Source organism: Falco peregrinus, chromosome Z, assembly GCF_023634155.1.
Source record: "Falco peregrinus isolate bFalPer1 chromosome Z, bFalPer1.pri, whole genome shotgun sequence".
NCBI lineage: Eukaryota > Metazoa > Chordata > Aves > Falconiformes > Falconidae > Falco > Falco peregrinus.
In genome coordinates this window covers 2,157,652-2,229,740 of record NC_073739.1, presented here as the reverse complement: position 1 = coordinate 2,229,740, position 72,089 = coordinate 2,157,652, and positions in this window count along the sequence as shown.

Sequence of the window (72,089 nt, the reverse complement as noted above, 5' to 3'; positions counted from 1 at the left end):
CTGATCAATCTCTAACTTTTAATTGCAAATTCAAAATTAATCTCTTTTGGCCTTGCAGGAACCTTTTTGTATTTGCTTTCCATTCTATGTCTGTTTTTTATTTATCTTAATTTTATTAAAATGTAGCCATTCAAAACTCAGAGTTTCTGTAAAGACTGTCACCATTAATCAGTCTGGGGGTATATTCACAGAAGAAATAATGTTTGTCATGTATATTTTCTCTTTCCATCAAACCCTGTTTGGCACTGGTGGAAGAAATATCATAGCTTTGAAAGCCTGCAGTAAAAATCTTCCGTCTCTGGACAGCTGTGAGGTGGCAGACATGAGGCTGGCCCAGGAGAAATGAGGTGGCCCTGTACAGATTTCAGGAAGGACAGAGAATATGAAGGTCGTAAACATGCCGAAGCTCCTCATGTTAAAATTAATTGATGGGTTCAATACAAAAATCTGGGCTAAACTAATTTCCATCCTTGATGAACAGCTTATTTTGCTGCAGGCTTCTTATGCGGGTCACGAACCGGTTTGCTGGGGTGCTCCTCTGCAGAGGTCTCAGCACCATACCTGTACAGTCCAACACAGCGGAGATGTGGCCAAGGGGAATGCCAGGGCAGGATGGATCGTGACCTTTTATTCCTCGTATTTCTGGGTTTTTTTTCAGAAACAGCCTCCCAAGCACAGCACAGCGTCCTGGGCCTTTATGGTACTATTGCACTTTGGAAAACGCAGTTCATGAAGCATTTAAGAAACAAACTTTGTTCCTGTATTTTTCACTAGGGGAAGGGAAACGACCCAAATTGTGGTGTGTGTTATGAGCTCTGCGTGAGCACAGTTAACCACACAGGACAATGAGCAAATCACATTGCCTTTATGGCTTCCAGGAATCAGCTGGGCTATCTCCTGCCAGCATCCCAAGGGCTTCCTTAACCTGGAGAAACCCGTGATGAACAGAGGCAGACAGTCATGAGCAAATCACAGACCTAGGCAGTCTTTGGCCTCCTTTTTCATTCAGACAAATTTTAAATGTTAAATAAATACTGAAGGAATCACTTGTCACCACAAATTATTCCTTTGAATGTTTACTGTTCATGCCAGCTTCCCTGGGGTCCTTCCCATTTAAAAACAACTTTAACAAGCAATCCCATAAAACATTGACCATTATTCCCCAAGAAGTTGTGCCTAGTGACTTGTTACACAGAAATATGTTTCCAATTTCACTGTAAAACGTATTAGAAAGGAGTCCTCAGTATTTTTTACATTAGCATTTAGTGCCATGTGGAAATGGCAATTATAAATTGCCACAAGCTGTACGTACTTATAGCCTTCACTTTTGTTTAACTGTTTAGATGGTGCTTTCCAGCCCCCTTCCCTCTGCAGGCCTGGCAGACTGATTTGTTTGCTGCTTGCCTCAGCAGTCCTCACCGAGGACAAGGACAGCAATTAAGTGAATGCACAATCATATCGTTGTTCCTCCCTCCTTCTCCGTAACAGACGCAGACCGAGCGCGCAGCTGGGGGGGGGGGGGGGGCACACACAAGAGCTGCTCGTGCTGCACCCAGGCGCTGGGTTTCAAGGGCAAGCTAAAGGATGAGTGGCTCAGCAAAGCTTCTGCCTCCAGGCGCGCAGAGGACTTCAGAAGGGTCACGAAGCCTGACATGGGGACCACCAGATGGTGCCACTGCAGATGGCAGCCGCAATTTCCTTTTTTTCCACCTCAAAGCCTGTGTTTTGGGAAAAAAACAAAAACAAAACCGTATTTCTGGTTCATGAGGGCCAGTTTCAAATTTTCATCTGTGGCTGAAACATACCAGCTTGAATATTTACCCAGCCATCCTTCTTCTTTACATGAGGCTATAATGCATTTATGTTATGAAACACCACAGCCTTTCTCTGGTGGTGCTTCCCTGTGCCCTGGTTTCCCTCCAGACAATACCCAGATGTAGGTGCCTGTCCTTTCTAGAAAAAGCAAGCTAGCGGGCTCTGAAAGCTAAGCTGAGTTTGTCTTGTTTTGGCCTGAGTGCCAGCGGGTCTCAGTCCTTTTTAACATGCAGTTTGGTGAGATGCTGTGAGACAAAGGCCAGCTGTGATGGAGAAGCAGCTGGTGATGCAGACTGAACTGAATATCAGAAGAAAGACATGAGCACCAGGTCCAAAAGGACCTACCCACTGCATTTCTATTCTGTAGAATTAGATGGTAACAACTAGCATAATCATATTTTACTCAGAGGAACAGGGTCAGCTACTCTCACTTTCCACAGTAATAGGTAGTCCATGCAAGAACCTATACTAACAAAAGGAAATGATTGTGCTGTATCGTAACAAAAAATTCAGGTAAAAGGATTAACTTCAGGAAACAACAAAGGCCTTAAAGTAATATTTCAGGGAAATATTTTAATTAAAATTTAATGATACAGCAAGGTGGGACCAAGAACAGTGGAAGACTATGACTGAGGAGACCTGAAACAACCGAAGTGGGTTTGAGAAAATTATGTCAAACTGCAACAGGACCTCTGAGAATGAGGCAAGGTGTGAGACGTCGGGCAGGTAATGCCATTCCTAGATGCTGTGGTATATCAACCTCTGTGAAAGAGTTTGTGAGCCAACATTACCCACACTGGTGGGATGCTGGAGCCTGTGGCTATGCTCACATAAGCAAGCTCTGAGGAGAAATGGAAGTGGTATATGTGGGGCAAAATAGACGATGGTCAGGGTCCAATATCTCTTCTCTATACATTTCTGGGGGTTTTAATTACCATTCTTTCAGGCAAGCTCCAGTGTGGTCTTGTGAACTGGTTAACAATCGTTTATTTGTGACCAAGGTGCAGTAAAGGTGCTCCTGGAATGCATCTGTCTATTTAGTGTCACCCAAAAGTAGCCCCATTCACACACACCTTGATGTGTGTGCATCCTTCCTTGAAGCAAAACAAAGCACAGGATAGGGAGATGTTTGCAGATTTCTTTCCAAAAAAAGCACTCCCCATCTGAGCTGGTACACTGATGTATGATGCAGCTGCTGGTTCAAGGAGTTCCTCTCAGACCTAAGCTGTGAAGTGTTTACCTTTCCCTAAAAAGAAGATGCAGGAGCATCTTTAGGGAATTTAGTAAATCTCTGCTCAAACAAGACTCTTCATCCACAATGAAGGTACTTGGGTGAATTAAATATCTCTAAACACAGCAGTTGCTGATTTCACCCTATCAAGTTATGCTGTCTGGCTGTTCATGCAGAAATTTATGTAAAAGGGACACAAGATGGCTATAGAAGATTTTAGGCTGCTTTTGGGGTCAGAACTGGGCTTAGCTTTAGGAAGTGTAGGCCTGCCTCTTCAAATGCTTACTACTGAGCTTGGGAGCTGAATTCTCCAAGGCACTGGTTGCTTTGGCCTTTCTCCAGCAAAACACTCAGGCTGGTGGTTAGCTTTCCAGTCTGGGAACGATGGTCCTGCACTCAGCAGACTCTAAGCACACACTCCAGGGCTGTGGTGAGTAACTGGTACGTGTTTGCAGGATTGGTCCCAATTTCTCTCAGGGCAAAGTTATTGGACAACTTAGTAAGCACCGAGAAAGGTTTTTGCTGTGACATTTTTCAAGTATTGTAAAATTCCTGTTAACCGCTCGCTAGTGTGCTATATTTGTGTTATCTCAGAGCGGATACATTTCTCACTTACTGGAACTTTAACAGCTAATAAAAATAGAACTTCTGAACTCTCAGGGACCCTTTGAATAGTGTAGCCATACGACATATCTGCACCGCAGCAGAGGTGAAAGGGTTCGTAAAGGTCTGTGTGACACATAGCATCGCTGGGTGCAAGCAATGACCAAGATCAGCGGTTGCATCCTCCAGATAAAACTGAATTACTGGAGTAATTACTGGAAATGCAGGGAGTGAAAATCCATTCGGACTCACTTGACGCATGCTGACTTCAGATAAAGCCAACGTCAAACAATAGGGATACAGCCTTCCCTCCTGGGAATTCAATGCCAAAACTCCCCCTGTCTTCATCAGAGTCCAGATTTCATCCAAGGACTGAACCTCTCAGCTGCTTTTTGCAGGGAGCCCCTATGGACTTGTGCGGGGCCTTCTACAGCAGTGATGCTTGTAGGAGACTCAGAAGCCGTTCTGAACCAAAACAACGCACTGTTGTTTAGGATGTTTTTACTGACATAAAATGCATAGTTTCAGAAAGGCAGAAGCATGCAGAGATCCTCTTCCCCTGATCCAAGACACTTTGCATCAGGCTTCAAAGAACCCCGTGCTCCAGAGGGATATCCCACTGAGATGAGGAATGATGCGAACAAATCGGAGTAAAGATAAAAAGTAGTATTTCACTGTGAGGGGAGCATTAATAGGATATCTCTATGCTGAGGACCTGTTTGCTAGACTTTTGGAAGAAGTAGTTTCCTCTAAGCTGCAAACAGCGAGTATGATACCGATACATCTGTGCTGTGCTGGCTTGCAATCTCGGCAGTGTTTCTCAGAGGATGAAAGCAGAGCCGAGTCCTTTCTCACAGTGTTTATAAATGGCTGGCAAGGCCATGTTACCAGAATGAATTATAGCTATATTCCAATACAGTCTGAGCTGGATTAATTACATTTGTAATTATCACTCTGGGAGAAGGGAAGAAAAAAAACCAAACAAAACAAAGAAAAAAAAAAACCAAAAAAAACCCCAACCCCCAGCAACTTGTAACTGTGTGAAACAAAACCTTTTTGATTCAAGTTGCTGGGATGCACAGTCCAAACAATTTCAAAAGGTTTCAGCTGTTTTAGCCCAAGTAAAATGATGCTGCAGGGCCTGACTGCTGCTGCTCCAGTGAGCAATCCATACTCACACAGGCAATTTCTTCTCTGTCAGAAGTATATCTCTGTTCACAAGGGCTTCCTCCTCAGAGGAACTTAACCTGGAAGGATGGCAGTCTTATTTTGCTATGGCTGTGTTAGCCCTGCTTTCAGTGAAGAAAAAATCCCAGAGTCTTCTTATGCTTTGGAAATCTGAACCTGAGTGTGGAAAGTGAGTTCTTACCTGCTAAGGGTGTTTGAATTTTTCTGAGCTTGTTACTGAAGTTCAAAGCAGATAAGGGCCCTATCTGGGACTGCAAGCCACTGTAATGCAACACTTATCCAATTTTCAAGGATGTTAGTAGCTTCAAAGTTCCCTCTAAAGGCAAACTAAGCTTCACAGGCTTGCCCAGCCAGGAGTAAATTATTCTGTAATGAAGGTGAGACACAGAGAAATTGTGGTAAGATGCCCAACTTCCTTTCTTGGCTGCTGTTGCATCTTTCCTCCAAATTACAATAAAATAAGCTGTACTGTAGTTGTAGGGCTAGGGAGCCAAAACCTAAAAATAATAAAAAAAGAAGTTTGGTTTAATAAATGACCAAGGAAGGCCATTTTACCAATAGGTGAAATCCGTATCATAGAAGGGGTTTTTAAAATTTTATTTCCGAAATGTTTGTTCTTCCTACGTGTTGATTCTACCTTTCTGTGTAACCAGTCTTTCCCTTGTACCACAGCTGACTGCAGGGATCAGGAAGAAGAATCTAACAGATTGATTAAAAAACTCTCTTATCTGTTGTCCTCTGAGAAACACTGTACAGACACACTTTATAGATTATTTATGTGGGTGAAAGTAGCAGGGAATTTTGTGAGCATTCCTTATAAAAAAAATACTTTCTCACAAAATAATTAAAAAAAAAAGCATGATGGAATATAGCAGGTAGGTGTGTGTACAGCGCAAAGGAGGGTATGCCTAAATGATACAGCACAATGCTGCACGGAAGCAACCAGCTCAGTTAATTTGAAGCTAGCTTTAATACCATAAGCAAAAGAGCCTCGTGATCTGCCTGGATGCTTTTCTTGGATGATGGCACCTTGCTTCGTATTCTGCTGACCAAAAGACTGCCACGTGAATTTCATATATATACCAATACAAAGAGAAGAAATCAGTCAGTGACAAACAATACATGAAATGTCATTTATACTTTTTTCCTTATGATGTAAATTATTAATACACATTCCAGCCACCTGAAAAAATAGCATGCTTGCCAGTCATGGAACACTTTTTCTTTTTTTAAATCATATCAGAATAAAATAGGAAATTCTCAGAAATCTGTGCAGCTAATAATGTCTACAATTTTTATTCTTTTTTCCACTGAGCAATGTAAACCAGCATCCCTGGTAGTTATTAACTAAGGAAGTGATCTCATTCCTACGCAACTAAAAGAGTATTTAAATTTAAATTTAAGTTTGAAAGATCCACTTTAGTCTCCCCACTTGGAAATGGGCAGTCAGCCAGCCTGGCTGCAGACCAAGAAATCAGCGTTTCTCTGCACAGACAACTCCAGAGCGGACCATTTCAGATTTCAGCAACAAGTTTTCAAAAAGCAAGCGGTGAAATAAAGGGCGATAAGAATATAACATGCTTCTAATATGATGTACATATCAGGATTGCTCACTGAGGTAGCCCTCTTATGTGTGGAAGAGTAAAGGCTCAGATAAAATCTAAACAGACTGAAAAAACAAAGCACCTCTCAAGTGTTTGAGATGTCTGCAGTGCTACCCGGACGTGAGCAACCAGGGTGAAGTAGTTCCCTGCAGTTTTGTATCATGTCTGGATTTCACATATAAAAGATAAATGATTCTTGAAAAATGTTAAGGTTTCCAGGGCGATTTTAGCAGCCCCTTAGCAGAGTTTGTGTTTTCTCATAGTTGCACTGAAGAATTACGTGCTGGGTTTGCTGCAGCTGGGACCCTCCTTAGGAAACTTCCATACCTTACCTGCTCCGACTCCTCTGGAGTTTTCTTGTCCTCTTGCGCTCCATGGGAAGACAGAGCCAGGACCTCCTCTCCAGCAGCTCTGCATTAACAAGTCATTTGGCAGAATAAATCAAGCAGTTGGTGCTGAGGCCACCTGCACACCTACATGATACGCATTCAGGGGGTTCACTTCAGCCAAAATTTAACCTGTCCACCCAGGCTGAAGGTCCCCACCATACACTGCCTGAAAGATGTCTGAAGCACATCTTTTGTGGTGGTTTGGTGGCTGATGGCTCCTTGCGGTGAACCTGTGCTCAGTGTGTCAAGCACCCGTGTCAGGATGAAGGCGGTTTGGTACTGTAAAAGTCTGGACTACCAAAGATCAGCTCAGTTGCATTGCCTGGTTTTTGACAAAGTACTACTTAATGGGTTCTAAATATGCTGGTGAAACACAAAGCCGGCTGGTGGTATTTAGATTTAATGGATACAACTAGGAATAACTTGGCTTTTGTATTCTTAAACCAAGCTTGTATTAGGCCTATAATGTCTATGTTGTTCTCCCTAATAAAATAATAAGTATCTGTACATACTAATTGCATTACTTTATAGTTAGACGGCATGTAAACTATTTTGACAACATTGTGTGAACTACAACCTCCAGCTGTCAGGAAATGGGAACAATAAAAATCCACCTCCCTAAAATAAAAAAAGCATAATAATATTATCCCCATTTTTATATGTTTGTTCATCTATGCGAATTACTTGGGTGCAAGCTGAAAACTTTCCTTTTCTTCCTAAGCATATTCACCTCCAAGCCCAACCAGCGGTTGATCAAATGTTGCCTTATCTGCACAGTGCCATCAGCACGCACAGCTGAGAATCCTGTCCAGCTGTAGCATCAGGTTCAGATGAAGGTTTCAGGCTTTGAATTGCGGAAGCTGGTCTCGCTCAAACAAAGTGAGAAGCTACTTCTAGAGGAAGAGCCTGATAAGAAGATAATAAACCCATTATTCTCCCCCACCCCCCTTTTTTTTTTTTTTAAGCCTAGCAGCAAGAAGTCAAGAGACTCATTGGCTCATGTCACACAGACAGCTGTAAAAAAGGCTGTAGCTTCACTACTTTCACAACAGCATTAGATGAATAATATACTTTGAAACTGTCAAGGACTATTCATGGCTATTTTTTTTTTTTCTACAAGTTACACTAAAGTCAAAGTTCATAGTTAATTCATCCCCCAGGTCATGCACAGAATTAAAAAAAAAAACAAAAACAAAAAACAAAACCAAAAAAAAACCCCACTGAGACGCATAAACCTGAAGAATTAAACCAAGAGTTCAAGACATTTAAAAAGTCCAAGAGACCAGACTGTGCTGCCCAGCAGCTCTGTTCTGCCTGTGGCTCAATGCTGCCCTGGCATCACCACAAACCAGGTTCCCCAAAGGTCAGGCCTGGGTTCTGCTGCCTGATGCTGCCCCACAAACACAGCCAGGAGGTACCAAAGCAGGAATAATTGCTACTAACCATGACCATACTGCAGTCTGGTGGTACTTCCATGAAGTCACTGAGGTCCCTTCCAACCCAAACTATTCCATGATTCTCGGATTCTTTTTTTTTTTTTTTTCTATTTCCCACTTTCCTTAGCATCAAGTTTGGATTCTGTCCTTGGTCTGGACCTGATAGACCAGGACAGACAGTAATGTAGTTGATCTGAAGTTAGTTTTCATGCTTATACTCTTTCTGCTTGAACTAGTAGTCAACTGAGGTTGTTGCTCCACATGCATCTGCATGACTGGGGGGGATTTATGTGTGTATGGGTTTGGAGAGAGACAAACAATAAATTCATTTTGAAGAATTTGCAGAGAAGATGAGAGCGCCATGCTGTAGTTGTGATAAGGAAGTCTGCTTTGAAAAAGCATATGAGAGAGACCATATGAAGTCCATTAAGAACTGGTGAACTGCATAAAAACAACAGCAACATCCTTTCCTGTGACTCCTTGGAATATAAGAGCTTGCATAGTGCTTCAAAGGCACTTCAACAATAACATAATTGGGGCTCACGGTCAGGCACTTAAACCCATGTAGGGCAGTGGGAAGAGTGAAATGTGTTCTCTCTTTGTTAAACCCCTTATGCGTCTTATCTTATTTTCTCTCTTTCAGTGTTTACTCAGCATTCGTCCTCAGCGAGGCTGGTTTGTAGTACATAAATGAATGAAGACATCTTTGAAGTTGCTGTACTGAGCAAAATAGTTGAAGCTTTTCTTTGATAAGTTCACATGAATAGAGCCATTTGCTATTAACACATCTTTTACTGATGCAGCTATTATGCCTTGAGAGAATTAAAAGTCCTTTTCAGATGCATGTTTGCAGTTCCCATTAAGGCTAACGGTTCAGCAAATGCATAGTTGGAGGAAGATGTGCATAATGGTAATTACCACACATTTGCATGCGTGTCTTGCTTTTAATCCAGAAAGTGCTCAACATGCTTTACAAACTTCACCAACACACTTACACATGTTGTAAATGTAGAATCACTTTGTCGACAGCTGCTGTACAGCCACCTCGAGGTGAACAACAACAGCTGTGCAACAACACAAAGCAGCACCGAAGAACATGGCAGCAACCAGAAAAACTTGAATTGCCTTATCTGGTTGAAACCATTGGGAGAATTCTAAGTAAGTAGCATGGAAATTATTGAAATTAAAATTTGGCTTCAGCACTGGAGGTAACACTCCTACTGTTGCAGGGAAAGTGCCGTGGCATTTTTAATGGTGGCAATTTGCCTGAACCTCTGTTTTATGTCTCTGTGGAAAGACAGCCCTTCCAACTGCAGTCGGGTGGCTAACAGAGGTCTCAGGCTGAGTGGGGTTAAAGAGTGCCACCTGCAGCATGAGCACCTCTTGCTCTGCAGAGCTCGGTGCTTCCCTTGTCTGGCTCTCGAGGTCTGAACCAGTCTCTATCATGAGACGCGGTGGGACCACACAGTGGCATGCAAGCACATATGTCATAAACAGAGAAAAATGAATGAATTTTTAAAAAAGGGAAAGAAAAGGTGGCTGACATCAATGTAATGCAAGAGATTGGAAGCCTTGTGATTTCACTGTCGCTAGGGGATCCGCTGGCTCGTACCAGTGCGAAACAAGAAATAGACGAGTGATAGCACCCTGTTGTCAGGGTTTTCATTGCCTCAGCTGTAGGAGCAGAGAAATGGCACTCTTGGCTGTGGATGCTACGTCTCTCCTTGGTCCGAAGTTACCGTGTGAAGCAAATGTGGGGAGTCTTCTACAGCTGGAGAAGTCCCCATGACTGAAACGTGCCAAAACCACTCACTTTCTGAATCATGGAAATGTGATAACTCTTTACTCAGGTTTTGAGACTCTGGAAAATTTTGGCATGTTTCCCATCAGTACGATCATCTTGAGGAAGAAGGAGAGATGAGTGGGTTTCATGCCATCTGTTGTCTTTCCTGCATGCTGTGTGCCTGATCCCATGTGACTGACTGCTTCATCCCCAGACCATGCCAATTAAGTAGACCTCACATTATCTTCACACACTGTCTTGGGTTCATCCTCCTTTCTGCTGCAGGACAATAGCACTTCCTTTGGTAATGGCGGTGGTGGTGTGTGGAACCAGCAAATGGCAGCTGGTGTTTTGGCCATACATCTCCACATGGCATTTCTGGGCAGCTGTAAACTGTTCCTGGTTGTCCTGGCTGCGGCGGCAGCCACAGGGGACAGTGAGCAGGACCCTGGGGAAGACGCTGTGGGCATCTCATTTTGCAGCCTGGCTTCCACTGCAGAACCCCTCACCCCACTCTGACAGAAATTACCTGCTGTGCAGAATCCAAAATAAAAGCCCATTTTGCGAAGGACAGGATCCTTCCCACTGGCAGATAACTCTCCCTTCAACTTTAGCAGGAAGCCTGAGCAGGAGGAAGATGCCTGAAGCAAGGATGGGTGTCTGTGTGGAGGGGCTCAGGGTGGGCTGCAGCAGCAGCCCACTGCAAGGCTTGGCTAGGGGTGGCTGGGGCAGCCCCGTGAAGGTTTGTGTCACTGCTTTGGGCCCAAGAGTCACGTCAGTGAAAACAAAGTGGAAACGAGCTGGCGAGCATGTGTTGTCAAGCGCTCCTCTTCCGACAGCTCCAGATGGGGACCACATGGAGTCCAAAGTAAAAGTGCAGCAAATGAACCTAATCCTCTAATTCTCTGCCTGCAGTGAAATGGGCTCTCACTGTTGTTCTCCTAATGAAAAAGCAAGTAAGCAGTCATCTGTCTAGGTCGCTCTTATTGCTTCTTATTGGCATAACTGAATTTTACCATGACTGGTTAAAGTAGCAGAGAGAAACAAATTACAGTCTATTTTCTGAGCCTGTTTTGCAACAGAAATAAGAAACATATTTTTCGTCTGGGAGGACAGAAACACACAGCTTTTTTTTTTTTTTTTTCCTTTTTTGTACAGGTTTTGTTTTATAAGAAGCAATTTCCCCAAGTTTTCTAATTACCCACCATAGCCCTTTGATCTCCTTCTAACTTTGCTATTAATTACTTCTCTAAATACAGCAGCAGCTTTTCATAAGGCTTTTTTTCTTCTTAGAACCTGATGCAACTGCCGTCAAAGTGAGTAAAAGCCTTTCAATTCACTTTAGACAAAGGGCCTTGCATCAGGCTCTTTGTGAAAAATGCATAATCCACCATTAAAAGTAAGGCAGGTCACTCATTCATCCTTCTCCTTCTGTTGATTTTAGTGGAAGTGAATCAGCACAAACACAGAAATCCTAATACTGATAGAAAATAAGCGTGTTCCAAATTGCAAATAAAGGACTGCCTGTTTCTCATGCTAAACATCATGTACAGTGTTGCTTTCCTCACCAGAGTGGCTAACAAACTCTTTGGTTTTTTAATGGCATGTTCTGGAAAATAATGAAAGGCAGGATTTCCACAAGCTATTGTTTACTGCTGTCTAGACTATACTGTGAAATGTACATGGCAGTTCTTTGGAGGTGAGACCTCTTTGTTTGCTGGCCATACAGCTGGAAATCATGTTCTGAATGTCCTGGACATTCAAGGGTAAGTATAGAATTAATTACTATAATGTATTTTTAAGTGCCTGATGAAATTACAGCACGCAGAATACTCTAGTCAAATTGTAAATGCTATTATAAATACATAGTTGATGTAAGGAGGGTACAGAGTAGTCTTCCATCACTGGCTTTTTCATGAGGGTTTCAAGCTGTGTAGCTTAGTGTTTAATACAAATGGCACTGTCATGGGAAAATTTTTCTTCCATGAGGTGTGCAGATAATGATCTCTTACTCATATTTTGAACTCTTAAAATCCCAGTTACTAACACCGCTGTGAATGGCCTGTCTCCACCTCCTTGATCCCCTTCCCAAGGGCACTGAGTCTGTTGACACTACCCTCTACCTAGTCTGAATCAGCCCTGGTCCCACAGCTTCTCCTCACACGGCAGGACCTCCAGCCCTAGCCAGCATGGGGACCTCCCCATGATCTCACACTGGTTTATTCAGCTCTTTCCTAAGTTGGAGGTCCCAAAACTGAACACTCATCCCCTTGCAGGAGTTCTCCTGGCCCAGGGCAGGGCTCTGTGTCTGTCCCTGCTGACTTTGGTATGACTCCTGTTAAACCCATTCCCCCAGCCTGGACTCTTTTGGTGGCAGCCCTGCCCTCAAGGGCATCCATTAGCTACCTTGGCTTGGTGTCACCTCCACACTCAATGGAAGAGCACTCCCTCACCTCCTCCAGGTGATTCTTCCTCTGCAGCTTAAACATCACCACTGAGATCAGTGCTCACAGTTCTGGAAAGGCAGTACCAGCTGGAAGACAGACTTTCAGAGGAGATTTCATCTTCCATCTCATGGGGGAATTAACTCTCAGTTCTTAGAGGACAACAACAATTTCTCTGATCTCAACCAAGTCCATACTTCCGTTGTTACTTTGCCTCGGGTCTCATCTGTGTTACCTTCATTGGCTTCCCACCAAGGCTCATCAATTGACTCAATATCTTCAGCAAGCGAAGATTCCCTTGTCTTTTCCCATTATACATCACTCTCATGAAGCATTTGCATCATCTCTGCTTCTTTCCTTTTCTTCTCCCTAAGATCTTCGATTTTCTTCCCTTTCCCACTTTTGCTGTCAACCTTCTTTTCTGCGCATCTCATTTTTTTTTCTCATCTTTTCCTCCAATTTTCTACCTCCCCATAGCTTCCCTCTTACCCATGGTTCCTGTCTCTCTTTCTGTTACTCTTTGTCCTCCTTAAGAACAGTTTTCCTTCTGCTACTGCTCTGTGGTTGTAGTCTTGGAAGATACTTTGATTATATCAAGTCAGAGCATTCCCAAATGTTAGGACCTCATCTTATCAGTGCAGCCATCAAAGGCAGGCAAGCAGCTAAGCCAAGGCTGTGTTTCCTGACAATGCATGCTCCCGAAGACATTGTCAGGAGAAGGTGTTCCCTCAGGTTGCTCATTTGTCTCTGTTTCAAAGCACTTCAATTTCAAGTTCAAAACCGAGTAAGAGGCAAGAAGCAGCTGAACCTTTACGAATTCTCTCTTACGGGCTTTCAGAGTCTTTACTTGAGGACCACTTTTTCCTTGCAATGGGACTTGCTCTCCTAAATTATTCAGTTCTTTCTGAAAGGCATACCCTTCAATAACCCTACCCTCTCTGTGAAAAAGAGAGATATTACCAAAACTTCTGAGATATCACAACTTTAGATTTTGGTTCTGTAAGTTTTAGTCTATAATATGACTTCTTTTAACCTATACATTTCATTTATGGGCATTTTCATTACTTGAGAACTGAGCTGAAAAATATTTTTAGAACATTTTTTTGTAAAAGAAATGGAACAAACACACAAATATTTTTTTTTCATTTAAAAGCAATTGAAACCCAGAATTTAATCAAAATCCTGAGAAATCCTGAAGAAGAAGATACTATTTATGTTGTAGAAGATCAGCTAAGCTTAACAGAACTTAAATGGAAGGTTGAAGCTGGTCTTATAAGAATAATACATTTAAAAGTGACAATTCAAAGAGAATTATTTTCCAAAGGAAAAGTACATGAGGAACATGTGGAAGACAGCCTCATAAGGACCGCCAAAAAAATCCTACTGGTAGAAGAAAATAGTAAAATTGTAAGCTATAAAAGACAGGAAAAAGAAGTATTACATAAGGAATTTTGAAAAAATTCCTTTCGGTGGATATAAAAGCTCCCTCATTTTTATTTCGCACCTTGGAGTTTTGTTGGAGGTCAGATTTTTTTTTGGCATAGCTGGTATCTTTGCCCTGTAGAAAACTCACTATCTATTAAGAAAGCCCATGTGCTTTAATAAGCATGATCTGGAATCTGAATATATCCAGCTTTGTTAATGTGCTTGTTTTTTTCTGGAAGAAATGAGAATCTAAGTGTGTAGACAAATCCAAGCAGTACAATACTTTGTTGACTTCAAAAGATACAGACAATACAGAAGATACTTTTCTTCTGTCAGTTCTAGATCAGATTTGTGTTGACGGTTTTGCGTGAGATTTGTTCAGGCTTTTGTGTGTGTGTGTGTGTTGGTAAGGATACATCGGTTCGTGTACATTTAAACTTTTACGTTTGTACTGTACGTGCTGCATATTTAGTATACACTATATTCTATTTGGCTTAAAATTTACTTTCAGGAGCAGGTTCAAATAAGCTGAACCGTTTTTTTTTATTATTTTATTTTATTTTGCTTTTTTACTTGCCCTTGTGCAAAGCTAGTTGCTAAATTTCACTGGTTTTGTGATTATTCTGCACTATAATGGGTTCTCCAATACCTTCTGGTTTTGGCATAAGGAAATATGCCCTATCCCTTAAAAAGAAGCATGTTCACAACATCAGAGGTTTCCTTCAGGTTCTTCTGGTTTGTTCACCAGGTTTCCTCACGCAGTGGAGGGCACAATTTTCCCAAGAGCAATCTTCCCCATAGCTTTCAGAGCAGTGGTCTTCCTCTCTAAGAGCTATCAAGGGTGTTAACCAAGCCTATAATGTAGGCACTGGAGCACAACAAACTTCCAGGCACCCAAAGTCTGCTGCTTCTATCACAGCATCCACCCAGCTGTGATGGATTCCTACAAAACTGAAACTTGCTTATTTACTTGTTGCAACTTAGATAAGTCAAAATCTTTCAGTCAACCCATTATCTTTTTGCTTCGGCAATGCAGAAGGATTTAATCTTTTTTTGCTTAGTAAATCTAGGCATGGGTGTTGCAGGATCTAAATTCAGTTTCTTTCATTCCTCCTCTAAAGTAATGGTTAAAAATGGCTTTGTTGCCCTGAACGTTTGCCATTAGTAGTTTTGCTTTAACAGCAGAAGTTGTATCTGTTACATGTATCTAAATTCTGCACTCAGTGGCAGACAGTAAGTAGATATATTCATTGATTTTACTGATTCACAGTGATTTAAATGAGAACAAGATGTTAAACCAACACAGAAATACCATGATGCATTCTGAGACATACAGCAAATTTTTCAAATTGCTGGGTTTGTCATTTTATGGACAAAGCAGATAAGGAAGGAAGGTCTATGAGTGACTTTGCAAACTTCCCTTCTGGCAGGGTAATTGTGGAGTTAATTTGGCTTAGATACGAGGCAGAGGAGCTTTACGGCTGCTTTCACTTACACTCACCACATGGAGACCCACGATAAAAGTCCTTCCACTTACCCAGGATTGCGGAGGGCTGCAAAGAGTGTGTGGTTTTTATTGAACAAAAGGATATAGCTGGAAAGAAGAGCGGAGATTTGGGGCACCCCAGCCCACCATCAGCTTTGGAAGAGCTCCTTGACACAGTGTGCTCTGGCTGGCAGGACCGTGATTAATTCCCCGCACTGTTTCTGTACCACTAAAAGGCAAGAGTGTGGGTGTACATTTGAATTTGTCTTTATACATAACTGATGCAATTGGGGTTTAGTTGCAAATTATGCTGGATAATAAATGCATGTTATTTTTAACAAATTCACTAGTATTGATCTGTTCATTTTGTGCTAAAGGTAGGGAAGTCCTTTTACTAAAGGGAAAGTTCTTAACAGTAATAGTAGCTCTTAGATGGATGTCACACTGTTCCTAGCCCAAATGACTGTTTCAGAAGAGCAGCCTGCCATTCAGTGTTTATTGTGATAATAGCTTTTTACTTTCCTGCTGCTTCCTGCAAAGAATTCCTGGCTGTTTATGTAAGCTGCAAGATGAAAAACAGAGTGACCCACCAAGCAGCAGTTTGCACTGGTCTCCAACTAACTGACCAGCGGTAATGACTGAGAAAACCTCTCACCAGAGCACCATTTATGAACATGTTGGATTGGTGAGCGCACCGTGTGCCAAGCCCATTGTCCTGATCTGCTGAGCAGCATCGCCCTTTGAGGGCTGGATGAGTGCTCTGCAGTACAGAGGGCATGGGGTAAACACAGCCACCCAGCTGTAAGCGAGGGGAGAGGGGAGAAAAAGCAGATCTGAGAGGGACAAAGTGTTCCCTTCTCAGGAGGCTTGAGCAAAACTTTGCAGTGATGCCCACCAGTGAAAAAAAATCCAAAAGTGGTTGGGAAATAGCAGGCTGAGTTGCCCTCTCTCCCCTTCTTGTATCTGGTGCAAGGCAGGAGGAATGGCGGAGGATATCAGTGCAATAATCCCAAGAAGAGGGTGTCAGTGTCATCCCCACTTTGCCTCTTGTTCTTCAGTGATGGTTCTTGCTACAGCCTCACCTTACATACAAACCATGTTTACTCTGCAAATTCACTTGAGGCTTGCTGAAGACAGGTTGAGTTACTGTTGCTCTTGCATGCACTTCAAAGGAGCCTGTAGGCAACACTCACCTTCTAGTTACACAAGGCTTTTGCCTTTTCGATGTGCCTGAAGATGCCTACAAAAAAATCCCCATCACAATCTATTTATTGTGCATTAATGCAGGAAGGCAGCACTTCTCCTACAACACAGACTAGCGCTGACAGTATTTTCCCTATCATCTTTTCCATCTATCCTTGATCCTACTTGAGGGTAAGAATGTGTTTTCCAGTTTGGTGATGGAAGTTTCCCCTAGGCCAGGATCACCTTTCCATGGAAGTTTCCCTTAGCCCCAACCAGAATCTCCTTTCCATCACTTTCTCATTTCTCCAGAGAAATCGCAAAGATCACACTCTGGGCTGACTCTTTCAATAAATCTTTGCTGAAAGTTATGATATTTTTACACCTAAGACTGCCAGATGGCATGCACACTTCTACAATTTCTTTTTTACAGTATTCAGGGAAGATTTTTGCTTTAGGGGAATGGGCCCAGCTGGTTTTCGGTAGTTTCTTCTGGGAGAGCACTAGCAGGTACCAAGAGGTCCCACTGCAGCTAGAGTTAGCTCTTTGGGACCAATACTTCCTTAGTGAAGGAAAACCCATGTGCACGGAAGGCAGGGGCATGCATGCATTTTGATCATTTCAGTTCCAGGGTTGTTCTGTATATTGTCAAGTAAAACTAGGAGCATGAAGCCATTGGGCTGCATGTGATCACTCCTTTTTGGAAGAGTTTATAATAAATTTTTTAAATATGATGGCACAGAGTTCATGTGCAAAATAATAATCATGATTATTTCTTATTGAACATTGCGTATGACCCTTGGTATTGCAGAAACATTAACTAACTAAAACACACTGTGTCTAGAATACCTTGTTTACTGCTGAGATGACAGTAAAGAAGAAATCTAGAAAAGTCTTACTAGAAAACATTAAGAGTTCTGACGATCATGTTTGCAAACACTGAAAACAGTAACATGTTCATCTTTGGGAACAGAAAGGAAAGGCTGTTCCTAGAAAACAGAAGATTCTTCTTAGAAAACAGTGATTCAGAGAAGAATTTAGGGAACATCATAAATAATTGCCTCAAAATGTACTCTTAGCCTCAATGTGTGGAAACAGAGGTATTGCAATCTTTTCATAACAAAAGGAATGGCAAGCAAAACCAGTAGAAACAAAAATAATGACACCTAGCTGCCATCAGGGGCTTTTCAGGGCAGCTTTCAAAGCACAAAAAGGGTAAGGATTAGAATAGAGGAAATACTAAATATTTTTTGGTTCTGTCAAAATGAAACCATGCAACATGAATCATGGGAAAAAATCAATTCAGAATAAATGGAACATGTTACTATGCCAAAATGAAGAGTCTAATAAAATGAAATATTTTATTTTATTTTAGTAGTGTTATAATGCCTTTATTTTGCAGTCAGGTTTGAATGAAAATGCCATTTTCCAACGCAGAATTTCATTTGATAACTTTACAGGGCAATTTGTAAAATTTTTATGTTTCCCTCCTGACATTTTCAAAAGAATTGGCTGAGAACGCATTTCTCACGGACCAGCAGGCCAGACCATGTTCCTTGTTCCCACAAATATAACTGCATTTCCCTTCTCAGTGCCCTCAGGAGCCAGGAAAAAATTTATTTTCTCTGTGCGCAGCTAGATTGCCATTTCCCTTCTCCTTCCTCAGGAGCTAATGGGGTGGATGGTCCCTGGCAGAGGGACCCATCCTTTGGTGTCTCCTGCTTTGCCTTCATGCACGGAGCTGAAGGAGATGCTAGATTTGAGGGCGAAAAGGAAATTCCCTAAAGCCAGAGTGCCAGGGGCATTTGAAGGTTTTCATAACGCCCTGCAGCACAAGGGACGCCTCAATCCATCGATTCCTTCCTTTGGAGAGGCTTTTGGGATTTGGGGGTGTCGCAGCTGGCTCCCATTTCCCAGTCGTGATAGGCAGTAGTTTAGTACCTCACATTAGTAATCAGGCTGAAAAACTCCTGGCTGAGCCAGTGTGCTCCATTTAGGAGCTGCTGGGTGAAATTTAAAACCGGTGAGGTCAGACTGTGTGATCTGACCTGCTGGTCCCTTCTGGACTGGAGATCCCACCACACAGCCCAGATTTAACAGGAATATTCCCTACTTCCCAGCATGTAAAATACTGTTACGTGATACCCATTGTTTTAAACAGATCATGCCTCCCCAAAGACCCCATCCAACCCTCAGTGGAAGCAACAAGAGCCTGTGCTTTTGGATTTAAAGGGCCTCATACATTAGTAATAGATATAATAAAAGAAATTGATTCATTCTTTGGCAGTGGCCAGACCTTAGGGCAGGTAATGGTGCTCTCGGTGCTGGCAGGGAGACAGGCTGCACAACGCACTCATGACTGTGCAGCACCCATGGTCCGTGCGAAACCACATGTCTGCGGCACAGAGCCACTGCTTAGCACATTTTGACCCTCATCTAGAAGGAACAGTTAACATACCTGTGCATCTTCAGCATCATTCCAGGATTAGGAGAACCCCTCCATGTTTAAGAGGTGCCAAAGGTCACACATGAAAACACTGCAAAGACAACGTGCAATTGCAATACACTTTTATCTGGAAAGAAGCCATTGTATACTAATAGAGAAAAAATTGTCCTGTATTTTCCCACTACCTGCAACAGTATGCCGTACACAACAGAGATGTTCCTTGGTTTAGAATGTGATAATGCATGCCTTGGATCCTGGCACATTTTATGTGTGTATGCTCATTCTGCATGCAAGTATTGCAAGTGCGCTAGGAAGTATTTCAGCTACTAATAAACTTCGCACTTCCAGGCAAGATTAGTTCAGAATGTGCTTGATTCCTTGAAACGAATTTTAAGAAAAACTTAGTCTAAAGCAAAATCTGTGAAATCAAGGTGACAAGTGTCTGGGGTTTTATTTTGCTAGTTTGCAGTGTGCATAAATACTCATTCAAAAATGCAGTGACAGGACCTGGCCCTGTGCATTATTATATTGGGCATATATTATATGATGGGTATGATTGGGAGGCCAAAGCATTTTGTTAGGCAGCCTCCCAGACCTCTGGGGAGGTCTCTAAACTGTCTCACTTTTAGCCCTAGCCCTCTGGTTTTCCATGCTACATCCACATTATGTCACTCTTGACATCCAGTCTGCAGCTCAACAATTAATTCCCAGTACAAGAAAACCAGGACATATGCCGTAGGGGAGTTTTACAGATGGTTGGACAAGGGACCAGAGTTTAACCTGACGTGGAGAACAAGGGCAATTTAGGCATTACCCATCATTCAACCTAGAACGTTAGAGTGTGCTTTTGTTGTCAGAATGCTGCAAAGATTTCAAAGCAGTAAAGAAAATTAAAAGAGATTTTCAGATTGATATGGGATTCAGAATAAAATTACAACCTGACAGAAAATGCAAGCTTTGAAAAAAAGTAGCATGGAGAAGTTATTTTGCACATGTAGGAGCTAAGAACAAGAGCTCCATCTGGGCCAGTCTTCAGTAATGGTCATTGCTGGATTTGCAGTTTTACGAGAAATGTACTAGATCTATCTTGCAAGAATACTGTGAAGAATAAGTCTTTTAACTTTCATTCTAAGTACTGTGCTGCTACTCGTTCAAATCCTTTTATTTCCTAAAATTTTGTAACAATATTCCTGATACAAATGAAGTAATAGCATTTTTAAAACCTTCAGAGTTCTCCAGAACTGGTAGCATGGATGAATGACCTGTAAGTAGTATTTCTTTTATACCAGGTTTGTTTAGTCTTTCAGTGAATTGATTCTGCAATAAGGATACTACTGAAATTACAAAATGAAAAGGCAAATTTAAAAACAGTCAAATTCTATGATGGGCATTTCTTTTCCATTTGAATTTCTGTTCCTTGGTTTTCATCCCTTCCACTGCCAGACCTTTGCCATCCTGTATCTGGAATCAGTAACTCTCAATGTTTTGTTTTAAACTGGTGCACTAAATGAGGAAGTTCTCTCATTGCCACATTTATGAAACTAAAATACTTCCAGATAACTTGCTTTATACCTTTGCTCATCATATTCAGGTGGGTAATAAATAAAGCATATGATTTAGATCTGATTCACCAATTCAAATCAATAATAAATTCCCTGGCATCAATGAGGCCAATAAACGTGAGAAGAATTCGCAAAGAAACCGTGGATCACATCTGCATGCATTTCCAGCCGCTGTGTGCAGTTATTTTGTTTGAAATTAAAAAAAGAACAAGAACTGATAATTACATTCATCTCTGACTTAATTGTTTTAGTTCAAAGTATTGCAATCGGTGCACATTCCTTTCTGCTGGTGATTTCTAGTTTATAGACCAGCTGATTGCATGGTGGGCTTTGAAATTCCGATATGCTCTGACTGGATAAAGATTAATAAATTCTGTGGAGCAATAAACTCACACTGTGGACTTGTGAAAATAGTGCACACATCTGGGTAAACTCCTGGGTGGAATTACTTGCCCACAAAATGCACATTTTTCATCCGGAACACCTATACTCACCAAGAAGCTAAGTCCAGGACGGGAATACCAAGAGTACTGTAAAGCAGGGCTGATCCAAAGCTCATGAAATCCACTGTTTATATTACTGATTTCAGTGGGATTTAAATCAGGAACTTAATTACTTGAGAAAGCTTACACAACATAACATTACGAATTATTGCATTTAATATTCTCATGGCATTATCAATATATATGGTGACATACAACAAGTAAACTACGCTAAGTGATTCATAAATCTGTTAATTTATAAGTGATTAAGTTAAACAAATGCACAGTGGAAAAATGAAAAGATTATGACTGTCTCAGGGAAAACATCATTCTGTCGATCCTTGCCCTGTGCAGTATTTTATTTGTGGTGTGCCTTGCTATGTAAGACAGAGAGTGAAAGAACACAATTGCCTTATAGTGTGATGGACCTGTCATGTGGAGAAGGTTTTTTTCTAAAAGCCAAGAAATCACTTGTCAATGTCAAGTCACCCATCCCCAGTGTGACATTCGCATTGTGAGTCCAAGCACAGCGCAGGGGACGACAAAGCAGTATTGCACACTCAGATCCCATAACTGAATGTGAACAAATGTAATACTCAAGTATAGCTTTCATGATGAAATAAAAGATATCTCACCCATGAAAGGGGATTATTATCTCTGGTATAGAAGCGTGACCCCTCATTAAAATATCCATGGTCAAGTCCATCTCTTCCAGTGAGAGCTTCTTTTTATCCTGTGGCATTGTTTTAGTTGTCAAAGCCCACATTTTAGTTTGAATCAGACTGTGGGAATTAGAAGTGGATCCAGTGAAATTCTCATGGAACTTTTACTAGCTTTATTTTGTCCTGTAATGCAGCATTTTACTGACCATCGATGTTACTTTGCAGAGAACCGTATTGCTCCAGCTTCCTTGTACTGCCAAATCAACTAAATTTCTATCATATTGTGAACAATTTTTTTTCAAATCTGCTAACTAAAGAAGAAACATTATTCCTAAAGCAGGTCAAAACACAGGATAAAAACAGGATTAATAAAACTTTTTTTTTTTTACTATTTCACAGAAAATCAAAATGTTGAGAGCATGTTTTGGTCGAAAATTTTAAATCTTGAATTATTGTATAATTATTTTTAATAATTAGTCAGATCTTGTTTCCCTTATTTGTTCCGTCTGGTTTAGCTCATTGTTTACACTTAACTGAGCAGTGTTATCTGTACGTTGGAAACTTATTAAATAATATGCAAAAGTCAGGCATTAATGCACGGAGATACTAAATCCTTTGCTAACTGTAGCATTTGGAGTGAAAAGCATGTCTTAGTTACCCAGAATCAGTTAATGTCAACTATGTAGTGATGATTCTGTAATACCGTGGGTATTTCAATTAAACAAGGCTGGGCTTCTTCCCACAGACAGTCATGCCGGACATTTGCTCAAGCAACAAGCAAGCATGTGTCCTGCTTCCAGAGGCTTCTTTTTTCCAGTTGAGCTGAAAATCAGGGAGCATTTAAAACAAGGGTAGGCAAACCTTTTAACTGACTACAGCACCAATGTGCAACAAAACCTGCTTGGAAAAGAAAATTAACTGGGGACAGACGGCAGTCAGTACATGTGCTTACACTTAACAGTCAGCTAGCTCCAGCAGAAAGGGAGGTCCCATCAAAAGGGTCATGGTGACTGTTTATTAAAAGAAGCACATGGGGAGGCACTGGTGTAGGAGTCCTTTTTTAGGAAGAGAAAACTGAGGGGATGACAGGAGACACATGGGAGGGTTGGGATGGGTTTAATTTCCATATTTGTTTTACAAACAAGCAGAAGCTCTATTTTCATGGATGAACACCCATCAGATGTTTTCAAGGGCTGGGAAGAATGCAGCACAAAATAGTTCAAGACGGTAGGATGTTTGGAGGAGCAAAGAATATATCCATGTCTTGGTGTCCCTGGGCAGGATGCAAGCATAGGAGGTGGTGCTGGCCAAGCTCAGGTGCTGCAAAAGGGAATGGAGAATGGCACATCTGCATTCAAAATTTGACCTTTTACTCGCCAAAGAAGCAGTATAAATTATAACATCTAAACCCTCTACCCATTCTTCCATTTTCTTCAGGTAAATATATTCCCTGATACCTTGTCTCACGTCTTCCAAGACAGGCACTCTTCCACATAATGAAGGATGTTACACTGATGAGTGTGTTCAGTCTGTGTAGCAGGTAGATGCTTTATGTATTTGTGCATAAGTTACACTGACTTTCAAAGGCACAGTGACCGAAAAAATAATGCTTCTTGTAATGCTCCACAAAGCACCCTTTGGCAAAAGAACACATTAATTCAACAACCTCCAAGGTATTATTTGTAAAAATACATCATTTCCTATATGGATATCACCCCCAGTTAGCTTCCCCTTAGCCAGCAATGTAAAAACACTTCACATTTCTCCATTTGTAATTTTCTTTTGTATACATTCTTCCTCTACTTCAGCTGAGGGGAATTTAACATTTATGTTCCAAGTTCTTCCATGAAGCCTTACCCCTTGATTCATATACGTTCTGACAACATACTTCAAGTGCTTTATTTTAATAAGGACTGTTTTCATTACACTGTTTGGGATTTGCTGGGAGAAACACACTTGAAGAGTTCTCTACCTCTTAAAAATGTAGCTAAAGGCCTTTAAGGTCCTGTTTCTTGGACCATAAAACTTGTCTGTGATGATTGAAATGAGAATTCTGTTTGACCTTTTGTGACTTAATTTCATGCTTGATTTCCACTGCTGCCACTACTTTACCTCAAAGACCATAGCTGCGTCCCTCTGGCAGAGGGGGTCTGCTGGGCAGCGCTGGATAGAGAGGTGAGTCTCTGTTCTGCTCTGGCCTCTCCTTCTGCCTCAACCAATTACTCGGTCTTGGTGCAGAATCGACCTTTTAATCTCAAAATAAAATGCACATTATTTTTCATCCCCCTTCTGTTGGAGTCCCTGTCTGATGTGGCCATATATGGTACAATAGCTGTCTACTCTTCATTTTTTCTTAAAATATCTTTCCCTCCAGTTTTTAATGGTGGAACAATTGTAGCCTATAAATGTATATTTAGTATCATCTACATTCACCAATTGATCTGCTGGGTATTTCTGTAAATGTCGCTCTTGATACTCTGGTTTCACTCATGTAAACAGAGCAATGACTCACGTCCTGGCCCATCCAGCCCGTACCTGTAATCAGTACCATCTGGCACCACATGCTCTACTAAACCGCTGCTTGTTGTCCTTTTGAACCATTGCTTCTAGTCCTTGTCCTTTATCCTAGTTCAGTCATAGTGGAAACAATAACAAACAGTTAAAGCAGATGCATGACAAGCTTGCAGGTTATTAGAGCAATGCCAATGCCTTTTCTAAATCTAGGGCAGGAAACCTAGTTTCTCTGGAGCTGCAGAAGAAGAAAGTTTTCTAATTTTGAGCTGGGAGCTGCGATGCAGAGGGCAGTGCTACAGTTTCACCATCAGCAGTGTGGCAGTCCTTAGCAAGGATCACCATAAATCCAATGGCATTTAAACCTTCTGGACCTTCAGTTTTTGACATTTGTGCAGGGGGATGGCCGTGACTGGTTCCTTGTGATGGAGTAGGTCACATGCTTAGTCGCCTCATCACGTGTTATCAAATAGCCTTCCATAGATAACAAGCATAGGGTGCTGCTAATCAGGGCTCAAATACAATTTTCAATCAAACAGTTTCTACAGGAAAACAGGGTTTTTATCTGAGCACTTTCATGCTTTGCTTTTGGATAGACAATGTCAATTGGAATTAAACATTATTTTATCCATAAATAAAATAATAAAGAAATTCATATGTCCAAGAGCATTCAGTGTGTAAATGCTTTCCTACCACAGGTAGCACAAGTAAAGCTACAGGCAAAGTAGAAAGAAAGACACTAGAAAGAGGTGGAAAAGAGGTAAGACAATGAACTGCTGTCTACATGTTTAAAAATGCATGCCTGTCTGAAAATAAACATGCATTCCTTGGTTTCAGAGCTTGTGGTAAATGTTCTGGAGATGAACTCCTCCAGATTCTCCACCAGCATCACCTAGGTAATGCCATACAAACACAGAGCAGCAGAAGCTCTAGTGCAGGTAGCTGCGCTATTGTAACTGTCTTCTTAGTAGACATAATGTCACCATAACAAATTAGTCTGCATGCATGTAGACATCTGAGATGCACATCAATGGATGAAATTCCATCCAGGAAGCCAAGCAGCCTCCTAAGTTGAAGCCCCTCAAAAGTGCCTGACAGAGTAATTTTGAACTCTATGTTAGGTTAGTTTCTGTTTGGATGAGGAAAGCGAGAAGAAAGGGAAGGAGACCATCATTATAAACATGTCCCTTGCAAACTCGAAATTAGCAGAAGTGTTTCTACAGCTCAGCAGTTTCCTGTTAGCTCAGCTGGTGAGAACAGGCAAACCTAGGACCTCCCGTAGGCTCCACACTGTGGAAACCCATCTGATGTCTGCTTAGTCAGAATGGACGAGATTATCCTTTTAAATCAACTAAGCACAACTGATTCCTTGTATATCAACTAGAAAGATGATTACTTAAGTCAACAGGTCAGTTTCTGGTGACGTATCACTTCCAGAATGCCTGAAAGCTCACTGGTATGCTGAACTATGGTCACTTTGCAGATAGATTTTGAGAGAGAGAGGGAGGGAGAGGAAGAAGGAGAAATAATAAAGTTCCGTCTCCTCAGGGGAATACCAGATCCACAGGGATGCCAGGTGGCAGGTGTGCAGCGAGGAGCAGGGCGAGCACCAGGACTGGGAGAAGGTGGCAGCAGTCATCCACCCGTTTGACGGCTTGGTCATTCATCTGGAGCTGTCAGCTCAGCCCAGAGCTCTTCAAGGTAGACTTTGCCCTGCTCCTCAGCAATGCTGATATAGTGGTGCTTCATACAGAAGAACATCCAATTATAGATATAAAAATAACAGGCCTAACAAACTGTGTTTAATTTTATGGGTATTATTACCTCTGTTTTCTCATTTCTCATTCATAATTAGAATACCAGGTTTTTCTGGGCAGGACCTTCATTAAAATCCTCTCCCCAGTGAAGCAACGTTAGCAAGGGATTCATACTGAACAAAACACGATTAGCATGCTTATTAATTAATTCACCAGTATGTTTCACCTTGGCATGATGAGTTATCCTGGACAGCATAATTTCATTTAAAAATTGGTGTATATATATAGGTAAATGCTGCCTACGGTATCTTTTAAATCTTCAGTTATGTGCTTGGGAAAAGGTACTGAGTAACATGACATCTCATTTGTCTGTACGGGAATCCTAATAAGTCCACTTACCAAGTCCAACAGGACTAGTGAAGCTGAGCGTATCTTCTCTCACTATCATCCCAATTGTGTAATACTGTCCTGCTTAGACTACTGTCTCCTAACTAAAAAAATGAAAAATAATATACCTGTAATTATAGAAAAACTTTTAAATTGTTAAAATCATTTCTTTATTTTTCTCTCCCTGGCATTGCATATTAACAAAGCATTTTAAAGGAACTGACTTTTCATTTCATAAATGGCCAGCATATCCTTTTAAAAATGTTCCAGAGTAAGGTCTGAGATGAGCAAAACATTACCATGGTAAACACATGGAATATTTCCTTTTTTAATATGTTCAGATTCAAAGTTACCAGTAAGAATATATCCCACTGAGAAAAATACATCTTTATTATAAAAGAAGGTAGAAGGGGATACGGGAGATCAAAAAATGTATGTTCAACTGCTGCATCTTCCTCTCATGCAGCTTCAGATTTATTAAAGACTTTAAATGACTCCTGGGGTCACAGATACATTAAAAAAAATAAAATTTAAAAAAAAATGGAAAATGCTGAGGAGGTTTGGAGGTAATAGTGATGGTAAACTCTGAAAATGAAGATGTCACTTGCAATATTTCCATAGTGCCAGGAGCTAACTTAGTTAAAGGTGAACATGTAACAAGCTTAAACCCCAAAACCAAAACAATCCCCATCCTAGAAGGGTGTTTAGCAAGTCCTGAGCAAGGATTAATCACTGTTTTTCATTGTCCCCACACTGGAAGACAGAAAGTGCGTTACTACCACAGATACGGAACAACCAGACTTCAGGGCAGGCAATCTAAACACCAAGTAAAACTGTTACACGGGTGGATATCCTCTTTTCCTGATGTGACAGACCTTTTCATGTGCTCATGTGCTCCACGCAAACTTGCTGACCCCAGCAGGGCACAGTCTGCCACTATTTGCATACCCTGGAGAACTTGCTGGGGACCCTGGGTGATCGTTAGGATATCCCAGTATCCCCATTGTGTAATTTACTGATTCTTTGGATGAAGTTAACTTCTTAACCAGTTAACTTGAACCAATTATTAATTTAAGACAGGCTAATGCAAAAGCCACATGAATATCTGCATTGTATGTTACACAATATAAATATGTTTATAATTATTTACAACATATAAAATAAACAGTGTGGTTTCAAAAGTTCATACAAACACAGGCAAGAAACAGAAGAAAAAGCATGCTTCAGCTGCTTACACCAAATTGCATTTGAAAGGTTCCTGCTAATGAATGCAACTTGAGATGAAAGCACATGAAAACCAGCTTTCCAGCTAAGGAGACTTAAAAACACATCCCCAGCAAGGCAGATGGACAGAGGGAACATAGCCCCTAGAGAATCCGAAGAACAAAAGAGAATATCCCTATTGAAGCTGTGCTGGCTTGCATGAGAACTCCTTTCACACAGATCAGGCAAGGAAATGCCCTCTGATATGTGCAGAGGTAGTGGAAAGTCCACCCAGACCCTGCGGGTCACTCTCAGATGATTAAAATGAAAATGTAAAAAGCCACCACCACCGCACCGCCACCACCGCCACAAAACATTATGGCAAAGACCCACCAGACAGCCAACCCTTAAAGAAGAACCATTTCAAATGGCAATACAACCTTAGGGATATACCAGTTAGCCTTCTGCCCGCTTATGGGAAACAGAGACACATACTGAAAGAAAAGGACCTTGCTGAACTTTTAGAAACAAGTCTCTGGCTTTAATCTAATTTTTGGCTCCTGAGCACAAAAGCATTACCTCTTCAGTTCCCTTAACAACAAAGTTTGGAGAACAAAGAGGGGTCATTGACTCATGGTTATATGGTCACTTTCTGCAGTCTCTGCTGTATCTGAAGAAATGAGAAAAATCACAAACTGGATCACACAGAGCAACCTCATTCTCTACTTGGCACTGGTAACTTGTGACTGTTGCCTGGCTGGCAAGTGATCTGTCCTTCGTTATTACACCGTCTCTGCAATTGTGCCTACAGGGCAGGTCAGTAGTAGGGTACAAGATCCTGCTTCTAGTGGGAATTACATGTGAAGACAGAGTTGGGCTTCAATGTGTTTTAACACTTTCAAATAAAAAGAAGACGACCACAAAAACCACAAGTGCTACAGCAAAGAAATGAGCCTGTTTACAAGGTCAAAGCAAAGAGCAGCTCAACGAGTGGAATGGCCTCTCAGCTTGGATTGCTCTGGGAACAGACTAAAAGCTCTGCTGTGAGCTTTCAGGATGCATATCAGGTATCTTTCCAGCCCTCGATCTCAAGGTTACCTTACTGATCTTATTTGCTGGAGTCCTCATTAAATTGGTCACAGAGAACAGCCCTGGAGGAACTTCCTGGAGTCCTTCCACCCTGAATTTCCTGTCGTCCTGCAATGCCCCTTCAAAACCCCCAGACAGCCAGCACAGGAAGAATAGAAACAGACCAGCATTTGTTTACAAAACAATGCCTTAGTTTACTCCTGATGTGGATGGGAAAAAGAAAGAAAGAAAAAAAAAAAACCAACCCAACCCCAAACAAAAAAAGGTATTTAGAAGTAATATTTCTGAACTGCTATTTTATGCTTCTCATGCTGTCAGGCAGACCCATTCTGAAACAGCCTGACAAACAAACACTGATCCTCTTGAGCATCACAGACCTTTAAGCAAGTTCTAACAACGGTGTCTTCATGTAATTCACTTTGGAAAGAATTTGGATATTTGGCGAGTCATTAGGTCAGAACCTTGGAGTTGAAAAGAAATTGAGTGAAGATCAGACAGCCACATTAATGCAGACAACGCAAGTAAGCCTGAAAGAAAATTTCCACTGCAGTCCTGTGTGATACTGCAGTTAAGACAGTACCACCTCTGGAAAACGTTCCCATTAATTAAATAACCCTACACCATTGCTGTCTCCAACAAGCAACTGATTCTGACAACTCTAAATCTTTGGTGTCAGACTGTTCATAGTCCTTGAATGCCTCTTGATGCTTCTGCAAGACACAGACGTTTGCGGCTTCAGTACAATGACATGATCAAAAGAACATTAAGTGACAAGATAAGTAGTCCAGATAATAGCCCCTGGCAATCCTAGGTACTGTCAGCTGAAGCCCTTGAAATACACGATTCCTGCATATCGTCTATTTAGCTCATGCATTACCACAGATAGTGGTGGATGCTCAATGGTTTTTCTGAGTTTTCAAGGTCACCGCGCCATCCTACACATTTTAAGCTTTTAAATGAAAAACTGTTCAGCAGGAGGTACTTCACCAGCATTCTTCCTCTCTCATGCAACCAACAAGGCATACAAACAAAGCCTTTGTAACTGAAGACTAACCCCTGCGATTTAGACACAGAGTGCATAACATGTGGTTAGACTAAACAAATATCTTTTGGGAAAAATCCACTCTAAGCTTAACATCCCAAATGACAGAGAATCTTCCAAAAGCCATGGCAAGCTACTTCAGTGGTGAAAATCAGCCAGCACAAAAAGCTCTCTCTGCAAAAAGACTAGATAAGTATCCTTTTCATTTAATTTTTTTTTTCTATCTTTCCCTTTTAACTGTGGGATATTGTTATGCACTTGAATGCTTACAAAAGAACTTAAAGACCCTAATTATAGGCCGCAGGCAAACTGCCTTCTAAATTTCTCTTTGATGAGATAAATGGGTGAATTCCTTAAATTTCTCAGTGTATGAATTTTTAAGGACCACAAATCATTCTCATAATTATGCCCTTCTCCTGTCACTCCCTCTTTTGTAAATATCCCCGGTTTTTTTAAAAAAAATCCTTTTATTCCACTCATCTTGTACATGGTCTGCATATTCCACTTACTTTAGAGTATCCATTCCTTGCTTCTGCTGAGCTAAACTTCTTTGTGGCGTTGACAGTGGCTAGTTTCACGAGCAAATCTGGACCAAAAAGTGCTGTTATCTGCTGAGGGTAAAGAAATCAGACAAAGTCGGTATTACTTTACTTTTAGCTTGATTATAGCTAACACCATAACAAGGTCCCTGTAGTCCTTAGCCTGTTAGCACAGTTCTTGGCTCAGAGGGTGCAAAACGCACCTGAGACACTGGGCAAGCGCTTTGGTTATTAGTCTGTGCTTGCATAGTCACTCCCCAAGCAGTAAACAAATTAATGAAAGCTTGCTTCAATATAACTCAAAGTGAAAAGCAGCAAATCCTTAATGGCAAATATTGTCTTAATAAATTTCTTTTTTTTTTTTTCCCTTCAGAATCATCCTTGTTTCAGTGTACTTGTTATTTTAGGTTCTGTTTATAAGCTGGCATATTAAGAAAAAATGTTCACAAACAAGGCAAGCAGTAACAAGGTGCACTGAACATCAAGTTGCCATAAAAAGAGGCCTTAATGTTGAAATATCATGGGTGTCTGTGGACTACCCATGAGAAAAACCTGATCTTCCCTAGCATCTCTGGGAGCTATTGCTGTGTCAGCTGCTGTTACCTTCTTCAGGTTAAAAAGCTTTGACTTGGGTGAAAAAATATGACTGAAAATTAAAGGACGGCTTTGTTTGAGAAGCATTTGTATTTGCTCTGAGGGGAATTTTTGTACAATAAGACAGTGAAATATGGCTTTATGGATTATGTCATGTTCTATGAAGTCATCAGTGCCATTGAGGATATTGGAGGTGTACTAAAATAATACATGGAGGCATATCTTGAAAAATTTCTGTGGCTGAATAAACTCCAGATGTTAGCTTTTCGTACCATCTCAGACCAGTATGTGCTGAAACATTTGGCAGATAGAAAGCAGAAGCTTGTTGCAGCTGGTGATATCCTTTGATGAGATCAAGCTTCAGAAACACAATGGTACCATTCAGTGTAGGAATTATGTCATTTACTGTTGGTGAGATATGGTGTTCTCCTTACAGTGATCTTTCTTTATTCCTTTTGCGGGAGTTTTTGGAGCCGTGCAAATTCATCCCCTCCCAAAATGCAATCTCTCCGTTTCCTAAGACCCGTGTAAAAGGGATTTCAGCAGAGGCCTGTCCCACACCTCCAGCTTCTGCTGTCCCACCCTGCTGCAAACGCTGGTGAGGGATATATACCGCTGTTAATTTCCATCACCAGTCCCTTCATCTGCAGGTAAAACTCCTTATCATGGTGAAATGAGATCCTACATGTCTTGGCTTGTCTTCCCGTGTCGTGGGTTTTATATGCTTACTGCCAAGATCGTCTCCCCAGTAGCTAGTCTGACAATGGGAGCCTAAATATTTAGGTTAAAATTTCCTCTTTGGAGTTCCCTCTTTTAGTTAGCACTGTGTTGATCAAAGTAGTCTTTAGTATTATTGTAAGATGTGAATGTCTTTTGAGATGCTTTTACAACCTTCTTTCAAGAATGAAGTCGTATGAATGAACTAACTTTTTCCCATTCCAACACAGCAATTTGTGCTATGGGTTCATTGCTAACACTCTCACTTGAATGTAGTTTAAATACCGAAGTACGGACCAGTCAGCATCATAACAGACTAATGAACACACATGACAAGGCAAGGCATTATCTTAAGGTAAGAGGGCATACAGGTAATTCGATTATTTCAAGCAGGCTGGGTCTGATGGCCTTTCTTCTAAGGAACTGAGGGAATTGGATGAGGAACCTTCTGAATCTTTCTCATAAAATCCACAGTCTATGAGCAAAGCACCAGAAGAGATGAAAAGGGCAAACATAACTTTTTAAAAGGGAAGAGGGGGACAGGAAAAGAGAGGTACCAGAATAAATAGTCATTCTACTTGTACCACCTGGATGCCAGAAAAATAACATTAATAAACAGGCAACAAATTTGTCTATAAGAAACCAAGACAAATCAAATAAAGTAGCCTTTTTCATGATTCCATTAACCTTGTTAGTCTTAGAAAATAACATGACTTAATTACAGCATTTTACACTACTTCATACAAAATTCTCGTAAGGAAACTCTAGAAGAAGATCCTATGAACTGCTTGAAATCTGGCAGAGGCATTGATCCTGGAGGGTATTTATTGGTTTCTTCTGCTAAACCAAAAAAATATCGCCAGTAAGATTTTACACAGGGTTTTCAATATTTTATTAATTTGCATTGTAATTATTTTCGTTTCGTTCCAACTATTTTCCTTGAAAGGATGGATGAAGGAGCAAAGTATGCGTATTAACTTTGCACAAAATAATCCTTAAATTCATGTTGATGTAAAGGAGTAGGCTGAAAATAATATTTCGGAAGAAAAAATAGGGCTGAGCGCCATACTTCCCGGTGGCAGGAATGATCAGCTGCACAAATATAGGCACAGAGCTTGTGGCTGGAGAGAAAGGAGTCTGGGAATGGGTGGTGACTCACAAGTTTAACATGCTGTTACAAGAAAGAGTTAACACTGCCCTGGGACACCTAAAAAAGACTTGCATTCTTATAAACAAGTGAAGCAGTCCTGTTGCTCTACTGGTATGGCCTCAGTTGGAATTTTACACCCGTTTTTTTTTGGTTTTTTTTTTTTTGTACAGAACTTCAAGAAGTAGCTCAACTGAAGAGAAATGAGGAGATACAAATGAACAATCAAAGTTCTAGAAAACACAACTTACAAGGAGCAACTGAAAATCTGAAGAATTTCTTTGACATAATATCTTGGGAAAGACTAAGACTCGGGAAGTTCAGGAGATGAAACACCATGAATTTGCTTTTAAACTTGTCACTGAAGAAGTGAAAGGTCAAGATCACAATCTCCATGTGGTGCTACACCCAAAAGAAAAGTTGGATATTTTTTGTTGTGGGTCGGTACTTGATGTTTACGTTCTTGGTAGGAAACAGTAGCTTTTCAGACTTTTTCATGCCACCACATGCCTACCACTCTGACTTGTAATTATTATATAGAACTTTATTTCACATTAGAACACTTTTTTAATAATAGGAACATTGCTACTTACTGATCACTGGACATCAATATATTGTCACAATTCCACATCATGAAATGAATTGGAATAAACATATATGGAATATAAATATAGATAGATGCACACACAATATATAACTATACTTTTTCATTTCTTTTTTTTCTCCTTTTTGTTAAATTTCTCTCAGCATTCTGCTGTAGAGCTTGCACTGTCTCTCTCTTGGCATATTCTCCCCTTTGGTACACCATGCTCAGAGAAACTTGTTAGTCCAAAACCAAGCAGAGGTATTTAGGCAGCACAATATCAGATAATTAACCATTTAGAAGACCTGTCCCAACAAAGACTACAACTTTTGAACACTCATCCCCACAAACTTCTGCAATCTTTTGTCTAAAACCTCCCCAAGGGGTGGCAGCAGAGGGAGAGGTGCTGATCTCCTCCCTCTGGTGACCAGCCATAGGACACGAGGAAATGGAAGGAAGCTACCTCAGGGAAAATTGCGGTTGGACTTTAGGAAAAAGTTCATCACTGAGGGCATGCTGGGTCACTGAAATAGCCTCCCCAGGGAAGTGGTCATGGCACCAAGCCTGTCAGAGTTCAAGGAGCACCTGGGCAATGCTCTTAGTTGTATGGTTTAGTTTTAGGTAGTCCTGCAAAAGCAGAGAGTAGGCCTCTGTGATCCTTATGGGTCCCTTCCAGCTTGAGATATTCTATGATTTCATGGAGCAACACCTTGGCTTCCATTTCATGTTTACAGCCTCTGTGATTCAATGGGTAGATTCAGCTGCCTGCATATAGGCATCTGAAGGTATTCAAAAGTATATGTAATTCACAGATACCCCAGCTGTCCTCCAGCTATGCCCCAAAGAGTGTAGGACTCCCACAGGTCCTTTTATATATTTGACAGTCTCAAACAGAAGCCTCTTGACACCCAGAGGTGTCTAAAACAGTATTGTAGAGATAGGATTAGGCACCTGAATCACTCCCAGTGTCTCATACTCCATGTGCTTGTCACACATTGTTAGTAAAAGAACAGTTCTACTCAAGTTTCATAATTTTATTTACACCTCATAACTAGAACAAATCCATGACCATTTAATGAAGTCTCAGTTAAATACATTGTTATTTTTAATAAACATGTCACAACAGCACAGAGCAAAACCACAGTTAACTTTCATGAAAGTCACTGTCATGCAAGATGGCCATTTCATCAGCTGTTCACATTCCTCCAGCCTGCAACATTTTGGTGGCACAGGACAAGGTCAGGTAGATACATGAGCTGTCAGTGGAGAATTAGCACAGGTGCAGAAAGCTGTTGTACCCCAGTTTATGCTCTGCTTCTCTCACACTAGGGTGTTTGCTGCTCGTGATGGGGAGCCAGCACATTTATGGTTGGTGCAAACACCTTTTAAAGCACAGACAACCAAGCCACCTAAACATACAGAACATCTCTGAACTGCAGCCTCCCACTGTCTGCAGATCTCTGCCTTGCTCACACGCATGCTGGTCAAGAATCAGCAAGCAGTTTTAATTTGAAGCCAGTATGGCTCAGCAGATTACACACTCCTCCTCTCCTAGTATTACCCATTTGGTACATCTATTGCATTTAATTACAATTCTAATTGGTAGAGTCTTCTGCTGGGGCTTAGCAAATCTTTTTGTGCTCCTAATTATTAAGTGTTTGCACCTCTGTCACAGGCTACACACAAATTGCAAATCATGAATAGAATGAATAGAAAGGGCACCCTTTCCCCCACATGGGCAGGTTGGGGTGAAGGTCACCTAGTTGTGCATTTCACCCCTCATCCCTTTGCTTTCTGCAGCAGTGCAGCAGTGTCAGAAGCATGATGATAATGGGCTGGGATACACCTGGCACAGCACACATCCCTCTCAGAAGAACGATGAAATGCAAAGATGCTCCAGAGCTTGTAGCAGGAATAGCACAACCACACCTTATCCCTTTCCTGGACCTCACTGAAGAGAAAATGAAATGCCATAGGTGACTACAGAAAAAGAAGGAACTGCTCTAGGTTATCTTCTAGGTTCTGTTCAAGGCAAAGACAGCACTCTGGGTACAATAAATCACTTTTTAGCTGGTCACCGAGAATGATCTGTATTTTAAGGATTTTAAAAAGGACATGCACATACCTAAGTCATGACCAGATGGGGATACTAAAGAAAGTGATCATTCAAGGAGATATTATCCAAGGGTCTGGATAAATAGGACATCTTTGAAGCAATTCATATCTTCCTCTGATGGCACGGGAGTACCCTCCCTCCTCTGTTCCTTGTGGGTGCTGTGATCCTGGATTAAAAGGGCCTCAGTTCATTGACTTTTCCTTTCCCTTGTGGAGTTTTAGGTTATGTAGACATCCAAACACTCATTTAACATCTGTAAGTTATCTTAATGCTATATTCTTTACTGTTATAAGGTTGGTGAGCCCTCACAAGTGTATACACAAAGCTGAGACCCTGAGGCCCAGTGTCACGTTCTCAAGAACATACAAGCATCCTCTAATTCTTTGTAGGATGGGTTGTAAATATCTGCTTTTCTGTTCTTAGCCTTTCCAGTTGACAACCACTGAATTAATTCCCGTGGTTCATTATCTTGATAGAATAATAGTTGTTGATTCTAAGGGTGCAGTTCTTCCACAATGTCCTCTAAAACTGCAGGTCAGGTTACTCTGCTATTCAGGCTCTGCACATCTGATCCCTGACAGAGATCAGCAAAGAAACCTTTCACCTTCATACCACAAATCATTCTCCCAGGTCCTTCAGCAAATAACGTGATTTGATTTATAGCAATGAAGCATATCAGGAGGGGAATCAGAGGTAAGAATTGCCAACAGTGGATATTGGCACAACCAGAAGCCACTAATTGCATAGGGGTAAATCTGCTTTCAGAAGTTCGTCGCAGCTCTCAGTAACTCCACAGGTTGCTGAGTAGCAATGGTAGTTGTACATAGCAACTATTTTTCCTGTTTAAATAAACCACAAGTGTCCAGAGACTGTATCAATAAATCACAGATGAGAATTGGAACTTCATTCAAGGTGCCATTTCACATTCACCACCAGCTTGTACTCGGCCTTTCATTTTATCTTTTTCCTAACATTTATTTCTCCTTACTTCCAGTTTGGTCAGTTTCTTTATTTGGTTTCCCACACAGGTATCTTTCATACCTCTGCCAAAAAGCCTAGCAAAAATGTTCTTTTCCCATTTACATTAAAACAACACCAAGCAAGGCCCACAGCAGCATGTGTACTTGCTAGCTACCTTGAGCAAAAAGGGAATTTATGGATTTGATTTTGACTTTATTTTTCAGTGACATTTTTCACTAACACATCAATATTTTCAATATTTTCTAGTAGATTATTATATTTTATATATACATTTAATGAATAGGCCAATGAACAAGACTTGGATTTGCTCATGGTTGCTGAGCCATTCTTTTAGGAAAAAATTCTCCATGGCTTGCTATTTATTTGTGTCATTTTTTACCATAGTTTCTACATAGTTTCTCTGGTATGAAGTAAGTGTTCATCTTTCCTAATCATTGAGACCATCTGTGATAAAAAGTACAGGCTCTGTGCATCTTTGTTTAGCACTGGAATTTTTCTTGTGTCTGAATTCATAATCCCCAGTTTTAATAAAAAACTCTAAATTCACCAGCTGATATTTTTATGTTTACGTGTTTAATCATATAATAAAAGTGTACTAAGAGGCCTATTGGTGGTTAAAAAAAGTGGAAAAAGAGAAAGAAGGACTGAAGCAAAAGAATGTTTTGTCCTAATACCACAGATAATTCTGTCGGTTTTATCAGATTGATTATAATAAAATAAATAAGAGGAGAATCAGAGAGAAAACTTTCCAATACTTGTAAATAGTAAGCAATAATATATAATATATAATATACATGTACCGATATACGTTTTCTTTGTTGCACTGTTTGTGGAAATCCTCTACGTAACTGGCATTCTTTGGCACTGTTCTGGGGACTTCACACCTGGTCCTCCCTGGTTCTGCAAAGCAGAGAAAACACGTTCCACCTTCTGCTGCTCGGTGGTGTCCCCTGAGCCACAGTGAAGTGCAGTGCTGGCCGTAACCTGCCACGTTAGCTGCTGCTGCTGGCTGAAAAGGTGGATGGAAAGCCCGTGGACCTCACATCTAGAAGAATGTATGTGAACCGTGAGATCAAGCAGTTAGCTTTATTCAAAGAGGTGGTGTGGGGAGAGCTTGACAAGGCACTAGCCTCTGCGTAAAGAGATGTGGGTCTGAGGTGTGGTCTCAGAGTGCAAATGGCCTCCACCTGCAGAGTCTTTCAGCGATTAATTTCCCTGCAATAGCATCCTTACAAATAATCACCCTCAGTCCCGCTCATCTCCTCCTTCTGATCATCTGGCTCCAGCTCTAGGAAGATGAAAGCCTCCAGGTCAGCCTTCCTGGACAGTTGAGTCCTCAGCTTGACCAACATATCCTGCTTAAGCTGGCATTCCATTTCTCCCTGAAGCTGGGAAATGCTGTATGCTCTCAGAAGGAGAGAAGGAGGCACTGTGCGTAGCAGTGAAGTACCAAAAAGAATGTGGTATCACAGGAGATAACAATGCAATGGTCTTTTCATCTCAGCAGTGCAGGCAAAGCACGGGAAAGCTGCCCCCAGCCCCATGGGAATGGGAACTCGGACCCTCGCTGCTGGCAGGGACTGACAAGATGAAAGGGAAACGGAGCAGCAGCTGAAACAACAGGAGCGATGGAAGCAGGAGAGAAGGGAGGGGAAATGAAAATGAGGAACAGCGGCTGCTAAAGCAGAGAGGAACAATTTGGGCTTTATTTCCTGAACTTTGGGATTTGAATTTTCCTCTCAGTAAACAGCATCTTTGGGAACAGGAATGAGCAATGTCCTGAGAAACTGTTTCAACATGATGTATGTCAGAAATGAAAAGTTATGAGGTGCCATCCTGCATACAGCTCTTTCTTAGTCATAGGTCCTGTGTGTGTCCAGATTTGTTTTCACAACATTCACTGTCCAACGACTCAGGGCACACAGCATACACACAGCACACGCAGCGTCTTTATCTTTTTGGACTCATGGTTTTGACAAGATTTTGTTGCTGAGGTTATTGGTGCTGTAACTGACCTTTTGAAAGTGAAATGTCAGCTTTCTAGTACCAATCATTGCTGTTGGAATAAAGCACTTCTGAAAGCTCCCCACTGGAAAACCGTTCATGACATTTTATCGGTTTGCTTTTTTTCAGAAAGCTGAAGAGGAGCAGCCTGTGAACGGCAAGCAGATCCAAAGCACAGCACTGTTCCCCTTTGCAGAGCATTTTTGGTTAATATTTTGGAGGGAAATGATAAGGAACTCTTGTGAAAGAATACCTATTAACTGACCTTGTTAGTTTCTTTCTCCATGTCTCCACAATCTTCTTTACTAGCACTAAATCTTTAGTTACTGTTATCATCACTGTAGTTTCTTCTAGTTGGGGTATTTTGTTCCTAGCATTAAGTTCCCGCCTGAAGTAGTGTTAACAGACCATTCCCTTTGCCAGTTCCTTGAAGTTCCCCTGTGTTACATTTCAGACTTCAAACTTAAACTCTGGCATTTACGTTTGATGATCTCTTGACATTTCTCTAAATTCTTCCAGACCATTCAGGTGAAATTTTTCAAGAGGCACTGGCCTTTGAACAGAAAGCTGAAGCTTTGACTTAACGATATTAATTATACAAACAACAGACTTATCCAAAAAAATTGGATGATTTATTGATTGATTGTCATAAAATGGTGTCTCCCCAGAAAATACTGTAGCTGGAAGCTGAGCTACTTGTCCTGGGATCTGTGGCTCTGAGGTGAGGAAGATGTGAAGAGAAACATTGTCATCCCACTCAAAACAAATACATAGGGATTGGACTACCAACATGACATTGGACTTAAATTTTATCTTCATTTTGTTTAACTTCTCAGCTTTTAAATGTCTTATTTGGGATATATTCCAGTCACAATTCCTACCATTCCTCTACAACCATGGGGACCAAGGTTCACATACCAGAGGAAAGACAAAAAAACCAAACCAAACCAAACCAAACCAACAACAACAACCAACCAACCAAATAAAAAAATAAAAAATAAATAAATAAAGAGAAAAATAATCTGGTCCTTGCTGTTGCCACTTAAGCATTTGCCTTCACTGTCAGGTCTTCTTCCCCCCCCCCCCGCCCCCTTTTATGATTATTAGGGTTTTAACAAATGTTCATAGAATGTATGTGTCTGGTGAACTATAATCCATCTTTTCATGGTTCCAATCATATAAAGATTACAAGGTTCTCAGGTGAGCGTAATTTTTGGAAATCTATAGCTACTCCTCTGAATAGGGGTGGATTTAAACACAAGCATCCAGGCTTTCCTGAGATAGGTCATGGTATAAGTAAATGCCTTAACTTAATTGAACTCAAGAGACTATACTGATTTATACTTCATAAATATTGTCCCCATACCAGTTCCCTGGTGGTACAAGACACATGCTTCTTATCCCCGTTCTTAACAAGCAGTCAGCAGTGCGAACAGTGGTAGTAATCACTGGCCAGATGAGCAGTCGTGGCACAGAGAGTTAGTAGCCGGATGCCTCTATGCTCCTGTGGCATATCAGCCAGTGTATTAGCCAAAACCTTGACCTTACACTTATTAACCAGTATTTTGCACTTGTTAAGGCACAGCCTGCAGGAGCAGTTGTGGCTGCTTTGCTTGGTGTAGTGTCTCTGTTTTGGAACATCCCTGTCCAGATCTGGAATACCTCCACCGTCGGTGCCATAGGGATAATGTCCTTTCTCCCATGTGAGTTTCATTAGGTGACCCAGCTGTCACAGATATGAATATGGCATTGCTCAAATAATAAATTATATAAACTTTCATTTGATCCAGCCCCTTAAACTGCTGAACTGACTGCTTTCAATTTCTACTTCAAAGATAGTTTTTAATTTTAAAGGTTTCTTCCACAAAAACTGGTGGGATTACAACATAAACAAATTGTATGTTAGAAATCCATTTGCAGAGAAAATAATATGCTGTAAATCTTGAAAGAATTGATAAGAATCCAAAGCAGTCCCCAGTCCGGTTATAAATGCCCCATCTCACAAAGGAAAAATAGCTCATTCCACAATTTGCTCACAAAATACTCATTCTTGGAAAAATCTAAAGTAATGGCAGCTGGTAAAATAATTAGGATCATACAGACATAATTACACTGCGCATCTGCAACTGTTCTACCACCATCAGACTACATAGTTACGTACCCAGCAAACAGCTGGATTAAGCCTGCTCTCTGCTCATTTTAGGATGTGAAACTGACAGCAAAATGCCTCCAGCTTGATAAATTTTCCTGGACGTTTGAATGTGACCACAGAGGTAGCAGGAAGAGGAAAGATTTAATACCTTCGTCCTAGTGTGGTAGTAGTTACCCTTTAAACAACACAAAACAAAGAAAACAATGCCTTTTCTTAGCTTAACATTTCAAAGAAAAATATGATTAAATATCAGCTTTCTTTTTTTTCACGGTTGCACTCATTACACCAGGCTCAGACTGGGGAATACTCAGCTGTCCTGTCAGACATGATTTAGAGCTAGAGCGTGAAATGTAATTTCCTTCATTCTAGCCCAGTTTCTGCCTTTATCTTCAGGGGAATTTGGACTACAGTGGCTTCCCAAACAGACAAGGTGCTGCTCAAGCACTGACAGAACCCTTTCCTTGAAGAGTTCATATTCAGAACAACAGAAGACAAAGAAAGCAGCCGGCCAGACAAAGTCCCCAGAATCATCAAGGTCATATAATCCATTAAAACACTGTTTTGTGTTACTCATAAGTCTTTTTAATGTTTTCACTGGTCAAAGCCTTTCGTCTCCCCTACTGTCTGCGCACACCACTCTTCAGGACCCATGTCCATCAGTTGCTCGTTGTCATTATCCAGGGCTTTTTGTACACAACCATGCTTACCTCAAAATGACAGTTCATGGGATGTGATCTTTCCTGACATCAGGTAGGGGAAAGGAAAATCCATCCAGCTTCAAAATATATGGCTCATTTAATGATTGCTCAAAACACCAGCTCTTGGAAATTACAATATGCTGTAAATGTCACCCACTGTAATAAGCTAGAACTGATCAGAAACAAAATACCGCCCATAACTAAAACCTGTAAATCTTGCAAAACATGCAGAAAGATATTGGTAAGCAATGGGGGAATTCTCATTGCTCTGTCCATCAAGAAAAACAACTGATTCAGGGACCCACAGACATTGTCAGAAATGTATTTTCAGCCATGGTCACAAGGGTGACAAGGCAGCAGCAAACACCAGAAATGGAAGACTGTCTTCTCAGAAGATACATGGAAAAAGAAGGTGACAGTATCACATCATGATAAATTCTATATATACCTGTAATCCTAAGGTCACATGTTCAGCATTCTAAAGCCCTGAAAATGCATTTCTCAAGACCTTAGTGTTACCTGGAAAAAAAAGATAAAAACCAAAAATCTTTGGGGTTTTGCTAAGGTATCAGTTACCTACAGCCTTTCTTCTCTCCTTCGGAAAAGTCCTGAATACCTGGAGGAATGTAAAAGGACAATTTACATAGCTGAATCTTGGAAAGAAACTATCCAACACATGTCTTAAAAAGAAAGCATTGCACCTACTATCCTTGTATTAACAGAAATCTGAAGATTATTTATATTCAATTGATTAGGCTAGGGTGTCAAGTTGATAAGATGAAGAGCATCTGTCCTTTCTGCTTAGTTCAGTAATAACATTTCTTTTTATAAATGGCTCTTCTTTTACTTCTTTTCTTGAGGGTCTGAGATATTTTCTGCATCACCAAGCTGTCTCTGGCACTAGAATTTCACACTTACAAGAGGTAACTGGAAGGCTGTGACTCTTCCACATTTGTGCAAATTGTAATTTAGAGCACAACAGGAAGAAATTGCAGGTTTTTTCTTCCTGCAGTGTCAGTAAGCCTCTTTAAGAGAAGTATTCAGAAGGCAAACCAGGTATCTGAACTGCTACCTGCAACTGTGGAAATTTTTCTGATCACATCCACCAAGAATATTTCACTTTCTAGACATGGTCATCATGTATGCAAAAAGCAGGTTCTGTCTCTCCAATAAGCACTAAATATAAAGCTTCTTGATTAGAAAATATACTTTGTCATATCTGGAGACACGTACCCTCTGTGGAGTGCTTTTGTTAATGCTTTCCTAGTGCAAAACACATATGGGAGATTAGTAACGCCTTTCTGATGTATCTCCCCTTTTGTCAAAGTCAGTTTCTTCTATCAAGACTTTTTTCCCCAAGCAATTAATTATCTGCTTAATCTAATCTCCCTAATAATCTGTTTCTTTGCTGATAATGTCTTCCAAACATGCAGTACCTCAGGAATATGGAAAATCAAGAAACACAGGAAGTTGTCACACACTGTAAGAAAGGAATAAGGAACTGCTGCGGGAAAACTTCATAACTGTGACCATGGATGAAGTCAAGATCCTAAAGACATTAATAACTTATTAGAGCAATAAATGTAATTAGGCATCTGAGCTGATGAAATGTCGTATGGTTTTATTTCTTAAGATAGATTGTTATCTACAGCAGAAGAAGTGTTATGAGGACAACATGGAATTCAAAGCAGTTTTGGTTGTTTTCTGGATGGACCAAAGAATCTGAGCAGGCCTCAGGAATTAATGGCAGAGCATTAGGTAAAAAAGGAAACGTAATCAATGGATGAAAAAAGCCCCCAAAGGTGCATTAATTAAAAAACCAGAAGAGGTGCCTGCTAAAGGAGAGGGCAGGACTTGCATGGACACATTCTGCAGTTGTTTACAGTGACATTAGTCATGAATACTCTTCCTGCAGCTGGGAGAGGGCAATGCTGCTGAGATCCTGGTGCAAAAGTCACCAGATAAAACAGTTCTGCTGGATCAGAACGGACCCTGGCCTGTCTTCCCAAAGTACTTATTATCTGTTTTAGTTGAATTCCACTCGGGAGAGGGGATGTAAGCGTGAGCTACAACCAGTTTGTTTAGCTCCATAGCTTTGAACCCATAACCATGCAGGTTTTGCAGCCCAGACAGCACGAAGGCTAAATGCTCAGCACAGCCTCTCCATTTCACTGCACTGTTGCCAGCTAGATTGTGTCCTAAAAAAACCTTCATTTATCCTTTTATCCTCTGAGACCATGTTGTAAACAAATACAGAAAAAAATGCAAGAAAGCTGTGGTCTTCAAAGGGACCGCTTGAAGGGCAATGGATACTACCAACAAAGATGATGGCTCATAGGAACACGGTGTCTAGACAGCCAGGTGCAGACAGCCATGCATCCACTCCACCTGTGTTTCTGGCTGTCCGACTGGAAAGCAAGCCTGGTCTGGAAGCAGCATACAGCCAGCTGGTGTGGTGTGCTGTAGATCAAACACCTCAACTACCCACAGAGAGACTCCCCAAGATATTCTGAAACCTGTATGTCACGTGCCTGTGCATGGAAATCAGGAGGTGGGATACAGATGCTTGCATCTCTACCTAGGCATGGCACATCTACCTAGGAAGGCTGTGTTGCTGGGAGTGAAGCTAATGAGCCTGCACACACTGAAGCAATGTTTCAATAAATTTCAGTCAATGAAGTGCAGTTCTCAGATACCCGTTTGCCAGAAAAAAAGCAGAGAAACAGTGCCCTTGACATAAAAGAAAATGTTATTCTTGCCAGCTTACAAAAACTGTTCCTTGTCTTGTGATCTTTCTGGTTTATTTAGCAGTATCAAACCTTACAATAGAAAAACTAATCTGAATCTTAGAAATTTTTTATTGCAGGTTATAAATGTCATTTAAAAGGTCCATCTCCAGCTTTTAGTGCACCTGGCTAAAGAATGAAAATCTCAAGGCAAGCTGTCTTGCAATTTTTCCCCCCACATTCACCCAAATTCCTCATTTCAGACTTAATTTCTCTGTCCCTGACCACAGAATCCTCCAGTATGTTAATGATCTCAGCAATCCAACTACCAGGGATTTGGGATGGGATTTGTTTAGCCCAATTTTTGCTATTTACAAGCTCAGCTTCTAGTCTAAACTACTTGACTCTATAGCCAGTAGTCACCAGAGGGACAGATGGGTAACACATTGCACTTTAAGACGAGGTAAAGCACTCCCTGAAAGATCATGATGTTGTACAACAACAACACAGAGCCTAAAAAGTTTACTTATCTTTAGACATTTACTTTTTGGATAATGGAAATTCACTGAGACCATCTCACCAGAACTATCAAACAATGACCCTAGTGCGTGCATACAATGAAACTCTCCTTCCATGAAGAGAATTCACAGGAGCAAATATCTTCTCTGTGCTCATGTATTTCCCCACAAATGTTGGCAATACAGTCCTTGGATTCTGATCTAACACTAGACTTGAAACACAGAATTTTTATCATGACTGCTATCATTACTACAGCATCAGGGAATGCAAGCTCAGCACCCGGTGTGTTTTGTGCCCAGAAAGCACACAATCTCTGCCCTCAAAGAGGTGCCAAAAGGGAAGACTCAATGAAACAATCACAAAATGATTGGCATGACAAAAATCGGGCACAGCACATGAGACCATAATTATTATTTAGATTTTTGGCATGTCACAGTGAAAAGAAGGTGGTCATCTTCTGGCAAGGGGAGCACCATGTAAGCGTGAGGAGCTGGTGGCAGAAAGCAGAGGGGTGTTCTGAGAACTCTAGAAATAGGTAATACAGATTGCTATGATTTGGACCATGCAATTGAACACCAGTGGGAAACAGCAGCATAATCTGCCAGAGCTGGTTCCACGGAGCTCCTCCTGACTTAAAGTCAGGCCTTTATTCTCTCTTCTTTCATCTGAAAACACATGTGATGTATGGATGTATCTTATTATGGCCACACATTCAGCCACTGACTGCTGCTTATTTTTACAACAAGGGAAACATCCGTCCATTTACTAAGGTGAACGTGAGTATCTTGTTTTGTTTACTGCTCAAAAAAGAGAAAAAGAAAGAAATGTCTCCCCCCCCGCCATCCAAAAAGAGAAAGAAGAATAAATAAACCTCCATATCCACTTTCAGGTTTATGCTGATTCTAGTACGTAGCAAGCTTCTGGAGGAACTGTGAACGCTATTCAGCATATGCTCTGTTGTGTTTGTGTGCGGCAGCGAGTTCATCTGAGCCGTGTGACAAATGCAATGCTCCTCCAAAGACAGCAAATCTTCCTCCAAAGACAGCAGGAGGAGTGCTTGGTGCCTCCTGTTTGAACTAGCAAATAATTTAACAATAACAGAAATGCAAAACTTACTCATTTGACTTCTACGAAATTCGACGTGGAAGCAAAAGGAAAGTGGAAATGTGGTGAGCGTTGTTGTACAGGCTTGACTCTATTGACAGTAAAATAGGTTTAGTGAACTGCTACAACTCTCAGCTGGAAAGTGACACGTAGGACTGATGTGTTCTGTCCCTCTAATGTCAGTATGAGTGTAATGTTCATAAAAACAATTAGATGAACCGAGATAGTCTTCAGAAGGCTTTGCTGATAATTTCACATCAGTCTTCGCATTCTCAAATGTTTGAACTGTAAATGAAACTACTTTCCTTTCTTTGGGCTGTAAGGTCAGCGAAGCATGCTAAGAAATTTTTATTGTCCAGGACTGAACATGCCCCAGGTGCAAGAAAAGGCTAATGATGACCAAGAAAATTTGCAAAAGGAATGAGAAGGAGTACTTCTGAGATTTTAAGGAACATGATGGGAAAGAGAAGCGTCAGCACAGGCAATGCCTGGGATAGGACACAGAGCAGACAGTCTCAGTTCTACCACATTTACAGTAGGGGGGTTAAATGTTGGTTTTCCTACACTGAAATGTGTATGGGTCTTACTCGTCCTTCTGCTGCTCATGCCTCACGTGACTCCTCGAGCAGGGAAGGGACATGGAGGTTGGGGGGGTGCTTTCATTTAATCAAGGTTTGAGTGCAAGGGCAGGTACACAGAAACACACATTGCAGGAAAATACTCTGAAGAACACAAGAAGCTTGGAGAGAACAGTGTTTTCCAGTTCTGTGAAAACAAAATACACAGTTGTTTTACATCAGCAAATGTTTTTCATAAATACAAAAAGTTTGCAAGATTTCTGATAAGGGCACCTGTATTATACAAAGCCTCTAAAGATGGTTGAGTGCATGTACCTGGTTGTGTGGCTCTACAGACAAACTTAATGGAAGGAGAATGCATCTCACAAAAACATCTACTATTATTAGCTGTATCCTTACAGTGCAAGTGGGAGACATTCCAAAGTTTACCTCTTTATTTAACACTGGTTACACAGTCCCTAAACATCATTAGGGTTTTTAGAAATTATGTCACACTCTTACAGTTTGTGAGTTGAAATGCCTTAATCCTGGCTCTATAGTATATTAAGTCTCCTGCAACAAAATGCTCTATTGAGTCAATTTCAAACTCTTGTTGGGTAGTCTTTCTGGAAAAAGGAAAATAAAAACCCAAACCACCAAAACCAAAAAAAAATAAAGCAAGCCCTGGTTTATCATTCTGCCAATAATAAACCTCAGAAAAAGCAAGGGTCAGCCTACATGAGAAACTTGATCCCAATCTGTTATGAAGTAGCCCTAGCTGGGTTGAACCTTTTTCATCCAGGGAATGTGGAGAAGGCCCCAAAAAGCTGCTTATAACAAGCTGCCCAAATGGTGCTTAAGCCTGTGTCCAGTTACCGGTGCTAGCAGTGTGGCCTCTTTAAGAAATCAACAAAGAGCTGGCACAGCAAACTTATTATTTATATTGTGACTCCACACCTTCATTTTCCTTAATTCCATCCCATATAGATGTGAAGAGCTGGCCTTAGCACTGCACTAAACAAACCAGGGCTAGGTGCTACCAGTAACACCAGAGCACAGTTCAGGGCAAGAGACTGAAGTGAAAGACCTGGATACCTGCATGCAAAGCTGGTTGATTGACATAGGTAAAAGCAACAATAATTACTGTCTGTCCAAATGGTGGTCCAGAGAAGTCACGCCCCATGTTGCTGTCCTCTGTATCCCCCATGCATTGGATTTCCTGATTCCCGGGGACTGTATGCATCTCCAAAACCCTTAACTCACTTTCAAAGGTGATTTTGAACTTAAGTCTCCGGAGATGGCAGGAACGCCATGGTTTTTGGATGACTAGGAAGTCTGAGCTGTGAAATATTGCAGAGGCATATGTACTGGGTGTCTTCCTCAGCCACAGTCCTTAGAACAGCCACAACAACAAATTAAACATCACCGTCATTTGGCTGTCACACATTTGGAATAAATTTGAGACTGAATCATGAACTAAGACAGCCTCAGCTGGGAGCATCCTGAAGGAGATCAACACCATCAAAATTGCAAACCCAAACTGTCATCTTAAGAGGCGGAGGAGGCGATCACTGGGTAGTTGAAGCCTCACAAAAGCTCAAGAGCACTTCTGCTGGCACTGTTGATCAGGATTTGGTGCCCAAAAATGTATCCTGAGGCATCACCCACTAACTGTGGTAAATAGTTATGAGTTTTCAGAGGCAAAAGAAAGAAAATTCAGACCAAAATGCCTGGAGCAATCTTTGAAGACATCAGTGTCAGATTCACTAGATGACAGTTTTAACCACGATTTCATGGGATTTTAAAACCTCAGCTCAACACACTGATTTAGCAATGGGAGAAAAAAGTCCATTACTCTCATTAGCAGACCACTAGGTCTTTGACACAGGCATAGGGTGTGAAAGAAAACCAGTCTGGATAGTTTTTTCTAGTGAGTGCACTAGCATTACTATTTGTTTTCACCCAGTCCACAATAGGCACATGCATGTTAATAAAGCTCTTCAACAAATTATACTACTCATGATGGAAATACTCTTGCCATTTGCCTGTGGCTGTATAGGTGTTGAATCTGGATTTTCCACAGCCTGTTTAATGAAAACAAGCCAACACATTTACATGCAGTAAATTCCTCACCCCCAGGACCTGGTGCAGATAAGAGCGAAAGACTTGAGTGCAGACACTGCCGGCACCTTCTGGCTTGTTGGTGCAGGCTCAAAGGGAAATAAAACATATTTGTCAAGACTGCTTACAGTAAGCAGGAGCACACAGCATCAACACACCACTATCTTGTGTGTCTGGAGGCAGATTACAGTCCCGACAGATAATATTCATAAAATGGTTTGAGTTTTAAAGTTGTGGTCAACATTGACACAGGCTTTTACTGAGCCTTGCACTTTGACGCTCATGCTAAGGCAGGTGGTGCTGTTTACATCAAAAAGGAAGAAAAGTAAACATTTAAGTCCAAGTGAGAGGCAGACATACTGAAAACAACGCAGTAAAGCCAGGCATAACCATGTTTCCTTCTTTGGATAACTTTCCAAGATGCTCTGGACGAATGGCTAGAGTTTCTTTCTCAGCCTGGGACAGAGTAACAGTTTAGCTCTAATTGGGCCTCCAAATTAATTCTTACAAGTGTGGTCAGCATTAGTTGCTAGTGCATCATCAATCATCCCATGTAATAAAAGGCTCATCCATGCATCTTTAAATCACTTGATGCAGTTTAAATCTCCCATCTGTTTTCATTCTTCTGCCCTCTAATAATGCCCCAGTCCCTCCCAGAGATCCACTGGTTGAAACCCATTGTGTTCTCCTTTCCACACAGCTATGTAGCCTGGTGGTTGCAGCTGATACCTTCTGCAGCCTCAGGCCTGGAAGCATGCGGTAGGCTTAATTTTTTAGCTTAACAGTAAATATTCATTGGTTGTGGAAGCTGTGAGTCATGAAAAAAATTACCTAAACTTGGGGTGTTTGTACCCTGTAATGACACTTCTGCAACATGAGGTAGCCAAGCACAAGAGATGCAGAAATTCAATGTTCTTAACTGTGGGGGACTGCTGATAAAAACAAAACACTTCCAGATGAACACTTTTTGCTTCTCTCATTCTCTTTTGTTTTAAAGAAAATTAAGTATCAATGAACATATGCAAACACACTTTTGCCACCAGGAAGCTAAGATAATATAGAAATATTTTAGTAAGATTTGTTGACAAAGTCTTCTACAAAGGCTGGACTTTAACACAAAGAAAGCTTCTTTAATAGATAATCCCTTAGTGTTAGTGTCTTGATGCTTAGTGCTTCCAAAAGTAAACAGAGAAATCTTTGTTTAGTCTCAGTGTGGATCAAAAGATTTATTTTGCAGGGAAAAAGGACAGGTCTTGTTAACTGTAGTCCCTGGGAGAGTGCAGTGATACCCTCCTGCCTTCTTGCATGGAGTAAATGTTACATGTTTTTTGATTTCTTTTTACACTGGAACAGAAGAACGGATTAAAAAAGAAAAACTTGTTTCTTTCTCTCATCCCATGAAAATGCTATCAGAATCAAAACATGTTATTGTTAACAATTTGTATTGGAAAAATCAACTGACCACTGTAATCACCACCATACTTACTGTGCAAACAAGGTACATTCAAATACATAATACCAGAGAAAGTGCTACATCTCCAACTCTCCTGAGACTGCCCTAAAACTGTAAAAAATTAAGAGAGGTCCTTTGTCTGCTGCTGCTTTCCATCTGGTGTCATAAAAAGGACGATGGCATGTCTTCAGGCCAGAAGCTGATTTAGCCTGCTACCCAGATAGAGGCCAACAGGAAATACTTCAGGAAGGGCATATGATCAGAGCAAGCATATCTGCCTTATACCTACCCACCTCACTGAAGTTTATTGACCTGGTTGTTCCTTGATTGGAAATTTTATTCTCCCTGGATGGACTTTTCACAAATTCACTGGCTGCCTTTGGAACCTGATTGACCTTCAGATCCTCATAGTATCCCTTAGCACCATTTAACTGTCCACTGCAGGAAAACCAAACAAAACCAAAAAAACCAAAACTCTTGATTTATTTTGTCTTAAATCCTATGCCTGATAATAGGATTAGGTTCTTTGTCTGCCTGCCCATATGGCTGCAAGGATGCTAATCCTGGCACAGGCGAGGGAGTAGGATGGCATGGCCAGGTCAGTGAGAGGAGAATGGACCGCCCCCTTTGGAAGCAGCATGGATTTAGCACCACTCACGCCTATCACAAAACCACAACTGGAGGGAGCTGCTGTGACTCATCCATTGTGAGAAACTCCCTGAGCTTTTCCTCTGTGACCACCGATACAAACAATTAATTTAACTTTGTGCCAGTTCTTATCTTCCCCGAGCGCTTCCATTATCCTTTCATCTTCCATCGGCTTCACAGGCAATTTGGAAGATATATGTGTTAGTAAAAGGGGGTTATTATTATTTTTTTGCCTTTAAAAGTTCTTCCTCAAGACCTTTTTTTTTTTTTTTTCTTTTTCTTTTTTTTCCCTGACGGAGGTTTCCAGTTAAGCTCCTTTGCTTATAGTCCTTTCTCGTTTCCTTGTTTGGGTGCAGCCTCTGCTCCTTAAAGAGAGTTTCTTTTTGCTCCTGATAGCCTCCCTTACCAAACAGCCTCATTTACACCATTATGGCATCATTTTTTCCCTTTCTGTTTCCTTTCACAGTTTTTTTTATTTGTTGATAGGCAGTTACGCTGGGCTTCTTTAAAAAAAATCTCAATGCCATCTGCAAGTATTTTATTCACTTTTTTCGGCTGTTCCTTTCCATTCCTTCCTCATTTTAATTCAGCTTTCTTTTAGTTAATGCTGCTGTGTTTTTCCTTCGAAGAAAAGCCCGAACAAACCATTAAAACCTAATGAATTTGAGTACGTTGTAATTGCTTTTAACTATGGCTGTTCCAGCAGCAACACTTTTAGCCAGATCCTGTGCACTGTTCAGAAATACAGCAAAACTGGTACTTCTCAGCTGCCCGGCCGGCTTCAGGAAGCCGTTGTGTTTGGCATCTAGGCTCCTACATCATATTTTCCTGTGATATTTATCATATAGGAGATGTCCTGTTCCTCATTTCAGAATCTAAAATCCACATGTTCAGAGTTTCTCCAGCATTTGGTACTTTTTGCAAGTACCAAAGCTGAGAAGTACCTATAATCACATTATTCAAGCACTCATGGAACTATTGGAAGGAAATTAAATATCATGAATAATACAAGAAAGTCATGATTGCTTATGATATCACAAGCTTTAACCCTCTGTTCTTACTGTCATAAAATCCCAGGGCTTAAAGAAAATGAGAAAATAAAGTATCTGAGGATACATAGCAACAGTAAAATAGAAGTATAGCGACAGCACCAGTGCTGTTGTCTCTAGAAACAGTGCACACATTAGCACTGGGTTCATGGTTTTGCTTTGCATTGAACCCAAGCAGGGCATCCCTGAAGTCAGTAGAAATTTACAGAAAAAAACAAGTTCCAGAAGGCAGCTCAGGTGAGTCACCAATCTCAGCCAACATTCATCTGTGTATGCAGAAGTGGGATGTATCTGGGTGAAACTGAGGACCAATATAGGGAGATATGAGTGTGGATGGGTCAGCAACACAAGCTTTATAGGGTGTCTGCAGGGATCATTTGCCCTCTGCCTGTGGAGAGGCTGAGATCTTCTCTCAAGACTAAACTATAATGGCCAGACTGAACAAATACATCTTTGCTGCTGTCCCCGTGACCTCACACTATTTTGAACATCTTGTACCTGTGCTCCCAGTAGAGTTTATCATCCCCTAACACTTTTGCCCTGAAACTTCCCTTTTCTTATGTTTTGTTTGGTTGTTGTTGGGTTTTGGTTTGTTTGTTTTGTTTTTGTGGGGTTTTTTTTTGTTATTCTCTTGCTTGCCAGTCTCCCACTTTTTCTCCTCCTATTCCAGGATATCTCTTGATGTCCCTGTGTTTCAACAAGCACTCACAGGGAAGGAGTGTCAAGTTTTTACACCTATAATTACCATTTCTGCAGGCAGGCAGAATACAAAATAAGCAAAGTGGGGAATACCTTAGAAGCATACAAGAGAGCTCAGTTGGCCTTTATGGAAAAAAACACTGGTTAGGCATCAAACCTTATCTGAAAATTTAAGGTGCTCAGACAATTTGGACATGACCAGTGCCAGCTTTCCTTCAGACAAAGATGCAGCTTGCCTCCCACCCTTTCTTCCTTCCTCTCTCCTCCCTCATTATGAGCACCCAAACGGCTATTTGCCTCTGCCAAATCTGAAAACCTTGGCCTGGGTTACTTCTGAAAAGAGAACAAGGTTAAGTGCTGAGACATGAGCAGTGTGATGGGAGGGAAAGGATCATTGTAGCTAGTTAGTCCACTAGCAAACTATTATAAGCATTGGAATCAGATCTTTTCCACACCATGACACATCTCTAGCTAGATCACCTACTGTTCCTTTAATAGCAAATTCAATAGAAAATGACATTTCCTTTGAAGAAGGTGCTCTGTATTCAGAGGTAGCTTATGTACCATGTGATGCCTGAGCTGCTGTTGTAAAGGACTCCTTTTTTTTTATTGAACAGTAATGCACTGTAAACTCCAGTATAAAACTCCAGCTGTCCCTTTACACACTTGGCTTTTTGGCAATCATTCCGACTTTTTTTTCCATTGAATAGTCATAATTCATATACAGAGCCAGACACACACACACACTCCTTTTTTTCATTGGCTTTGTCCTGGTTTTGGCTACACACTCCTTCGGGTAAAATGGGTGAAGTTGGCTTTTATGAGCTATAAAACGGCAGGATGTAAGGATTCACTTTTTTTTGATGTGTTAGTAGCAATTTATGGGTAAAGTGTGAAGAAAGCCATATAATTGGGTTACTGGGAATAGCGCATGTGCCCGAAAAGGGGGAAATAGACATTTAGTCTAGCATTCCTTCATGCATCAGGTATGGGATTGTAGTGCTAGAACCATTTTGGTTGATGTACTAATGTCCAGTTAAATGAGCAATGAGCTTTCTGCTCATTCCCTTCCAAGTATTGATGGTTAATCAGCATCGGCAATAAACCAGTCATAAACAATAAATTTAATTTAATGATTATTTCAGACTGAGCCAGACATTCTGACCCTTTCTGCCAGAGTCACCGTTCTCCACTCCCCTGCTAACAGTGGACTTAAGATAATTTTGCAGCAGCAAAAGTGGAAGGAAGATCAAGCATGAAACAATGTGACTGAAAAATGGGGCTCTTATATGATCATCTTGAAAGTCTCAGTTCATTGTAAAGCATTTTATACTTCATAGTTTTCCAAAGGCAAAGCAGTCAAGACAGATTTTTGGCAAAAGCAGTATATATTTTTGACTTGCAGTCCTTGTGTAGGATTTTTTTTGTCCATTAAAATAAAAAAAAGTTCATAGAATGAACTGTGAATTAATAAATGAGTGTCTTTACTCCCATCCCTCCCAAATAATGTTACTAAGGGCTAAAAACTGGGTAAGCCAGTTAAAACCACATAATACCTCCCAGGGAAAGATCTTGCTGTTACAGAGCAGAAGCTAGACTTAAGAAGGTTTTAGACTACTTTATTTCACATTTGTTGTCTTTCTGAGAGGTTACTGTAATAAGTATCTATACTCGCTTTCAGGATGGAAACCATTCACAAGTCTAATGCGAATGAGACATCGCCATGAGCTTCTGCCTTACCCAGGACCACTGCAGCTCCAGAGCCAGTTCACATGCTTGGGCTTAGGAGGAGGAGACCAAACAGCACTGCAATCTGCTTATGTGGCATCAAAATGTGGTTCCTTACAGATGACATACAGACAACACAAACAGCCCTCAGCCCTGGGCAGAAGCCCTCTTTTCTCCACTGTCCCCATCAAAGGAAGTTGGGCAATGCTGACAATGTGGTCCCTGGGGATTCTATATCCCAAAGAACCAGCTGTGCTCTGTGCTCCTGCATGCATCAAGAGAAGGTTTCTTCTTCCCTTGTGTACTGATCCACAGTACGCAGCATCTGGGACCCACATGTCTCTGAGATGAGGTGCAAGGACACCAGCTGGAGCCCCAGAAGGGGACAACCTCTTTCGCACAGAAGTCCTTCTGTCTGGTTGTCCAGGTGCAGTGTGCTACACTTCTGATGGTGCTGCCCCAGGACCCACCAGTGGGACCACAGAGCCCTGTGTTGCCATTGCTCAGCTTCCCTCCAAGTGGTAAAGTCATGACCAGGGAAACCTGGCCCGAGTCTTCAGTGCCAAGTAAAGCACAGCACTAGTTTCCCAGTACTTTAACAGCTGCTCTCACTTAATTCTTACAACCATAGCATCTCTGCATATAATTTACATTCCTGCATATATCCTATTTTTTGGCATCACTGAATTGCTTCCAAATTTCTTTTCTATTTAGTCTAATAGATGTAAAACATTATTTAGATTTTCACTCATAAAAAATGACCAAAAGCAGCTGTATCTTCACAAGCAATTGGATGAAAACCAAGGCTAAAGGTCATTCTTACATACACTAATGGGAATTAATTTCAGAACACAGTCCCTATAAAAAAAACCACGCTGCATTTCATCTTACCTGAAAGATCTACAGCTATGTACTGAACCTAAAAAAAAAAAAAACAAAAAAACCCCAGGTTTTTATTAGAGTTTGTTAAGAAATTATTACTTCTAAAAAGAGTCCATTATTTTAAACTGCTGTAAAGACAAAACTCTAACCCAATGCAGAAGCCCATTGGGGAAGTTTCCTGGCTTTTTCCTCATGGGAGAAGTTGAAAACAGATGGGGTTTTGTGTTGAAGCACTACAAATGTATCAGAGGGGAGGAACCAACACTTCCCAGCTTCTTTCCGATGCTTGTCTCCTGAGAACAGTCTTGTAATCCCACCATCACCTTAGTCTGAGGGCAGGAAAGCCAGATTCATATACCTACAGTCACGCTGCTGACTGCTGCTCAACCCACTATCCAAGGCTCTGGTGCCACTTGTGCATGGAGGCAGAAATGTCATATTTCTGATGTTCTCCTTCATGCTTTCTTCACAAAGTCAAGAAAGTTTTCTTGACTAGGTCTCGAGTAAAATCCAAGGGACAATTTTTTGCCCCCTTCAAAGTGAGGAACATTTGCATTCAGTTTCCTTTACTGAGATTTTTCTTCCTGAATCAGTCAAGAAGTGGGAGACCCACCACAGGACTTATTTATGCCACCAGGTTCTCCATCAAAGCAGGAGGATCTCCCAGGGGAAAGCAGAATCCACAGCCATACACCAGGCAGGGTTTCTGATAACTTGAGCTCAACAGGGCAATGTGAAATGGGGGATGGCCCCACAGCCTGCTAACTGTGTCCTGTTCCGGTCTCAGCCTCCCAGCCCATCAAAACTGCTCTCAGAGGAGTTCTGTGTGAGGAAGGATTGGGAAATGCTGCCATGATTTCGCTAGTGCTGTTTCTTTGCAGGAGGGAAAAGCCTGTGTAAACAGTCGCTTCATTTGCAATTCTCCGAGGCACAGCTGGAACTAAGTGAGGATGTTAAGACTGAACCATCTGCAGTTTGTTTAACTATTCCCTTTTTAGAGGTGAACAATAGCTTCTCAACAAAACAGCCGTTAATAAAAACCAATGCTGTGCCAGAATTTTGTTGCTTTTTCTTTTCTTTCTTTCTTTCTTTCTTTCTTTCTTTCTTTCTCTTTCTTTCTTTCTTCCTTCCTTTCTTTCTTTCTTTCTTTTCTTTCTTTCTTTCTTTCTTTTCTTTCTTTTTTCTTTCTTAGCTAGAAAATGTTACCAATGTTTAGGTTTCCTAAGCTTCTGGATTATCAGTTTCCCTTTCCTTCACTTTTCCCAAGTGTCACTAATAGGAGGAAAAGGAGAAGAAAAGTGGAAAAGAATGACAACAAACCCCAAGATTTTATTAATTTCCTTATTTTGAAAAATTATGTACTACTTCTCAGTAATAGTGATGTCACAATTCATCTTATGATATAGCAAGTAAAAATGTTTGATTACCCATAAATGAAGAAATATTGTTTCTGTATTAAGCAATTCAGCATTTTTGTGGTTAAATTTATCATTAAGTTGGAAGGGATTCCATTATATTCATGTTTGTACAGTGCAGGTAATCCAACTCTGTTTCTAACATGTTGCAAACAGAAGCCATTTAAAGTATCTCAAAGGATACAGTGCTTATGAAGTGAGTAAATCCAGAATTTTCTTGATCACCAGCAACAGAAAAGAAAAGAAACTGTCCAATGTCAGTAGGGCTTGAATTTGCAGCAGCTTCTGTTTCCCCAGATTGCAACTACATAATTCAGCTGGAAAGGAAGACAAAAGCAAGATAATTACGTATTATCTCAGACAACTTTCAAAGTCATTTTAGAATTTGCCTATTTAGTGATGATTCTTATTCAAGTGGGTTTGAAACTTGACAGACTTCCACTTTGGGTCACATTTCCTAAGGCGGATCCAAACTGGAAATTATCAGATTGCACAACGCGCTCCCTGCTAGACCTGTTCCAGCTGTGGCTGCAACTGCTTGGCAGGGACACTGCATGTCAGGAACATGTGACAAAAGAGTATCCCACATAATGCCCACAAAAGCAGAAAAGGACCGTTCCCCATCTAGAGAAGCCATCTTGTCAGGGTAGAGGGCTGCCGATGTCTCAGGAACACACACACATGGGAAAAGTGGAGAACAGCAATATACAAAACTTTATCAGTCACTGAGCATTACCTTTTCTGGCATGTCCTCTGCTGTCTCCAGCAATCAGCATCTTAGGGACTGAGATAATAGTTGTTTAGGTGCAGTAGTCTTAAACAGCCTTCAAATGATACACATCCCATAAACATCTCTCAGCCCTCAGAGAAATCATTTCTACATCTGTCTTCCATAACATCCTGCTGCAATGAGCTCAGTTTTTAGGGAGCTACCCAAAATAATTGCCAAAGCTTTTATTTCTGGATGATAATAACTAAATTAAGAGGCTATCTTTAGTGTATGCACAGTGAGGGATTTTTCTAGATGCTGAATTTCATCAAGTTACCTACCAGTCAGTCTTGCGATATCTTTCCAGAAGTCTTTGCAAATGGGTTTAGATTCAGCTGTCCTGAACCATTAACACATCAGCAAACTTAATTATGTCATTTCTTGTTTCTTTCTCATACCATTTATAAATATACCAAAGAGGCTGGATCCCAGCACAGATTTTGAGAGACACTGTGAAAAGTGATTATTTATTATTTTTTTCCCTGTCTTATTCTACAGGAGAATTTATGCTTTTATACCATGGCAGACCATATCATCAGGAGACTTCAGTCAGGAAGTAAAAGGTAAAGTGGAACATTTTTTCCTCAGTGAAGTTATATGTATTTTAAAGTACTGAACTTCTTTTCACTGACAAGCAAAATCACCTTTGCCAAAATGAAATATCTTTGGAAATTTCAATCTGGTATGCCATTTGGCTATTTAGTGTCTCTATTAGTAACTTTTGCTAGACTAAAAATTCTGCAGAAATGGGATCTGAAGAGAGATCTTCCTAGCACTCGAGCTAAGTTTTGAGTTTTAAGGCAGTTTTGAGATATATGGGGGAAAAAGGTATCATAGAGCAGATGAAACGACACACAACAATGAGATAGCTATGAAATTCAGTAGAGATTAAGACATTTCCAAACTGCTGTCTACTGATCATTGCTAGTCCTTAGGAGGTTGCTAAATGACTGCAGATCCATGTTAAAATGTACTTCACTTATCACTTATCTCACCTCTAGAATGTTTTCAATTACATGTTCCACAATAAGGCAAATAATCTTCACAGGAAATACTGGAAGTTGTCCATTGGCTTAAAAAAGATTGGTTCAAAACCACTCTCTCACACACATGTTAAATCTGGAGTAATTCTGGTATGCTGAGAACAGACCTCAGCTTCATCATTAAGGCATATTCTGCCTGAGAAGGAAATCACTGATGCCATTAAATAAGGTCCCCAAAAATCATACATCTTGCTATGTATTTGCCCACTCACCATATTAATATGATGCATGGTTTCTTGCAAGGCAGAAGCTTTTTCATAAAGTTTTCAGACCGCCCTTTCTTTCTTAGGCTGGTTCTCCGTACAATAAAAGGTAATGATCCTCACCTTCAGTCCAAACCCACATTTAATCCTTGAAGGCATATTGTTACTGTGATTTTTAGGTAATATCAATGTGACTATTGCCTGGTCCTTTTCTCATAGTAAGAATGAAATAAATCATACCCAAAAAATTATTAGTACTCTTATTGAAATTCAAGTATCTGTTAAAACATTTTGGTACGTACAGGAAAGTAACACCCTTGCTGACCATTGGAGCTCTTTGTACCTGAAAAAGACCAGATATTTTGCAAGAACGTGCAGTTGTCCCCACTACATTTTCACACTCCCATGACTCCACAAGGGTCGTGAATGCCCGCACCTATGAGTTCAGTAGTCTGTGTGCTTTCACATGAGTTGCTCACAGGATTAATCACATGAAAAACATCTATGCGCAAGTGATCTTGGCCAAATCCAGCTCATTTCAGCTAAGCTCATAAAACCCAGGGCAACTCAGGCAAAGTGAACTGCCCTTTTGACAGCTCAGATCACTGTGACAAGAGATATATTCAGCAAAACAACATAACTGTGGAAATGCAAACCTCTGATTATAAGGAAGCACTCTTAATAATGCCAGCCAGTCTCTAAATTATAACCAGGCAAAATATTGTAAACTTTCAGGCAATCTTAAGTATGGATTTGAAGAATGATGCATTTCACACCAGTTCCTTTATGCACACTCAGAGCTAACTTTGATGCACGAGCAGAACAAGTTTAGCACAGCAGACTGCTGTGAGGTTGCAAAATGCTGGTGGCCCCACCGCCTTTAAGGCCGGTGTCACAGGCTGGTTGCCATCACTAAGGGAAGAACTAAGCCTGAGGTGCAAAGGGTTGTGCTGGAGGAAAGGGGAGCCCACCTAGCTGCAGCCAGCCCAGTCCCCACAGCTGCAAAAGCAGCAGGCTTGCCTCTGCAGAGCAAAGTGCTCTGTTCCTGCTCCAGAGTGGTCTGTTCCCCTACTCTCCCCTGGTCCCTGCTAACCCCCTGCTTCACAGCCTTAGGTCAAGAAAGTTCATTTTTCCCTGTGGTGCTGAGAAGCCTTGAACTGTCTCTGCATGTATTTATGTGCAGATGGAGTTATTCATGCAGCTGTGCTCCAGAAACCTCTGGTGGCTTCCGTTTGCCTGAGCACACGCTCCGCGAGGTGAGTCCCATAAGGTCCTAGTTCACCCACAAAACAGGGGCTGGGGGAGAAAGAGTAAGCTACTGGGTTTACAGTCCAAGCTGGGAGCTTGAGGAGTGAAACTCAATAAGTAATCATCTATCTTAGCATACAATATTTCCCCTCTTGAAGAATGACCTGTCTGCAGTCTGTGCAGTTCCCCCTCATTTTAGGAGGCTGGAAACTTTCCTCCCTCTCTATCACCCACTCAGACCAAAAAGCTAAGGAAAAAAAAATCTCTATTGTCTTCAGTATACTGCAAATCATGCAGAGGGAAAAAAGTGTTACTCCATATCAGGACAGAGAAAGAGAAATCAATTGAAGGAAAGAAAAAAACATATGTGGTTGTCTTGGAGTAGGACCAGTTTGGTAAATAGATTATATTGATAAATTAAACATAAATGTATTGTGCAAACTCAGTAGTAAATCATGATATGCCATGTGTATCTTCCATGCCAAGTATTACAAAGACTGTACATATCATGAACAAACCTGCACGCAATCAGCAACAGGAGAGTCTGTGTGGGGTTTGGCAATATTTGGCATTATCATTTGTAGAAGAAGGTATCTTAGTTACACTTGCAGATAATATCAGATTATATAAGACTGGACGAGTTTGTGAGACAGAACTCAAATGTAACAAGATAGCTACCACCACCGCAACAATTGTCTGAAATAAGTAGAAGACAAGACAAAGTAAATAAACAGTAAAAGTATCAGACATAGATAAGAAACAATCAACTGTGTAAACAGAAGATAGGGAGTCACTGGCTGGAGACGACTTGTGTAGGCAGGAGCTGGGGCTTGTCCCTGGACCATGGTTGAACGTGAGTCAACTGTGCCTCGCTGCTGGGAGATGGTCACTCTCTAGGGACACCCAAAAGAACTGCCAAAGACGGGACACATTAAGTAATCCCCCAAACCCGCTCTGCCCTGATGAGGGTTCACGTGAAGCATTGTGTCCATTTTTGAACACAATGCTTTGAGGAAGATGTCAGCCAAGCAGCAAGAGCCTGGAGGAACACTCTGCGATACCTGTATAGCACAGCCAGTTGAAAAGGCTTGGAGAAACAATGCTGCATAGAGATAATAACAGAAAACAAAGTAAAATGGCTCAAACAGTGTAAATGTCTTCCACAGAAAAGTCCCTTATGTGTAGCAAAAATAGGTATCTCCAGTCAAGTGAAATGTAGACTAGGCAATGGAAAATACAGTAAGAGGTAGATTGACCAAGCCCTAACATAAATTGACTATGAATGCTGTTTAAGCTTCATCTCATAAGGATGTTAAAATGAGTTTAGACTATATATTACTGGGAAAAGTTTAAATACTGTTTAGATAGGAGAAGGGCTAGCTGATTTTCCCCAGCCAGACTTTATGAAGAATGTTCACGTTTCTGCTTCCTCTGGCTGAGGCTGGAGAGACAGGTTCGAGAAACTGCAAGGCATTGTCCAAAAGCAGGTTTCACAGAAAAAATTGCCTCATGTATGTTGAATATCAGCATTTATGTGAAGAACGAATCCTTCCAATATATTCACATAAATAAAACACCTTTTCAGGTGATTTCTGGGTGACTGGTGGAAAATAAGCAGGCCAGACCATGGCTGAATAATGATAGCGGGTGAGGATTTAGAAAAATGTTCATTATTATTTTGCAGTGTTTGAGTGGCTCTCTTTCCAGCTTCACCTTTTACCGGGTGCCACCAAGGGATGATGCAGTCTCTGAAACTCGCTGTTTAGGAAACACAGCGATGTAGATTTACACCACATGTGAGCTGCAGCAGCAGCTACATCAATCAAGACACATATTCCTGGGCTATTTGTACTCTAGTGTTTAAAAGAAACCGGCCTCCGTGATTCCCAACAACCCAAGCGCAAACAAAGCTGTAATAACTCACAACTTAATGAAAGCAAACTCTGTATAATACACACATACCCTGAAACTTGCAGGATCTTTCAAGACAAAATCTTAGTTCAGCCAAAACATGCAGACAAAAGAAGAGGTTTAAATCCCTTCCAGACACGGAGGCATGAGACACAAGGATATGTTCTGTTTATTTAACAAGCCAGAGCTGGAGTAAGAGCCCTCACAATACAATTACAGTGGTAACAATAAAAATACAGCAAACCAAGTATTACAGCCCATGAAAGATGAAGCCAACGGTAGGATTATAGAACCTGCACACCCAGACATTTTAATACCTATGCCAGACATAGTGCTGCACGATAATATGAACACAATGAAACACTAGAAATCTAAATCCAAGGAACAGATGGAAAGGCCAAGCTTCTCTGGTGAAACTACATTTCATTGAGGGCTTAACTCCCAGCTTCATGTAGAGCAGCCACCCATTAGAAGTCACGATCACTTCGTACTCCACAGCAGTTTGGAAATGCTGTTCTTTCCTATTCTGCATGTGAGGAAATGCAACATTAGATGGTTCACGTGTATAAAATACGGTGTGTTCTTTGGATGATGTTGAGATTTGCTCTGTGGAGACCATATCCACTGGCAGCACGGTAAATATGTCAGAAAGGATTGACTGCAGCCCATGCGCAGGATGAGTGTGTAAGGCCATTGCCCGAAAGTATCTCCAAGAGGGTAATCGAGGCCCTCACTCAACAGAAACTCTGCTGCTGTGAGACCAGATTTTACCCACAACTTTTTCAAACAGCCCTCTGCTAAATCCAGATCGGGAAATGCAAAGCAACAGCGAAGGTGGGCCCAAACAATGCTTATGGGTAAAGGGCGGCTGGGGGAAATCACAGTAATGGTCCTGCCTATGTGATACACATTGGTTTTTCTTCAGAAATAAACATCATAGAACCATAGCTCAAAAATTATTTAGAGAACTTTCATATCAGAATTGCAGTGTCTTTGGTAGCTGGGTAGTATCTGAAGAGCAAGGATCTGATGGAAAGCTAGTGTTTTAGATGTTGGATTTTGCTTTGTAGAAGAACACAAGGAGGGCATTTTCACTGAGGTAGAGAGATTAACTCCAAAACAGCAACTGGCCTCTAGGGTAATCCCTTAGGGTTTCTTCAAGATCCCTTTTAAAAGGTAATAAATGCCAGAACCCCTAACTGTTTCCCATTTTTGCCTGTTCTTGTGTTGTCTTTGTATCTCACAAAAACTTGTGGGCACTTAACAGGTCAAATCACATAAGAGGCTAAACTATATCATGTGAAGCTGAGTGGTACCGTCTTCCATTTGAAAAGGAAGTATTTGAAAGAGGTTTTTTCAAACGACATACAGAAAAGCTGAAACATAATGTTTGTGGTTGACACCTTGGTTCCAGGTATGGTTTCCTTGGCAACAGCACCAATTTAAGAGCATTTTTAACACTTCGTATGTAGACACTTGCTTTAAATGGACTAGATCTTGAATCAGTCAGCTCAGAAATAGAAGCAGCAGAACAGGACAAGTTATTTTCCTTGGTTCAGAGAGTCAGTAGACATCAACAGTGGTAGTAGCTGGTCTTCTCATTGACGTTCATGCTGGTCTGCAGGCTCAAGGAAAGAGGACCTCACTCCATCACAGCAGTCTCATACCCCAGCTGACAGCTGGGTTAGGAAAACATTACAGAGAAATTCAGAGGTTTGATGGATCTTGTTTTGAGTGGTAGTTCATCCCATACTTGATTCTGCAGACAAGTAGTGCAACGGAGGTGTTCATGCTGAAGCAGGCCAATGCTTAAAACACCCTGAAGGTAGGGAATCTCATCAGAGTGAGTACCAGCTTGGGAATCATTGGGACATGGCACACTGTAGTAATCTGAGCGAGTCAACATTCATCATAGAAAATACCTCTGCTGTGACTACACATTTAAAAACCATGTACAATTGTAGAGGGAGACAACTTGGCTGCCACCCCTCCATGATTTTTTTTTAAAAATTATTATTCTTTTTCTTCAGTTGCTTTATAAGTTTTATGTTCACTTACTACTGGAGGCCGCTCCTGTAGAAGCAACGGGACATGCTGTTAAGTGAACCTCACGTACTAGTTTGTGTTTCGGAGTACCAAGCCCTCCACTAGCACTGTTTTAATCAAAGGGGAGAATTTCCTTTTTTCCACTGGTCAGCACCAGACCTGAGGAAGATCTAAACTCTGTGCACCCTAGAGATCAAAAGAGCTCTTTCAAGAGGAAGAACAGCGGATAACTGTAAAGGAAGTTACAGCTGTTTGCCATTTAATGAAGTTAAATGCATCTGTAAATGTTTATAGACTCCAGGCTGAACTTAATTTTTTTGGAAGCAAGGCTTTTGCAAAATAATCACATACTTCACTATTTTTTCCTGGTGGATTGTTAGTTATGCATAATTCCTTGTGATAATCTGCAAATGCTTCATGCATCTGAACAAACTGAAACACTCTACTACCTACCTAGCTTCACATGAGTACTATAGTGTTTTACTCCTGAACATAACCTTTACGTAAACCATCCGCACTAACATGACTGGTTCAGTTTTTAATCTCATCTTTTTCCTCAATACACAGTTAGATACTGTTTGAAAACAACAGTAACAACAAGGAATCCACTCACATTTCTGGGTAGGGGCCAAGCACTCCTTATGGATTGAATGAATGGTTTCCTCTAAGCAAGGCAAACTTTCAGTCTCTCATCTGGAAAATATTATGTGCGCAGAAGCTTGCGATCAGCTATTACCTGCTGAGTCTGAAACTGTTATCAGTTGATTTTTACTCTTTCAGGTGGGGGAGGAAGCGATATACACATCTCAAAAAAGATGTTAAACCAGTCTTTGTCATCAGGCGAACATAAAAGTCAGAGGCAATTTACAAAAAAACCAAAGTAACCTAATGTAATTTAGCTAAACTTAGGAAAAAGAGAGGCTCTTTTCCTTTACCAATATGGGATTGTTCCCTTCCTCCAGTCTCTAAACCATCTGTGCAGATTTCATGTACACTAAACCTGAGCTGGCTTACAGAAAGATCTCCAAGAAACAGCCACCGGCTCCCCTGCACCACTGTTTGCTGGTTTTCCTGCAGACATGCAGCTAGGAGAATTTACATAATAGCTTTGAGATTAGAGGCATTTTATGCTTGAGAAGTCAGATTGGATAGCAAGCAGTGCCTGGGTAAATGCCTATAATTAAGTAATAATGATGTATGGTATATGAACAAAGATCACAGTAAATTTCTTTCCATAAATGGCTGATTAATCCCGGTTAGAGCTACTATAGAAAAATCAGACGGGTCTCTGTTTTTCCCATTATATCTCACTCCCTTTCTCTCTTAAAGCTTTCCTCCACTCTGCTTTCTTGCGATTCCCTTGCCACTGTGTGTCAGAGCCCAGGAACTCTGTTTCTGGGTGAGGAAAACAGTCCATCATTCATCTCCACTGGCTCTAGCAGTAAAGAATTGCTAGCTCCTGCAGTGGCACTGGATATTAATGGGATCCTTGTAATAGAGAAGGGAAGCAACGAACTCCCAACACAAGCTGCACTGAAAGGACTGCTGCAGCATTTGCTTCTCAAAGGACAAAACATCGCTGAATGTCAATGGCCCCCATGCAGCCTCCTCCCCTGTCTCATCGACCTCCGGACAAGACAGCCAGCAATAGGAGAGGGGAAAGTGTTATCCCATCTCACAGACCTGGCAGAGCTCCACATCCAGGCTCAGCATGACAAGCTGTCAGACCAATAAAATGTTTTGACCTTGAACCCCCCACCAGAAGGCAGGAGAGTGGCATCGCTGTCACCAGCAGCCCTCTTCTCTACATTCAAGGCATAAATCTCTAAATGGTTTACCGGCAGTAGCACAGCAACGTGCCAATCCTAAAACAATCAACCAAGCCCTGCAATGAAACGCTTCCCCTGGTCCAGCCCCCCTCTCCTCCTTGCTTGCCCCATGAAACAAAACACCCCTGTTTCTCTTCCCGTCAGACCAGGAGACTACAAGAGCCATATTTAAACTCAGATAAAATGAAGGCATGTCCCTTATGGCCAAAGTGTAAGATGCCATTTAAATAAATTTTCACAAAAATCACAAAGTGCTCTGCTATAAATGAGTGATTCTTAGCACAGCCAGTGATCAACAAACTCACTTCCTAATTAAGTGTAGGAGCGTAATGAAGAACAGGGCATCCTTTGTTTCGCTAGCCCGTGTGAACTCCAGCCACAAGTCCCCAGACTCTCCTAATTCCTGCATTTGGAGCTTGTAATTAGTACATAAGGAACCAGGTACTACAGCAGCAGCCCCTCTGACAGTGGGTCCATTCACAGCCAGCCAGATGTGAAGAGCGTTCAAAGGGGGCCGACTGACTCACATATTGCGTGGTGTTGTATGACACTATAATCTCTGCTTTTCAGCCCTACAATCAACAGGCACTGTCATTTTTAATGCATTCTAATTAGCTGGTAAGGTTTACAGAAAAGTTCGGTGATGCAAGCAGAGCTACTGAGCTGGCAGGTGGAGGACAGATTGGTTCGCGTGCCTAATAATTCCTAAACTAACTCCAGAATCATTAACAGCAGAGATATTCATGTCAGTATGATAAAAATTGGATGGTAGGTATGTAATTAATTTAAGGTGCTTTCATATGAGCCTCTTTTCAATATTAGCCCACAAAATAAAAAGAAAACTGGAAAAATACACATAGAAAAGCATCATGATGAACAAAAGTGAACCTCCACGTGAGGCACCGGGAAGTCTCCAAGGGCACCTCACTCAAACTTCCCCATCAGCTGTCCCCTTCTGAACAGTGAGCCACTGTTCACTCAGGTCTCCATCCCAGAAAACCCATCCTCTGAGGCAGCAGACCGCGTTCTGAGGTTATCTCCCTTGTAGAGCATCTTATCTCAAGGTCTTAGATGAGCTCGCTAGCCTCAGCTGGACTGGCAGCCACTAACAAAGGGGCATATCCCCTCCTCCAGATGGCAGAAGGTAGTGGTGGAAGGTAAAAAATGATAATAAAATATTGTATTTAAAAATATTATGAGCACTATTAGGTATAAACTGCTGCTCTCAAAGAAGGGAAATGGATCCCTTCTGTATCTGGTAGGTTTATTATCCTTCAGGCAAGACAAGATGGAAAGTGCAGCGTGCATTGAAAGCCCCTCTGCAGCCAGACAACCAGCAGCTTTCTGACAGCAATAAAAATTTTCATACAGCAATGCTGCAATGCAGCACTAAATGAGCAGAGCAACTCCATTCAATGATTTGCATGAGCACCTGCATGAATACATGTTCAGTATGGGCTTACAAAGAGCTGTTACAGAAAGGTTTGCGCAGCCAGCTTGTGTCTGTCAGCTCTGGTCTGGGGAGTAAATGGGCGCAGAGTACAAAAGAATAGCAGGTGAACTAGTGCTAATTACTGAGCACCACCAACAAATTATGAACTGCAAATGAATCAACCTGACAAATAAGCTGAGGGACCACAAGCTATTACATGCTCACATTAATCAATCATGCAATTACTCTGAATGTAATAAAATTATAATAATAATGTCTTTTTACTATTTTCAAATAGAAATATCAAGTTTGCTTGTCAAATAGGACTGAGAACCAAACTGGATGTGTCTAACATAAATTCTACCTCTGGGTTTAATTTTAATTAATGGTGAAAGGCTGAGGCAGAGGAGAACATTTTTCAAAAATGTGTGCACATAGCAGGTATCATCAAATGAAAAATCGCTTTTGAAGAAATAGATTCTCTATTCTCGTCACATGTCGCAGAAGCAGTCCCATACTTTTACTTGCAGACAAGCAAGTCATTCATCTAGAAGCAATCTTCAAACCCTGAGGCATTATCAAGTTGTTCATTCACTTTGTTTCTTTTGTAGATGAATGAGTTCAGGCTATCTCTAGAGTAATGCCATGATGAAATCCTTCTCCATCTGGTTCATGCCTCTTAGACACTCAGAGATAAGTTACATTGCACCACATCCAGTTATCTCAGGTTAGTCTGAATTGCCTCATGCACCCTGCAGCACAGATGATCAGAAACAAGAGACTTTTGCAAAGTTCTTTCCTGAAACCCACATCCGTGATGGAGTCTGAGCAGGAAAGAATTACAGAAAAACTCACAACTCCCCATCCTGTGGCAAGACCAATTTATCCTCTTAACTAGGCATACCTGCACCCCTAGCAGCTTTCCTCCAGCGATGATCTAATGAGTAATAACAGAAGTATAAAGGAGGGAAATGCAGTCATGAGGAAGACAGCTTTTCAAGTAGCACTTCTCTTCCAGCATAGTCTGTGATTACGTACTCTCCATGACATGAATAACGCTGCTTATTATGTGTTAGGCAACATTGAGCACCACTCAGATGTATTACTCATCTATTTATCCAAGTCAAAACCAAAGTGAGAAAAAGTGATGTGATAGGCATTATAGGCTTTTTAACAATACTGTTACTGAGGAATTATTAATGACCCACCCTCTGCTGCATCTGGCCTCCAAGCAGGCTGATGTTTGCTCTCAAGATGCATGGCCGTTGTTGCGTTTGAAAGTGTGAAAGGAGGTGGGCTGCAGGAGCTCATACGCATCATTTCAGGATCTGATCTGTTTGGTTGGGTTTTTTTTTCTGGAAGTCTTTTCTCCTGTTGTAGAGGATGGATATCAGAAGCACACAGCCAGCTCACCTAGAATTGACCAACGGCACCTGAGAGCACTGCAATGGAAATCCACATACTTGTCCCAGCTACCACTCAAGGATCACACTCAAAGCAGCCTAACAGATAAACAGGAATTCCTATATTTTATCAAAAGGCAGGGTTCTCAAAATCTGCCACATGGTAGAAGGAGAAGGATGGGACAAGAATTTCCTATAGAATGAGGCTGGCGCAGGTTCAATTAAATCAGTGGGTCTCCACCACAGAGTTTGATTTTTCTTCTTGTCTCTTTTATTTCTTTCCACATCACTTGAACCTGCAATACATATTGATTTTTTTTTTTCCTTTCTCACATTCTTATTCACCCCTTTCTAAAGTGGATTCTGAACTCAGAAGGGTTGGCATACATGACATGCACATGAACCCACATGATTCATGCAATAGAAAAGCCAAAAAACCCTAAAAAATATAACTTCCTTCCTTCTGACAGTAGCACAGAAATCAAAGAATTATAATGAACCAGCGAATGATTTTTATTATCCTCAATATTACTGTCCAAGGCTACTGCTCATTCGTTGTGATTTTTGCAAGGCTGTATTTTACTAACCCAGAATTCTTGAGGAAAGAGGAAAGCTCTGTCCAAGCTGCTTTGTTCTGTTGGTATCACCCTCAGATACCTGTCCATCTGCCCCTCCCTGGTCGGTCACGCAGGGCGAACAGCAGCCACCAGCTCCAGCTCAGCTTACACACAGCAGATAGCCAGATCTTGACTGTGCCTGTGCAAAAGCCTGGCTGTGCAAAAAAACGGGGAGAAGGAGACACCACTGAACCCAGATCATCTTGCACCACGTTGGTGTGTGTGCTGACAGGCAGTAGCTGAGAGGGAAGCTGCGGTTATTGCTATGTTAACAGGTTTCTTCGTAAATCCATCATATTAGGGGAGTCCTTATGTGACGTGTGGGAATTAAGATAGGTGGAAAACAGGAAATATACACCAACAATAAAACTGGGTTTTAATCAAAAACATACCTGGTGAAAGAAAGGAATGATTTCAGCTTGAAGAACTGCATACAACCCCAAGCTAGGCTTATTGAAACGAGCTACAGTCAACTTTAAAGATCAGGTCAAGAAATACCTCACCATGCAAAGATAAAATGTTGCAGGATGAACCATAGCTAATCTGAACCAAATCCTTAGTTTTCCAAATAACGATTGCAACCCAAATCTCTCTGCACAAGAGGAAAACACAACAATGTTCGTAATGATTTCATGTAATTCATTCAATATTGCATTATACAAACTGCTTTTGTACAAGGCACTTGTAGTTCCATAGTCAAGAATGAGTTTTGGGAGTTAAATATTAGCTTTGAAATGTAATGACAAGTATTTCTTGAACTGATTTCACAACTGTTGTTAGCAGGAAAATTCCACTAAAAGTTGATTTATACAAGTCATCATAATGGAGCCATCTTCAAAAATGCCATACTTAAACAGGCATTTTTGTGAATCCTACTTGGTGCCTAGCCACAGCTCCAGGAACACATATCTCCACTAACATAACGACATATCTAAGATAACGACATATCCATGATAACCTAAAGCTATTTCTATACCTCACAAGCTACTTCCAGAGAAGCTCATAGGGCATGGTCTAGCACACTGCTGAGCAGGAATGCTACCCTTGCTCTCAGAAATTTATTACAAATTGGCCAGTGTACCTCCTCCCATCACCTCTCCTCAGCGTCCTTCTCTTTCTTCTTCTGACTCCTGACCTCATCTTTCTTAAGGAGGCCACCCAGTCCTATCTAATCAAGCCATTTTTTGAAATGCTAGCACAAAGGGAAAATACCTCCACAAAGTAGACCCCTTTGTTAATTTCCACGCTGTGTTAGACACAAGTACTAATAACCTTGGGGCAGGTTAGCAACTGACAGACACACTTTGTTACAAAAAGTTCATTTTCATATCCAATACCATCATATGACAAAAAAAAAAAAAAAAAAAAGCAAAAAACGGAAGGAAGTGACACAGACAAAGGACAGAAATGATGCTGTAAGGTAAAATGTGCTGTAAGTCAAGGAAGAGAAAAGGTGTTGGAGGATTAATCCACACAGGGCTTCTCTGATCATAAGTCTTGTAAAATAGCTGCTATAAAAAGAGTATTGCTCCCAGTACTTGAGATAATCACTAATTAAAACAAAATATTACATTTCAGTGAGCCTGTTTTTGCAACAACAGTCATGCTAATGAATCACACTGAATGCACCAGACTTCACATCACATAGAAAAGAGATGTCTGTTAGTAGGGTGGGTTTTCATGATCTCTTTGTCAGCATCTTGAGTTAGGTGACATTCTTCAAAGCATTTGCAAGTACAGTGAGTATAGGTGTCTATCTGCCATAGCTGATACCCAAGCACACAGAGAGGTTAGGCTAGTCTTCAGAAAACACTGTGACAAAACGTTGTCCTATCAGAAAATGATAAAACCACACACACGGTCATATTTCTTGTCCTGAGTCAGCTGTGCACAGAACTCTGTAAGTCCATAGTTTTATCCGAGTATCTCTCTTGAGACCACAATTCTAAAACACTGCAGAATTTAAAGTGTAAAATTTAAAGTTACAAACTAGCTGTTGCCCTGTATCTTCTGTCTGCTAAAAATCCTGAAAGAAACCCTTATTTTTGCAGGCTGTTCCAGCTGTTGGAGTAAGCAAAAAAGAAATGCAGAAACACAGCTGGCATGGCATGTCCTACTTATAAACGACAAGTCAGACCTCCACTTGATTTCAAACAGTTAACTGGATTATGCACCCATGAAGCATCTGGTTCGAGAGCTGTTAGTTTTTGTTCCAATGTCCATAGTGACATAAAGTTATGGACCCCAAAAGAATTGAGTCAATGACTCGCTGAAGAGGTATGAGGTGTCTTTTCTCTCATGTCAAGGCAACCAGATTCTTCCAGGTTTTGTACATATCACACTTTCATCTCCCAAAAAACTGAGGGTTCAATGGCTTCTTTCTGAATAAAGAATAGCCATTTTAGTATCTGTGCAAGATTTTGGTTAAGAAAACTAGACAATGTGCTTCTCTTCCAAATTACTCACTCCCATCCATGAGTGTACTGGTGTTCGCTGGGCAAGGTCACCCAGATGACCTATGTGCTTTAAGTTAACCGACGTCTTATATCTTGCACTGATTCAAATTCTCATTGCTTTCCACTTGTATGATCTAGTCCCTCTTACAGTATCCTAGAGTATGTCAGGTCAGGAGCAGGAAAGACCCATAAGGCTCACTGAGTCCCACTCCCTGAGCCTTGCAGGACTACCTAAAACTAAACCATATTACTGAGAGCATCATCCAGACACTCCTTGAACTCTGACAGGCTTGGTGCTATGACGACTGTCCTGGGATTCCTGTTACCGTGACCTCTTATGAGGGGATGGAAGGAAAGTGCTGGCATGCTGAAGTCACTCCAAACATCACTTTAGTCCTTCCATCATTAAGAGGGAATTCCAATGCACTGCAACCACCTCTGTTTCAGAAATGGTATTTTCGGAAATTTCCTAAATTCCATTTAGGAAATAGAATTTTTAGGAATTAGAGGGTGGGTAAGAAAGGTCATGGTAGTCAGACCCCAGTATTCACCATGAGGCTGATAAGCTGTTGTGCTCTCTTCAGTGAGCTGGGACAAAAGCTTCAAACCCAGCATCTGGAGCATATGTAGGCTTTCAGTCGGCTCATGGGAAGTTTCCAGAGTGATGGCCCGATTACCTCTCCTGTTTTGGGAAGGCTTTATGCTGAATCACTTTTTTCTCTGTTTTTGGAGGGGTCTTTGTTGATAACTCTGGAAGCTCTGTCAACCCTCAGAACAGGACTCAACTTCAATAGGCATCCAGTTTTAAGATTAGCGTGCACATATTGCAGAATTCTCTAAGGATAATTAAAAAAAAAGGTGACTACAATTATAGGTTTTCTAATACTTGATACCAGAGAAGGGTAAGAGGGAGAAGCCTGCTTTATTATGACAGATTCATCTTATTATCAGCCTTATAATCTCATTGATATTT